Here is a 72,089-nt window from a genome sequence, read left to right as displayed (position 1 = left end):
AATGGTATAGGATCTTGTACCTCGGATTATTGAATGTAGAAGAGAACATCCAGTCAAAAAAATGATAGTCGGTTGGATTAGGAAGATAGTTGGTAGGTTTAGGAAGAAGAGTGAGTATAGGATTTTGACCAAAAGTTCTGTTGCAATAGGGTTTCGGTTACGGAGTGAATGTAAATGTCAGCAAATGTGAAGAGTCAGTCACAATGATGAACTGGGGAAAATATGTAGGAAAGCAGATATCAATATAGATATTAGGAAATCAAGCAAAGTGTAAAGTGAGTGATAGGATTAGACATTTTCAACAGGGGGGAGGTTGAATATATAATCTTAGGAAGAAACAAATATGTAGTCACCGATAGGAATGAAATTTCAAACCATTAGGCTACATGGAAATGGATGTTTTTAGAAATCCATGCTCACCTTCAATTTAGGCTTTGGTACAATCCTAAGTGTGATCTTTAATTTAGTGTCAAGAGTATTACTGTGATGAAATGAATATGTAGATCAGGTGACATGTCTATTTCTTCCACCATTTCTGTGAGCAATATTTTGAAGACCTATAAATCAGTATTGGGGATACAAATAGGTGTACCCTGTGTGTATGAATATAGAGATGATGCATGAATAGACCATACTGTGAATAAATAATATAACTGGTTCCAACTTTAATGGATTGAAATGATATCTTAAAATATACATGAAATCTTATATTGATATACATATATTCATTCCAATCAGTTATACATCTCTTAGTAATACTCTTTAATATCCATTAAATAGTATCAGTATATATGCCAATCTAAATTCATCATGGAATATATATATCATCCAGAGGCCCAAAAATATTCATTTTACTGAACATGGTTTTATGTATAATTTTGGTCAACTAGGAAGCTCACCCATAGGTTGAATTTTCAATTTCATTAGCATTTAGGGGACGTGACCTTTTCTCACAATTTGTATCTGCTTAACTCAGTGACTTCACAAGAATACCTGTGATACCTGTTTGGATTCTATATAAGCATATAAAAATGTGTTGAATAGGTTACAGAGAAAGGGAGACAGGAATTTACATATTTGTTAACTTTAAAAACTCATGGTGAAGTACTACAATGTAAAGTTGACTAGATTTATAACACATAGCCTTGATAAAGCAAAAGGCATGTCCAAGTATAAACCATGCCTCCTATGAACTGCATGTACTTCTTTTCTGTTAGGTTTATTTTTCTCCAACATGTTAGGATTAGTAGTCAGAATCTAGTAGGGTATGGGTTAGTGTCAGGGACTCAGTATTTCGAATGGAAAATAGGAAAAGGAATCCAATCTGTATGCAAAAATGTGCTACACAAAAACCTTCCAACTCTCTTCCAGAACACTGACTTGACATTAACATTGCCCCAAGTAAGACACAATTACAGGAGAAGAGGAAGAAAATCTGTAAATACATATCTGGAATGGAAAATGCTTAGGAGTTCACAACCTAGGAGGTGGTAGAGGAGATTCCAAAAGTGAGGGACAGGGTAAACTCTCCACAAACATGAACATCTGCTGGCCAAATGACTTCTTGAGAAACTGCCTCTGAGGCTGAGCACATGAAATATATGTTGTTGTCAGAAGCTTTAGTTACCTTTGTACTGAGACCATCAAAGCTGGGTCTGCATCTATGTGCCATGCAGCACATGGTATCTTATTTTCCAATGAATATGAGGCAGCAGTGCTGAATCCTCTCTTTTTAGGTAAACAGTGGCCACTGGGGGCTTAGTGTCTCCCTTTGTAGACTGTGAAGCCATTTGGACATCCTCCACTTTTCATGGTGCTTCTAAAACTGGACTGGAGTTTGGTATTTGTTTCATGAAATACAAGGAGTTCAACTGGGACACAGTGCTAGAGGGAGTTCTGTCACGTGTGGTGGGTCAGGGTCTGCTGGAGAATATACCGTCCGGGCTGCTATTCATACATCTTCCCCCTTGACTGTAGCAATCTGATTCTGAAAATTGTACTGAAACCTCTCCACGTAACAAGATGCCTTTACATATAAGGGTCTGCAGGCTGCACCATTTCAGTCAAAATTCATTTGGAAGCCAATGGCAGATCTACATGTCCCCACCACAGATGTTTTATCACACCAATGCACTACACTTCTCCACTTCTGAGCAGCTTCAACTTACAGCCATCTCTGTTCTACACCAATTTCATTAAATTTAGTCAATTCAAGGCACTGTCTGGTATAGTCATGATCAGCAACAGGACATCCAAGGGTCCTCCAGTGCTTCCTGGTAATGGGAATTTCAAAAATTTCATGGTATTTATCTAGCCATATTTCAGGGTTCAAGTAGGAGGCACTGTGGGTTTCAATTCTTTTGGGAACCATTAAATGGTGAGGAATATCCATTCAATGAAAGCTCTGGAGAAATCTCGCAGGCAAGACTTCCCAAAGAGTCCCCCAAAGGTCACATGAAGCCAGGCCCATTGAGGTCTACCATGTGAGGTTCATGTGTGTTTTGACTCTCAACTATGACTGCAAAATCTTTAAGAATAAAATCATGTGATATCCTGGCTGAGATTCCCAGTGCTGTGTGGAAAGCCACCCTGAACCTAGATCTCAGTGTCCAAGGGTGACACTCATTAGTCGTCTCCTAAAATCCCAACCTAATTTATGGCAATACTTCTCTGAGATCAGTTCCAGAACTCAGTCTCTAAGTGGGATCATACCAGAGTTCAAGCTGAGGGGGACTCAGTCATCTTTTCCAACCACCACAAAAATGACCAAAATTAAAAAATAAAAAAACAAAAACACTTCCACATGGCCCTAATCTTCTTCCATACAAACACTCATTATAACCTCTGGCTGGAAGTTTCCATGAGGGCTGCAGCCCAAGACAGTATCCAAAATAAGCTCCCATGCCCCTTATTTGCCTAAAGTCAGGGTGGCTTGGACACCCTCCTGAGAACCAAGAGAAATCAAATAGGCCTGCTGTTAATACTGCTCCACTTCTCAAATTTGAGGCCTACTGACTCTGGGGTATAGATTCTTTATGTGAATTCGAGTCATGAGAAAATCCAAGCACCTATGGGCTAGACTCTGCAGGGCTTTGAAGAACTCATTTGACCCAAAGAATCCCTATTCTCACTTCACGGAGGTCAGGAAACTTACAGTGGAAGGTGAGAGACTTCATCCGCAATGACTGCTCTTTTGGCCATTTTTGTTTTGGATGTACACATGGGATCTTTATTTAGTTTCATCAGGTGCTGAGAATCTAAGCCTCAGCCTCACACAGGGCCAGAAGGCTGATTCAGATACATCCCTTTACAAAGCAATTAACCAAAAAGCCACAGGTGATGTCCCTTTATTTCCATTTGGAAACTCTTTTCTTCTGGCTTCACAAAGGGGTGGCCTGAGGCAAAGACCTTTCTATATTCAGGGTAAGAGAACAAGAGGTAAGAAAAAGGCCCAAAGTAGGATTTCTCCACTGAGACTTTACTGGTCATACTGAAATCTGAGTTTTCTGAGATGCTCGGTATTCCCTTCAGCTATCCATTACATGACCATGTCAAAGAGTTGGAGGTGGTACATATCTTGGACACAAAACCATGAGCCTATTCTAGAGAGTGTCCAGATTTCAGGAAGAATACAGAAACTTAGGAAGATAGTAGGTGTTGCCCATTGATAAAGCAATCCTCAGTCCATTCATAAATTGCGCAGGAAGAATCCTGGAACCTTTCCAATAGACAGGACACATCCCTTGATGCATTATGTTTTCTAATGTCTACATCCACAGACACAGTGAGATACATAGACATAGAAAAACATGCCATGTGCAAACCACTCACTAGAAACAGTCCAATCCAAACCAAACAAACCAACTTTCCTACATATTCTCAGAACATGAGACAAAACCATAAATTCAAACACACACCTACAAAGGCACCCGCTTCCCCCAAGTAGGTGTGTGACTATCTGGAGTGCCCTTTGACTGGTGGGCCATACTATGTCCTGAGGAGAGGCCTGTGATATCTCAGATCTGGTCTCCTTGGCCAAATCTGTGAAGTTGTCTGGAGCCAGTGATGAGCCAATACCTTCTTTCTCAGGAAGGGACCCTGTTCAGAAATTTCCTGGCATTTGTCCATCCTCTCATCAGTAGGTATCAAGAAAGACTGACACTATCCTTGTTAAATCCAAACAAGTAAGCCCAATGGGACTAGGACTGGTACTGTCTCTGGGTGCCTGGCTACCTGGATCCCAAGTTAAAAGATTTCCATCACCAAGGAAGTGATGTGAGGTCACTGCCTTCAAGGAACTGAATGAGGTCACTGCCTTGGCAACCACTTTTTCCTAACAATTGTTTCCAAGTGTCCCATGAGATAGAGGCTGCCCCATCTTCCTGTGACACATTCACAAGTTAGAATGGTATATAAACCATAGGCTCCAGGGAACAGCTAACAACACAGGCCTGGTTTGGACCATCTTCCCTGCATTGAAAATAGAGAGGCTGATTTAGACACATCCCTTCATCCTGACCGAGGTTTTTTGCCATGGAAGATGACTTTTGCTCTCTCAGCTCCTACATAGCTGCCTACATCTTCTCCAGAAAAAAATTTTGCATCTAGCTTTGAGGTTCTCAGCAGGTTTAGGATCCCCTACATTTCTGTATTGTAAGATCAACTCTGTACCTGATTTTTTGTAAAGTTATTTGAGGAAACAGTGTATGGTTAGGTTTAATATCATGTTTGATTTGGGTTAGAAGTAATTGTGCTGGATGAATACTGGTATTAAGAACCTGTGATATTTATAAGAATATATAGGTGAAATGTAAGCATGAAAACAGAAATCTAGGTAAGATTTGAAGCACGGAAGGGCATTGGGTCCCTGATTGGGATACATAGGTTTGAGTTACTTTCTCCACAGCTGTATCATATAAAACAATATACAATGGCATAGGATCTTGTACCTCGGATTGGATTATTAAATGTAGAAGAGAACATCCAGTCAAAAAGGGATAGTTGGTAGGATTAGGAAGATAGTCGATAGGTTTAGAAAGAAGAGTGGTTATAGGATTTGGACCAAAGGTTTATTTGCAATAGGGTTTTAGTTAGACAGTGAATGTAAATATCAGAACATGTGAAGAGTCAGTCACATTAATGAACTGGGGAAAATATGTAGGAAAGCAGATATCAATATAGACATTAGGAAATCAGGAGAAGTATAAAGTGAGTGATAGGATTAGACATTTGCAACATGGGAAGGTTGAATACATAATCTTAGGAAGAAACAAATATGTAGTCACCGATAGGAATGAAATTTCAAACCATTAGGCTACATGGACATGGATGTTTTAGTAATCCATGCTCACCTTCAATTTAGGCTTTGGTACAATCCTAAGTGTGATCTTTAATTTAGTGTCAAGAGTATTACTGTGATGAAATGAATATGTAGATCAGGTGACATGTCTATTTCTTCCACCATTTCTTTGAGCAATATTTTGAAGACCTATAAATCAGTATTGGGGATACAAATAGGTGTACCATGTGTGTACGAATATAGAGATGATGCATGAATAGACCATACTGTGAATAAATAATATAACTGGTTCCAACTTTAATGGATTGAAATGATATCTTAAAATATACATGAAATCTCATATTGATACCAGTTATACATCTCTTAGTAATATTAGGGTTACTGTTCATCATGAAGATGTGTAAGATTTGCTTCAAAAATGATTATGGACATCAAAAATAATGTATTTGGAAAGTAATATCATGAAAAGGCCAGTCAAGAAATATGAAGAAATACATGTGTTCTGATGCAAGAAGTAATTGAAAGTGAATCAAATGTCTATAATTTTGTGAACTTGTGGAAGAAAGCATATATTTCATGATGTACATAAACTGAATAAAATGTAATGTACCAATGTTGAATAAAAAATAATGTCACAATACACATCATGTCCCATAGGAATCTACTTGTGTTGATGTTAAACTGGGGTCAATTACTGTAGAAATATTAGGATTTGTATGCACCATTCACTGAAGTTAGTATTCACTAGTAGGAAACATATATGTATTTCAGGAAAATGAATATTTCTGAGAATAATCTTGTGAAAAGTTGATAATATTTCCACATGCATTAACATGAATTAATTTAAGGAGTGTATAATAAGACACATATACTTCATATTTTGAAAAATCTCGAATATATATATATATATATATATTACATATATATATATATATATATATATATATATATATATATACATATACATTTAAAAGTAGCAATATACGTAACTAACAAAATTCATCATGGAATATATATCATTCCTAGATCCAAAAATATTCATTTTTCTTAACATGGTTTTATGTATAATGTTCTTCAACTAGGAAGTTCACCAATAGGTTGAATTTTTACTTCGATAAGCATTTAGGGGAGGTGATCTCACAATTTGTATCTGCCAAAGTCAGTGATCTCACAAGAATGTATGTGGGATACTAGGTAGGATTCTATATATGCATATAAAATACATGTTTTGAATAGGCTACAGAAAAAGGGAGACAGGAATTTACATATTTGTTAACTTTCAAAACTCATGCACAATTATTACAATGAAAAGTTGACTAGATTTATAACACATAACCTTGATAAAGCAAAATGCAAGTCCAAGTATACACCAGGCCTCCTATGAACTGCCTGTACTTTTTTTCTGTTAGGTTTATTTTTCTCCATCATGTTAGGATTAGTATTCAGAGTCTAGTACGGTATGGGTTGGTGTCAGGGATTAAGTATTTAAAATGCAAAAGAGGAAAATGAACCCAATGTGTATGCAAAAATGTGCTACACAAAAATCTTCCAACTATTATCCAGAACACTTCCTTGACCTTAACATCACCCCGAGTAAGACAAAGTTATAGGAAAAGAGGAAGAAACTCTGTGAAGATATATCTGGAATGGAAAATGCTCTGTAGTTCACAACTTTGGAGGTGGTAGAGGAGATTTTAAAAGTAAGGGAAAGGGTAAACACTCCACAAACATGCAGCTCTAGAGGCTTAATGACTTCTTGAAAAACTGCCTCTGAGGTTGGACACTTGAAATATATGTTGTTGTCAGGAGCTTTAGCTTCCTTTGTAGTGAGACCCTCAAAGCTGGGTCTGCATCTATGTGACCTGGAGTACATGGTTTCTTATTTTCCAATTAACATGAAGCTGCAGTGCTGAATCCTCTCTTTGTAGTTATACTGTGGCCACTGGGGCTTAGTGTCTCCCTGTGTGGACTGTGAAGCCATTTGGTCACCTTCCATTTTTCATGGTGTTTCGTCAGGTTTACTGTGAATTTGGTATTTATTTCACAAAATACAAGGAGTACAAAAGAAACACAGGCCTTCAGGAAGTTCTCTCACGTGTGCTTGGTCAGAGTCTACAAAAGAATACACCAACCGGGCTGCTTTTCCATACAGCTTTCCCCCTTGACCGTAGCAACCTGATTCTGAACATTGACCTGAAACCTTTCCACATAACAAGATGTTGTTACATATAAAAGTCTGCTGGCTGCACCATGTCAGTCACAAGTCATTTGGAAGTCAATGGCAGATCCTCATGGCCCCACTGCAGATGTTTTATCACACACCTCCACTCCACTGCTCCAGGCCCACTTCTTAGCAGGCTCCAACTTACTGGAAACTCTGTTCTACACCGTTTTGATGAAATCCAGTCAATCAAGGCACTGTCTGATACATTCATGATAAGCAACAGGACATCCAAAGGTTCTCCAGTGCCACCTGCTCATGGGAATATCAAAATTTCATGGTATTTATCTAGCCATATTTCAAGGATGAAGGAGGAGGCACTGTGGGTTTCAATTCATACAGGAACCATTAAATGGTGAGGAATCTTCTTTCAATGGAGAACTCTTGCAGGCAAGTCTTCCCAAACAGTGGCCAAAAGGTCATATGAAGCAAGTCCCATTGAGGTCTACAATATGAGGTACATGTGTGTTTTGACTCTCAACTATGCCTGCCAAGTCTTAAGAGTAAAATTATGTGATATCCTGTTTGAGATTCCCAGTACTGTGTGGAAAGCCACACTGGGCCTATATCTCAGTTTCCAAGGGCGACTCATGCATGGCCTCCTAAAACTCCAACACAATCATGGCAATACCTCTCTGAGGTAAGTTACAGAACTCAGTCTCTAAGGGGGATCACACCGGAGTTCAAGATGTGGTTGACCCAGTCAAGTCTTCCAACCGCCACACAAAAGACAACAATTAAAACCAAACATTCCCACATGGCCTTCATCTTCTTCCATATACACATTCATCATAACCTCTGGCTAGAATTTTCCATGAGGGGTGTAGCCCAAGACAGTGTCCAAAATATGCTCTCCTGCCCTTCATTTGCCTAAAGTCAGGATGGTTTGCACAACCTTCCTGAGAACCAGCAGAGATCAAATAGGCCTTCCCTTAATACTGCTCTGCTACTCAAATTTGAGGCCTACTTACTGTCGGGTTTGATTCTTTATGTGAATTACAGTCATGAGAAAACCCAAAAAGCTATGGGCTAGCCTCTGCAGGGCTTTGAAGAACTCATTTGACCCAAAGGATCCCTATTTTCACTTCACAGAGGTCAGGAACCTTACAGAGAAAGGCGAGAGACTTCATCCACAATGACTACTCTTTTGGCCATTTTTGTTTTGAATGCACACATGGGATCTTTATTTAGTTTCATCAGGTGCTGAGAATCTAAGCCACAGCCTCACACAGGGCCAAGAGGCTCATTCAGACACATCCCTTTACAAAGCAGTTAACCAAAGAGCCACAGGTGATGCCCCTTCATTTCCATTTGGAAACTGTTTTCTTTAGGCTTCACAAAGGGGTGGCCTGAGGCAAAGACCTTCCTGACATTCAGGGCAACAGAAAAATAGGTAAGAAAATGTCCCTAAGCAAAGTTTCTCCGAGACTTTCCTGATCACACTGATATCTGAGTTTTCTGAGATACTCGGTATTCCCTTCAGCTATCCAGTACATGGCCATGTCACAGAGCTTGGAGGTGGTACACATCTTGGACACAAAACCATGAGCCTGTTCTGAACAGTGTCCAGAATTCAGGAAGAATACAGGAACTTAGGAAGATAGTAGGTGTTGCCCATCGCCCATCGATAAGGCAAGCTGCAGTTCATTCATAAATTGGCAGGATGAATGCTGGGATGCTTTCCACTAGACAGGACATATCCATTCATGCATTCTGTTTGCTAATGTCTACAACCAGAGACACAGTGGAATACATAGACATAGAAACACTCACCTTGTGCAAACGAATCACTAGAAACATTCCACTCAAACAGAACCAAACACCTTTCCTATATATTCTCAGAATATGAGACAGAACCACAAATTCACACATACACCAACAAAGGCACCTCCTTACCCCAAGTACGTATTTGACTATCCGGAATGTCCTCTGACTGGTGGGCCATACTATATTCCCAAGCAGTGGCCTGTCCTGTCTCAGATCTGGCCTCTTTGGCCAAATCTGTGAAGTTGTCAGGAGCGGGCCATGAGCCAATACCTTCTTTCTCAGGAAAGCTCCCTCTTCAGAATTTTCCTGTCAATTGGCCATCCTCACATCAGTAGGTACAAAGAAAGACTGACTCTGTCCTTGGTAAATCCAAACAAGTGAGCCCAATGGGACTGGGACTGGGACTGGCTCTGGGTACTTCACTACCCAAATCCCAAGTTCAGAGAGTTCCATCACCAAGGAAGTGAGGTGAAGTCACTTCCTTCAAGGAACTGAATGAGGTCACTGCCTTGGCAACCACGTTGTCCTAACAGTTGCCTCCAAGGGTCCCATGAGATGGAGGCTACCCCATCTTCCTGTGACACTTCCACAAGTTAGAATGGTATATAAATCATAGGCACCTGGGAACAGCTATCCACACAGGACTGGTTTGGTTCATCTTCCCTGCATTGAGAAGAGAGAGGCTGATTCAGACACATCCCTTCCTCCTGACCGGGTTGTTTGCTTTGGAAGATGACTTTTGCTTTCTTAGGTCCTACATAGCTGCCTACATCTTCTCCAGAAATTATTTCTGCATCTACCTTTGTGGTTCTCAGCAGGTGTAGGATCCCCTACTTTCATGTAGTGTAAGATCAACTCTTTATCTTGTCTTTTGTAAAGTTATATTGAGAAAACAGTGTATGGTTATGGTTAATAACATGTTCAATTTGGGTTAGGAATCATTCTGCTAGATGAATCCTGGTATTGAGAACCTGTGATATTTATAAGAATATATGGGTGAAATATAAGTATGAAAACAGAAATCTAGGTAAGATTTGAAGCACAGATGAGCATTGGGCACTTGATTGGGATTCATAGGTTTGAATTACTTTCTGCACAGATGTATCATATAAATCAATATACAATGGCATAGAATCTTGTACCTGGGATTATTGAATGTAGAAGAGAACATCCAGTCAAATAGAGATAGTAGGTAGGATTAGGAAGACAGTTGGATTCCAGAGAGAGTAACTAAAGTGATTTCTACAGACCAAAAAGAAGATGATTTGGCTCAAATCCATAACAGCTGATATCCAGAACTCCAGCTCCCTACAATAATATAATTCTAGATACTTAAACATTGTTAAAGTTTTCATGAAATGGTCAACAGATGTGATTAATCGTGTGCTTCAAATAACAAAATATCCCCTATTAAAATGGAATAATTTGCCTAAGTTCAGAAATTTACAAGGATTTTTGCAAAATGTGAATAAAAAAGGAATTAACAGATAGGAAAGAGAAATTAGAAGGCTCTAAGTATGGATCTAATAGAAGGAAAATGTGTTTCTAGATAAGAGTCTATATGATTAAGTAAATAAGAGGGTTTAAGCAAGTGATAAAGAAGGTCTGTGTACATTGATTATATATGTAAGTTTTTTGAGCAAGTAATCTTGAAGGAATTAAGCATTATACAACTATGGTTAAACAACAACTGTTATTTTGCAATATTGTAATATGTTATTTCTTTAAGAGCTAAACTTGATTAATATAAAACATCAATGTAATTGTGGTACTATTACTCTTCTTTGTGTATTAAATGTGTTCATATTTTCCAGGTATATAAGTCTTTAAGATAAAAGCTTTAAAAAAGTTATATCAAGCTGGTGTTCTCCAAAAGGTTATATGGTAATATTAGACTTATAAAAATAACATTGGAGATTTATTTATATCATTTAATGTTCTAGAACTGGACCTGTTATCAATAAGATTAATATGAAGTTCTATACACTGGGTACAATTTAAATGTAATATCATATTGTATTAGTTAGTATTCATGTGACATCAAGCAACAATATATGTAAGCTTTATAAAATGATATTTAAAAACAAAGATCAGTTAAATAATAGAACACTTTACCTAAGATTTATAAATCTTAACCTTACCTGAGATAAGGCTCTGCCTCCCATTGTCAGAATGACTCCAAAGTAGGCCAGACTTCTGCTAATGCCCAGTACTCTTAATTTAAGGTGAAACTGATTTTTCTGGATGTTTATAAACCTAAAGTTAAATTAAAATGGCCAAGAAAACTAATATTTTGCTCTTACGCTCTGAGTCAGTCAGAAATCCAGGGAACAGGGAACTTCTCTAAAGAGCTTTGCAGCTCTGGGCCACATAACCTCCTGATCAGGGAGATTAATGAGACCACTGGAGAATAAAAAGCCAATCCGTGCATTTGCTGTGAATAGGAGGGTCATTGGAGACAGGAGACATACCTGATGCTTCCAAGGGAAGCCACATGGACCCATCCTAGCGCAAGTGGCACTAGCAGAACTAAGAAGCTGCTCTCAAGTTCCCCCAGGAGCAACCCCTATGGGAACTTGGCTGACTCTTAACAATAGATAGAAACAAAGTCAATTTTGACCAGCTTGATCTTAAACACCTACCAAAAAAGTTAAGCCAAAAAGTCATTCCTAGGAGTAATAAAAGACAAGGACAGCTAAAAAAGAGGAGACAGCAACTGGGCCAACAGGCTCAATCGGGAATGTTCAGTCAAGTATGGCCTTAGCTCCTCACCTTTGCTGGATTCCTATTAGCCCTCTTTATGTTTCTCCTAATAGGACCATGTATGTTAAATTGCCTACAGAAGTTCCTACAAGATCAGATACACAAATTCACCAACCAGTTGGTCAATCAACCACTTCTTTAAGACTACCAGCCCTGATGCCCAAGACAGAGACCTACGACTCATGACCAACTCCTCTGGCTCCAGAGACTCTGCCCATCTAAAATCCTCTCTAACCCCCTTTTTCTCCAGTTTTCACAACCCCTCTTTCACTTCATAGGAATGAGAACTACTCTCCAACAGGTCCACTCTGCTTATTCTGTCTGCTCTACAGTTTTCCCACAAGGAAATATCAAACCTAAACTCCCCACACCTCAGATGAGGAGCCACTACCAGGCAAAGACTGGTTAGATCAACTTCACTCATGTGCCTAGGCACAAAATCTTCGCTACCTACTTTCTTTGGTTGATACTTTTCCACATTGGATAGAAGCCTCCCCTACATCCAGGGAGATTGCTAACATTGTCACCTCCATCCTCATCCAGCAGATCATTCCCAGGTTTGAACTTCCCACCTCCATCCAGTCAATCAACAGTCCAGCCTTCACTCCTCAGGTTGTTCAACTAGTCTCCAAAGGCCTCAACATCACTTGGAGGCTCCACATCCCCCACCAACCCCCAACACTTGGGTAAGGTTGAGAGGCCTAATGGCATTCTCAAGGATTATCTCACTAAACATGCTATTGAACTCAGGCTTTTCTGGCCCAATCTCCTGCCATTGGCCCTCACCTGAATTCAGGTAGCCCCAAGAGCTCCCTCAGACCTTAGCCCCTTTGAGCTACTCTATGGGCACCCTTTCTTAATCAACCAAAGCTTTCTAATCACTCCTCCTCCCCTTGTGTCCTACCTGCCTAATCTCACACTTCTATGCAAACTCCTAAGGGAACATGCAGACCAGTGCCTTCCTGTTCCATTCATTGCCTCAATCCCAGCACAACCACCAACTGAATTGGACCCTCTTCAACTGGGTGACTCAATCTTACTTCAGGAACTGCATTCTCAATCGTTGAAGCCTCAATGGACAGGTTCTCTTGGTTTAGAAAAATTTGAATTCAGGAGAAAAAATATATGGTAATATAAGTCTCACAATTTATTGGTTTATAAGTTCCACTCATAGTTAAAGCATATTTAGTCATATTCTAGCATATTTAGTTAATAGAATACATGTGAAATCTAAAATAAGAAAATAAGCTATTTGTGGTATTAAGGCAGTATCAAACCTATGGGCTGAGCTATATCCCCAGCTCTTCTTATTTTTTATTTTTAGGCAGGGTCACTCTAATTGCTGAGATTGGCCTCAAACGTAGGATCCTTCTAAGTCATTGGATTACAGGCATGTGCTACCATGCCTAGTAGAAATAAACTGTCTTTAAATGACTGATATGGGGAAAAAGCATTGATTTTGGAACAGGATCTGATTTTGAGTATCAACTAGCTGATAATTCTGGGCAACTCACACAAACTTTAAAATTTCTCATTTCTTCATATTTAAAAGAGGGGATATCTTATATATCTAATTCCTAGAAATATGATGTCTAAAACCATTTAAATAATTTGTTGTTATTCTTTTTGAAATAGGAAATTCAAGTAACATTTTAAAGACTAAACTATATCATTACCCTTGCAGTATTGATATTTTTTTTAAAAAAATTATTATTAGCAAAGGTTGTTGTGTGTAAAGGACAGGAAAAGCTCTGTAAACTCAACAAGCCATAATAAATGTTTACCTGTCTGAGATTTTATTAGCAGGACTGTAGCAGCCAGTTGCAGAGGAGAAGGGAGAAGAGAGAGAGAGAGAGAGAGAGAGAGAGAGAGAGAGAGAGAGAGGGGAGAGAGGGGGAGAGAGAGGAGAGGGAGAAGAGAGAGGGGGAAGAGAGAGGGGAGGAGAGAGAGAGAGGGAGGGGGAGAGAGAGGAGAGAAAGAGTATGAGTAAGAGAGAGAGGGGGGAGGGGAGAGAAGAGAGAGAGAGAGTGAGAGTAGGAAAGAGAGAGTAAGAGAGGGGAACACAAACAGGGTATTGATATTTATGGGCTTAACACAGGATGAGGAGGAGCAAGGTGAGTGGGCTGTTACTTCTTCATTGGCTGAGAGTTTGCGCCACTTCAGGGATTGGAGGTGCACCATTCAAAGTTTGCGCCATTCACAGGATTGGATGTGAGGGTTCATGCCTTTCAGTGTGTCCTGGACCTGAGCTCCCAGAAGAGAAGCACTTCAGGCGCCATCTTCGCAAACATTGTGTATATAATTTCTCTTACTATCTGGACTTACATATACATATACATTTACATATATACATACATTTACATGTACACTGAAATATATTTGGGAAGCCATTGAATGTAATGGGTAGAAGCTCTGAAGTAAGACAGACCTCAATAATAACTCACTTCTGCTTACTCCTCAGTGGTGGTAATTAGGGCTAGTTGTTTGAATTTGGAAATTGTGTCCTCATTTCTAGTTATTATGAGAAGTAAATGACATAATGTATTATAAAGGACTTGGTAAAATGCTTGGCTCATGGAAACTTTTGATAAATGTTAACAATTATTATTATCATCATTTATTTGTTTTAAAAAGTTGATTTAAAAGTTCAGAAAACTTCGAATTCATATTTATCATAAAAATGCTATAGTGGAGAACAGTTTATTATTCTTCCCCTTGTGATTTTAGTTCTTGATAGCATTTATCCAAGTTTTAAATCCAAGATTTATCCAACATAAATCTTGTCTTCTGTCACATAAACAGTTTCTGCTTGTGTAATTTCTTCTGATTGTTCTTCTTTAAGTTTCATCCCACATCTTAGTAAAATATATGGTATAAGCCAAACGGTGACCACATTTGGTGGGAATTAACTCCTTGTTAACTAGTAAGAGTAAGCAGAAAGGAAAGCCATTTTAGGTTGAGCATAAAACATTAGTGGCATAATAGAAAAAAAGGAGCAATTTGATTTTCTAGCATTTTCCTTTAAATATTGTAGCATTTAGTCAGTGGGCTACAATATAGTATAAAACAACTGCATAGTTTAGGCACACAAGTAGCCGCTTTATTATTTACTAAGGAAAAAATCAACATTCCTAGAGATTTGAACACTGGTGTGTGTGTGTGTGTGTGTGTGTGTGTGTGTGTGTGTGAGAGAGAGAGAGAGAGAGAGAGAGAGAGAGAAACAGAGACAGAGATACTCTGTGGTCAGTAATTAAAAAATATATTATAATCTTTAGGCATTTGTAGATGTGTTTGTTTATTCTTTAAATGGGGTAATATGTTTCTCTGTTAACTTTTTTGAAGGAGGTTTTCTGAGAATTGAACCCAGAGTAGTCAAGCCCTGAGCCACAATTCTAGCCCTTTTTATTTTTTATTTTGAGACAGGGTCTCACTAAGTTGCTTAGGGTCTAAGTTGCTGAGGCTGGCTTTGAACTTGCTATCCTCTTGCTTCATCCTCTTGAGCTGCTGGGATTAAAGTCTTTTTTATTTGAGATAGGGTTTTGCTAAGTTGCTGAGGTTGGCCTTGAACTTGTGATCCTCTTGCTTCATCCTCCTGAATCCATGGAATTATAAGCATGTACCACCACACCGAGCTGTTGTTTAACTTTCTTTTTTTAAATATGTTTAGTTGTAGATGAACACAATCCCTCTATTTATTTATTTACTTATTTTAATGTGGTACTGAGGTTCAAACATAGTGCCTCACACTTATTAGGCAAACACTCTACCACTGAGCCACAACCCAGCCCCTGTTGGTTACCTTTTTAAGGGACATGATCCATTAATTACAGAAGGAAGATATTGAAGTAACTTTATATTGAAACATAGAAAACTAATTGTTCAACTGAAAGCTCCTGATTTATTAATGTAACAAATATGCAAATAGCCTTTTATATACAGACATCCCTTCTAGATGTTGAGTATACTATGGTAAGCAGACAGATTCTGGCCTCTTGGAATTTGATCTAGAAGGTGATTATTGATATTGATTCATTTGACAATTTTTATTGAGTGCCCACTGAGTGTCACTGTTTCAAGGCACTGGGCTTATAGCAGTGCATAAAACAAAGAAAAAAAATCCTTGTCCTCATAGAGCACACATTATTCAATGGGGATATATAATAAAAGATAAAGACATAAAATAAATAGCATGTTCTTACTCTTTTTTTTCTTGCATTTTCTTATTCTCAGTGATAAGTGGTAAGGGGAAAAATGAAGCAGAAAATGGCATATAAAATGTAGGAAGAAATTTGAAATTTTAACTAGGTTAGCAGGAAAAGCCTCACTGAATGGTTGTTTTGTTTCTTTCCCTTTTTTTGTTTTTGTTTGCTTGTTTTTTGTTTTAGTAAAGACCTGAGGGCAGTGGAAGGGCTGTATGCAAAAACAAGTCTGCTTAGAGGCTTGAGGAATAGCACAATTATCTTAAGTGAAAAGATTACAATGAAAGGAAAATAAAATCTAGTGAAAGCACAACTATGTATTCTTAGTTCCTGTGGAATCAGGAACTAAGTTCCCTGATAAATTGTCATTTAAGTTGAAACACAAAGAACCAGATATAGGGAGTTGGGGAGGTTGGAATATCCAAATATGAAAATGTCTACTAATTCATAGAGAGTTTCTTTTGGTTGGTTCCATTTTTTTTTTTTTTTGGTACTAGGCATTGAACCCCGGGTGCTGAGCTACATTCTCAGTCCTTTTATTTATTTATTTTGAGACAGAGTCTTGCTAAGTTGTTGAGGGTCTCAATATCTGAGACTGGCCTGGCCTTGTGCTTGCCATCCTCCTACCTCAGTCTCCCAAGTCACTGAGATTATAAACATGCAACAGCATGCATAGCAAACAGTTAAATAATTTATGAATTAAACACTTATTGTTCTTAATGCTTTATTGCAATGTTTTCCCTAAGCTTGTTAAAATGGAGCTCAAGTAATAAGAGTTCTAATGCATTCTGCTGTTATATATAAATTTAAAATAAATAAATAAATAACGTTTTAAAAAATATAAAAATGGTATTTTACTTTCATATGGCATGTGCTTTTGGGGAAATCTTAGGTTTTTTTCTTAAGAGAGAGGGGAGTAAATGCATTTAAAATGTTGAAATGAACAGGAACATCTTGAGAGAATGTTTTAGTTTGAGCTTATATATCTGCTTATCAGTTCTATTTTAAGTAAAAGATGTTTTTTCTTTGTCATAGAGTTTTGAATGGTGGTACTTCCATAAGCATGGCACATCTTTTATTGAATAAGTATCTATAAATCAACAGAAAGCAGCATTTCAGAGTCAGTTCCTTCTTCAAGCAACAGCCAAAGTGAAACAAGAAGACAGAAATTATCGGGTAACTACTTTTTAAATATGTTTTCACAGCTGAATAGTTAAGACTGAGTTTGGCTTTGGGAGATAGAAAAACAACCATGTGCTGAGAATGTTTGTATGACTCTGGTAAATTCATATGTTTAAACCTAATCATCAATGTAATAATGTTAGGAGATTGGACCTTTGAGAGTTTATCACATCATAATACCATTCTTGAGGGTGGGATACTCAAGAATGGTATTATGAAGGAGACTGTAGAGAGCCATTTGCCCTTACGGCCTTGTGAGGACAAAGCATAACCAGAAGGTGAATCCTCACCAGATGCTACTAAGTTTGTCAGCACCTAGATCATGATCCCAACCTCCAAAAATGTGAGACATGAATTTCTGTTGTTTATAAGCTATATAGTTTATGGTATTTTGTTACAGCCAACCAAATAGACTAAAATAAAAAGAACTTTATCTTTCATGTAAATAAAGGTGATCCATGGCTAGTGGGGAGAGCAGTGATCATCAAAAATCAGATCCCTTCAACTTTGTTAGTCTGCCATCTTCAGTTTTTTACTTTGTGGTCCAATGTACTTTCTCTGGCTTTAGTCATCATATCCATGAATCATTCAGCAGAAAGGAGAAAAGGGCAGGAGATGAACACTATTTCTCCCATCCATGTCATGGCAGGCAAGGATACTTCCCAGAAGCATTATATATTATTTCCACTTACTTTCTATGCATCAGACCTTTGTTAAATGGCCACTACTAGTCATAAGGGAGACTAGAAATTATAATCTTTTTCTTGGTGTGTATATACACAGCAAATAATCAGGGTATATTATCATTTACCAAATAAGAAATCTAGGAATTTACCATCTCTCCCAAGAGAGTAAGGTGGGAAAAATACTTTTTCTCTTCAGTTTTCTTACAGAGGCATCAAAGTTTAGTTCCTCATGTTTGAATAGTTCATTGTCATACTTGAATTGCAGATAGTTCCTCTCTATGTGTCCAGTAATGAAAATCAAGTATTATTAATGATATGTAATTAGGAAAATAAAGTTTTCAAAGCTAAATAAAAATGATATTTTTGGATTATTCTCATTTGGTATAGGTAATAATGATAAATTTAAGAATTAAATTAATTCTCTAAAATTCCTATAATGTCTCATTTGTTCAATAAACCCAGTCACTAGTTATGTCAGTTTAGTTGAAAATACCGAGTAGAGATCCTGCCACTTTTTAAGATTTGGTCAGGTGAAGACCAAGATGAGTAGAAGTGGGGTTGGTAGCCATTTGAGAGTTCAGGAAGGAATAATGATGATTTTCTTAACTGTCTCTTTTCTCTCCTTTTATAAAATAATCCTAAGAACAGTATAGATTAAAATGAATATGAGATCTGTCCCAAAAAAGCTCAAAGTTTAGTATATAAATAATTATAACAATAATACACAATTTGATTTTATTCTTTATTGTAAGACTGACCAAATCATTCAAAATAATAATGAAGATAACCTTAAAAACATTCCAAGTTGGTAGGAGATATAGACTTACAAATAAGTTGACAGCAAAAGATTATGATTAGCTGCTTTTATCAGGTATGTATATAATACTGCAGTGACAGAAAAAAAGGAGTAGTCAGTTAGTGTTCAGTTAGTTTTAGGGCCACAAAGTGTTTTACAGAGAACAGGCTTGAATTGGACCTCCAAAAATGAGTCAAAGACTCTCAGGGTAATTTCATTTCATTCTATACTATTATTATTTTCCATAAACATATATACTGGGAGAAGCAATTTTAAATGTCTACTCACAAGTTTTAAGTTCCAGAGCCACATTTCTGACTCTTGCTAGACATCTCCACTTTTGATGATCCTAAGCACCAGGAACTTACTCTGTTCAAAATGAAACTAATTACCTTCTTGTAGTACTTTTCCTTTCATTATCTCACAATCTATTAATGATATCTAACTTCTATACTAGAAATCTTTATTTGTTTATATCTCTTTTATTTCCCTTTTATTCTCCAAACAATTGACCCTCAAATTATATTGATTTACCCTCAAAAATTATCTTTGTTCCATCCTAACTTCTTTGATTTCAACATTTGCTATACCGTATTCAGGCCTTTGATATCTCTTTCTGAGGCTATTGCTACAGTGTCCTAAATGATCTTTCTTCCTCTAATACTTCTAGTACATTCTCTCCCTTTACTGTAATAAAAAATGGTTCTCAAACTTATTGGACTTAGGAATTTTAACACAAATTACTGAACATCTTAAGTAGCTTGTACTTTTTTATTGTATTCATCATTTTTGTCAGACTAGAAATTAAGCATAAATTTCAAAAATTATTAATTTTAAAAAGTGACAATAAAGCCATTACATATTTCTATAGACTGCATTGTGTTCCCAAAATTCATATTTTGAAACTCCAACTTCCAATGTAATAGTATTTGGAGATAGGAATTTTAGGAAGTAATTAAGATTAAATAAGGTCATAAGGGTGGGTTCTTAATCTGATAAGATTGTCAGCCTTACAAATAGGATGGTGTCCACCACACAAGAGCAGAGCAAGAATGCTACTGTATGCAAGCTAGGAAGAGAATCATCACCAGAATCCAACCATACTAGCACCTTGGTCTTGGACTTCCATCTCCAGATTATGAGAAAATCAATTTCTGTTGTTTAAGCTACCTAGTATATGATATTTTGTTATGGCATCCTGAATTGAATTGATATTTTGATACTAAGAAGTATGGTACCACTGTAACAAATTCCTCAATATGTATAAGTGACTTTGGAACTGGGTAATGGGCAGAGGCTAGAAGGGTTTTTAGGTGAAAGTAAAGAAAAATGGACATTCAAGGCAATTCTGGTGATATCTAAGAAGAAATTAAGGAACATGTTATTGGAAACCAGAAGAAAAGTGATTGTTGTTATAGAGTAGAAAAGAATTTGACTGAACTGTGTTTAGCATTTTATGAAAGGTAAAATTTGACACTGTGAAATTGGATATTTAGCTGAGAATATTTCTAAACAAGGTATTGATGGAGTAGCTCATTTCCTCCTGATTTATAGTGAAATGTAAAAGAGGAGAGATGAATTCAAGAAGGAATTCCTAAGCAAAAACTGAAGCAGAACCAGAATTTGAAGATTTGGAAAATTCTCAGCCTATCTGTGTTGTCAAAAATGAGAAAACTTATTCTGAAAAGAACTCCAAAGACGTGACTGAACAGCCTTTTGAGATAATATGTCCAACTCATGGACTTGACTTGATCAACTACCAGCAGAATTCAGGAATAGAAGAGGATTTATTCCACAAAGGCATTGCAAGTTTGTACTAATGGAGCCAAAACAAAACCAAATGAAGGACGATGTTAGACTGCTTGGATTCTGCAGGACTGTACCATAAAACTACATAGTTGCAAGATACTGCCTTCAAAAAAGATCAACCCCTCAAGGGGGTTTATTTTCATATGTTTCTGCACTGTCTGTTGTGATGTTTTAATTAAAGCATATGAGGAAAATCTAGGCTTGCACAGGTATGGAGTTGGAAAGGGGGAGAGTATTTTAATATATGTTTCAGAAAATTGTGGATATTCTTTTTTTGGGTACTACATTAAAACTCGCTGAAGGGTGCTTTCTGAAATTGTAGTTTAATATGGAATTTGAACATTGTATTCTCTGTTAAAATCTGTTCATTTTGAATGGATCTTTTTCCCATAGTAAAATATTACATGTGTTATTTGGAAAATCCTTGTTCTCTGTGTTATGCTTATTTTAAATGTTAAAACATTTTATTGCATAACATAAGAAAAATCACATTTGTTAATATCACTACTAAATCTTACCAAAAAGTTTTTAGTATCATGAAATTACCAAACTCACATTTGGAGATATAGATTTTTAAGCTTTTAACATTACTTGAAAAATTTTATCTTTTGCAGCCAATACTGTTAGTTTCCTTCTTTGAGGTTGACATCCTCATTTTTTCACTTTTAAGAAAATGTCTTTTAGGTACCAATTTGCATAATCACCAATTTGTCTTCTTGTGGATTTTTCAAGTAAAAGTATTATATGACAAAAGTGATCAGTTCAACTTACAAAATAATTGATTTTATTGGAGCTAACAGTCATAGCTGATATAATGTTTAAAAAGTTGCCTTGGGTCCCCAGCACTGAAAAGAGAAGGTTGGGGAGGGGAAGGAAGGAAATAAATTTGCCAGTGGTGGTGCTTCTCAGTGTTAAGAGTACTTGCATAGCAGGCATGAGGCCCTGGGTTCATATCAATGTGGAGGTCACCCTGCCTGGCAGGGAAAAGCACCATTTGATTTCTGCTTCCCAAGGTCATTTTGGCCAGGATATAGAGGTATGGGTAGCAAGGAAAGGAGATCAGTTAGAAGAAAATTATAATGGTTCTGGGGAGGGATAATAAGTCTATGATGAAGTCAGTGACATCAGCAATGAAGAAGTCTTCAACAGCAGAAAATAAAATGGGCAGGAATTTCTGGCTACCCAAAGGAGAAAAATTATATTTTATAGTATCACACAGGCCTAAATTTGAGCACTAGTCATGTCACTTACTAAGCTTGGACACATGGTCCTTTGGTGGTCTCTCATCTATAGAATGGAGAAAATAATATAAGAGATGGTCCTGCTAGGCTACGTAATGCTCCATCATAATGTTTCAATGACTGTGAGCTCCTTGGAGGCAGGCACTGGGTCTGACTATTCCTTGTATTGCCAGCACCCAGCACTGAGCCTGGAGCACATATGTGCTCAACTCTGTTCCTTTGAATGAACACTAGATGGTGAAGGTTGAGGAAGGGGAAGAATCGAGGATGAGCTCAGGCTCTGCCTTTGGCTGACTGATTTACTATTCACCAAAACCACAAGTATGGAAGGAAGGGGGTACATTTGAGGGGGCAAGATCTGCAGCTTTGTTTTAAACAGAGATAAATAACAGCAATCACTGGGTGAGAGAGTTCAGGGAATTGCTGTAGGAGTGAGTGGGTGATTGTGGGTGATTAAGGAAGTGAGGTAAACTTTGACGTGTTGAAAAAGTTGTCCACACAAATATTAAACAGACTTTTTTTTTTTTACCACTGAGTTACATCCCCAACCCTGTTTAATTTTTATTTTGAGAATGGATCACAGTTGTTTAGGGTATTGCTAACTGGTTGAGGCTGGCCTCAAACTTGTGATCTTCTTGGGTCAGTCTTCCTGTCCCTGGGATTAGAGGTGGGCATCACTGTGCCTGGCTAGAAGCTGAACTTTTTAAAATCAGACATTCCTGTGTCACCTGGACCTGTGACTTTCTTTCTAATAGCCTCTTTGACTTGCTGCCTCCAATTCAGCCTCTATACTGCTGCCCAATAGATCCTGAAAAACAGAAATCAAATCATGCCAGATTCATGTGGATTCTACAAGGCACTGAAGAGCAAGAAAAATACAACACTTTTTTGTATAAAAATGGCAGTGTGTGTTGTGGATTGAATTGTGTCCCTCAAAAAAGATACGTTCATGTCCTTATTTGGAGATAGAGTTTTTGTAGATATAATAAAGTTAAGATGAGGTCATGCTGGACTAGAATGGGCCTTGAATCTAATGATTTATAATTCCTTATAAGAAGAGGAAAATTTAGACACAGAAACTATGTCAAAGGCCATGGAATGATGGAGGCAGAGATTGGGATAATTGAGTTACAAACCAAAATGGTTTCCAGCAGCCACCAGAAACTAGGAAAAGGCAAGCAACGATTCTTCCTGGAGCCTTCATAGAGAATGTGGTGTGTCAACACCTACCAATTCTGGACTTCAAGCCTCCAGAACAGTGAAAGAATAAATTTCTGTTTTTTCAAGCCAATTTGTTTGTGGTACTTCATTACCACTACCCTAGGAATATAATAGACAGGGAAATAGGAATACATACATAGGATTGCTTATATTCTAAATACTAACAACAGAAGGAACAATTGTATAATGGGTGATCTTGGTTAGTCTTGCTGGAATGACTAGCGGGGGGTTACTCAGCTCTGTTCCACATCAATCTATTGAAGATTAGGTTTTCTCAGGTATAAGTGAATACATAGAAGTGGCCAAGGAACTTGGATGTCTGGACTTGGAGCAGGCACATTATCAACTTTGTTTCATTATATTAACCAAAGCTCTGCACAAGCCCAGCCCAGACTCAAGAGGTGGTAAAACAAAATGAACTTTTTAAGTGAGAGACTGAAAAAGACATATGGAAAAGAATATAGTTGTAGAAAAGAGTGAAGAATTAAAGCCACTAATGCAGTCTCCCACACTAATGTGTGTATCTATGTATACATGTGTAGGTGTGCACATATACAAACACATACACACGTGTGTACACACATGTATATGTAATAGAATAAAGCACACAAGTCATTATATTCATGTTTCTAAGATCTAAAATTTTCAGGATAAGAGACAAGACATGGGAATCAAACAAGATACAAATATTAAAACCAAAGGAGTAAAACTTATTTTTTTCCTTTTTGGTATTCCTGGGGAAAAAACCCAGGAGCTCACTTGTGCCAGGCAAGTACTTTATCACTGAGCTACACCCCAATTCCAAAGTACAAATTCTGTCCTATTTATTTGGAGTTGGAAGTAACAGTATGAACTCAGAATCTATATTTTTCTTTCTAAGAAATATGTATTCCTCATCTCTGATTACTAAAAGATCCAGAAGTGGTGACGAGTTGGTAGCAACAAAAACTGCTACTGTTAACGTTGTATTTTCAAACACCCAGGGCTGTTCCTAGAAATGGTTTATTCCAGGTGGAACTGGAAATGTTTAAGAAAATCTGGGTCTTCTTGTCCTGTCCAAAATCAAGCTCTTGAAGCCTTTGAGGAAATGTCAAAAGGACACAGCAAGCTGGGCATGGTGGTGTATGCTTCCAATCTCAGAGGCTCAGGAGGCTGAGACAGGAGGATCCTGAGTTCAAAGCCAGCCTCAGCAACTGGGCAAGACCCTAAGGAACTCAGGAAGGCCCTGTCTCTAAATAAAATATTTAAAAGGGCTAGGGATGTGGCTAAGTGGTTAAGTGCCCCTCGTACCAAAAAACAAAAAATGACATAGCAGTCAACTTGGTGGGGCTCCGTCAAGCCAAAGCTGGGAAATAGGAGCATCAAAAACAATGACAGCAATGAAGTAAAATGTCAAAAATATAAACTCTAAGAGAATTTATGAAAAGCTATACTTTGTCACTTTTGGAGGTTACTAGGATACCAACTCACTTTTGAATAAAAATAAAAGTCAAAGAAGTATCTATCTTGTTGTTCCCAATGATATTCCTTTTCCTTCCTTCCTGACTTACCCCAAGTACAGGTAAGTGGGCTTCACATTGAGGAAATGGCTCTTTGGCAGCATGATGCTAACCTTTGACCTGTAGAAATGAATGCACAGAGGAATGGAGACACATCAGCAGTGTGTACTAATTAAACCAGCACTCCAGGTCTAATGGCTGGTTTAAAATACCATGAGAATACAATTAGGCAAATTCATAATGTGAGAAATAATATAGGATAAAAGAATAAGTCTCTTCTACAAGTTAGTTGCTTTAGGGAATAACTGGAGGAGGGAAGTATTATAGATTAATAAAGACTTAAGAGATGCAGGTGGACCAAGGGCAATGTGTGAACTTTGCATATCCATTTAAATATAAGAACTGTATTTTTATAAACCAGGAAAAAAAAAAAACCAAACTGAACATGGACCGAATATTAGGCAATATGAAGAAATTGTTTATGTAGTTGGCTGTGATTGTGATATTGAAGCAATACTATTTTTAAAAAATTCTTGTTTATCAGAGAATTTACAAAATAGATGAAAAGTATGGCAGTAACAGTTGTTAAATTGAGGTGATGTGTGTGGGGATTCATTATGCTATTTATTCTGTTTAAATCCTTATAAAAGTGAAGAACAAAAAAGGAGAGAATGAGAAGAGGTGAAGGAGGGGGAGGGGAAGGGGAGGAGGGGGAGGGGAAGGGGAGGAGGGGGAGGGGAGGAGGAGGAGGGGGAGGGAATGAGGAGGAAGGGAAGGGAGAGGAGAGGAGGAAGGAGAGAGGAGGGTACACATCAGACAACCTGGGTTTGAATACTGACTATCACTTTCTAAACAAGATGAGCAAGTTACTTAAACTCTGTGTGCCTCAGTTTCTTTAATCTGCAAATTAGGCTAATAATGGTGGCTAATTCATGGTTGTGATAGTGAGTTAATATCAGTAAAGTGTCAGAACAGTGCTCCGTAAATATTAGAGCTTCTTATTCCAAGCATGAATTCCAATTTGTAACAGCAGGCGGGGGTGGGGGGGGGTGGGGGGGTGGGGGGGTGGGGGGTGGGGAGGGGGATATCCAGGGACTGCTGCCCTCTGGTCCCTTCGCAGGTGGCAGTGGGGGAGGTGATTATGCAAAAACCTTGTATCTACATTTGGTGGGAAGTAGAGAGATGCTGGGGGAAGGAAGTACCAAGGGAAGGAGAGTATTAATGGACAGCTAGTTGGACTGGAGAGGAGGTGCAGCTTTCTGGGATTTTGCTTCAGGGCCAGAAAGAGGTGACATTTAACTGCCAACAGTGGTGAGGCCACAGGAGGCAAAGTGGGAGGGGGCTGAAGGAAAGCCCAAAGGTTTAGGGAGTGCTGAGAGACCTGGGGCTGTGAGTGCTGCTGCTCGGTTTGCTCACCCAGCCAAGCGGCCCCAGGCTCTGGAAGAGGAATCATCAGGGGCAGCGCGTACCCATTAATTACTACCCACAAATAATTCCCTGGCAATGGCTGGACGTCATAAATGTGCGTGGGAGTGGCTGGTCACTCATCTAATGGTTCTCACCCTGGAAGATAAGTAGTGTGCAAATTTCAAAGAGCTCATGGGACCGAAGTTATATCTTCCTACCTCAATGAAAACCTCTGAAACCAAAGGAAGCATTAATGCCCCACCCTGGAAAAGAGGTTTCTCCTTATAGTTTCTCTCCAGCAGCCTCAGGACACTTAGCCAAAGCGAGGATGAGCAGTGTTTGCCGAATTGCTTGAGAGTAGTCCGGGTTCCTCTCCCTCCCAGTCAGCAACTGGCAGGGTGAAAATGCCTCTGAGTTCACCCCTGCAGAGTTCTGGAAGGAATATTGGGTTTGCTAGGTTCAGGAGAAAACCTATTAACACATCCTAAATAGTCTTGATGGGCCTGGGGAGAATTCTCAGGGTCCAGAAGCTATTCTTCCTCTGCTGATTTTGCATCTTTCCACCCTCCACTCAAAGAGACCATTTTGCCAATGGCAGATTTGAGAGCTCTTTGGGTGAGGACCAGCTATAATTATTCCTAAGAGCTTGGAAATGAGAAGAGCCAGAGCAGCTTGGTGCAATGGAAAGATGTTGGGATTTGCAGTTGGAAGAACTGGTTTACAACTCCAGAATTGCCACCTGCTTGTTTGTTTTATCTTGGACCAATCAGTTAACCTGCCTGGTCCGTATTTGTAAAGTGAGAGTAATAATCATATCTTGACTACCCAGGGGTTTTGTGAGATCATGTGACATAAGGGGAGAACAGAACAACTTTTTTCAAAATCCAATTTTATGTAGAACTTCAATATCTAAAACAGATTAAAATGATGCTTATATGGATAAATACATTTTATAAGTTAAAATTTATAATATTAACATCTTAATAACTATAATAATCAGGAGGTTGCTTTCATAAATACAAAGTTTGAAATTGAGATGCTGATTGATAGTTGCAACCCCATGTATCCTGTTTATTAATTTCATTTTGGTTACCCAGAACAAAAATTCTGATTCCACAAATAAATAGTTGTAAATCATAGCCATATTATAAACCTTGTAATTAGAGGATCCTTTTTAATTATCTATCTTAATTTCAGAAGTTTTATATAATAGTGGAGATTTTCCTGTAAAACAAAATCAATAACAATATTCAACAACAGCTGACATTCTTTATTTTGATACAAAATAAATCTTTTTCCACTCACATTAAGTTAACCATCTAGAAGACAATAATAGCCCAATGCCTCATTTGTTAACTTATTATACACTGGCAATTATGTCATGAAAAAAAATGGGCTTCAAATAGATATGCTTCAAGCCTCCCAGGGTCAGGGTGAAAATTTATAAACACCCCATGTACAGCACATAATGCTAAACAGCCAAGAATTGCTAACTACCTTTGAATGTAATCTGCCCTAGAATACAAATCCTTCCAAACATGCTCATAGATTCTGGGAGTTGGAGAGGGGAAAAGTGTAAGGAAGAATTTAAGTAGCAGGTACTCAATCACTATACTGTGGATGTTGAATGTCCCCCAAAGGTCTATATTTAGAAGCTTGGAGGGCTGGAAATATAGCTCAGTTGGCAGAGTGCTTGCCTCCGATGCACAAGGCCCTGGACTCAATCCCCAGCACCACACACACAAAAAGAGTTTGGTCCCCAGGTTAGTGCTGTTCAGGGATAGGGCCTATGGAAAGTCCTTAGGCCATTGAGGTTGTGCCTTTGAAAGGGACTGTGGGACCTCACATGTCCCTTCTCTCTCTCTCAGCTCCTATCAGACATGTGATCCTTTTACTCCAGCATTCATTCACCACCATTGCCATTCTTGCCATGAGATGGATGAAGTCCAAGAGCACCCCTGATCAAGACTCTGCTAGGCTCTTTGGACCTTGAATCTCCCAAACTGTGGGCAAAATAAATCTTTTCTCTTTATAAAAATAATTGCCTTAGGCATTTCTCTTGGTAACACAAAGCTGACAGATACAATAGTCCATAGTAGCCACTATTAGTTCACTTTCAAAAACAGAGTAACTGCTCAATGGATCCACAGAGGTGTGAGAAATCATAAATGCTTGTTTTAAGCCACTGAGTTTGGGAGTGATTTGTTGTGCAGTAAGTGTGATATAAAATGTAATTTCCATTATCTTTCATCTTTGCCTCCCTTGCCTCCCTTTTCCTTTTATGCTTAAAGTATCACATTTTCCTCCATCATTTTCAGTCCATGTGACTCGGTTTCAGAGGTGGGTGTGAATCAGACCTGGTCAATCTATGGGAGACATCATTGGTAGGCAAGCAACTCCCCTTCCCAACTCTTTCTCCTTAATACACTTAAAGTGGCTTCATGATCCACTGTTGGCCAGTAGGTTATAAACAGAAGTCTGTCAAGTATCTCTGGAAAGTACCAAAGAAAAAGAAAATTTATGGCAGTGCTTCCTCTTTCTTCTTACTACACTTGAACATGACAGTGATTTTTGGAGATGCTTCAACAGTTATTAAGTATGAGGCAAAAATCAAAAGCATTTTCAACATGTTGATTTGTTCCCAAGCCATTAAATCAGCAGCAGCAGCTGTCTACCTACAGCCTTTCTATTACATAAGTAAAACAAATCTCTATTTTAAAAATACCTTTTATCTTTGTGTTGGTGATCAAGTTGTATTTCAACTGAAAACATTCCTAACAGTATCTATCTTTAACAATTATTAAAAGTATAAAGAAGAAAATAGAAATCACTACAGATTACACATGATTTTTATATACTTCTTTGTAACTTTCAGTATTTTAAAAATTCCTTTCAGTAAGCATGCTTTACCTGGAAACCAGGGGGAAATGAATATTGAAAATTGAATAGTAACAAACTAAACTTTCAAAACCCAAAAGATAGAAGTTGCTGTAGTTTGAGTTAAATGTCCTCCAGAAACCCACGTATTACTGTTAAAGGACTGGTGGTCAGCAAGATAATATGGGAAGCAGTGGAGCCTTTAGGAGGTGGGGACTGAGGGGAGGTTTTTAGGTCACTGGGAAAATGCCCTCAAAAGAGATAGTGGGAACCTGGCCCCTTCCTCTTTCTTTCTTTCTCTTTTTCTTCCCATCCATAAGGTGTATAGGTTTGTTCTGCCATGCACTTCTACCGTGATGTACTTCCTCACCACAGCCACAAAACAATAGAGAGCCACTATAGAATGAAACCTTCAAAATAAACATTCTTTCTATATAACTTAATTATCTCAGGTATTTTACTACAGTAATAGAAAGATGACTAACATAGAAGCAGACTAATTCACCGTTAGGAGCCAGACTCAGGCATGACTTCCAAGCATGACTTCCAGGCATGATTTTTGTTGTTGGATTGAACCCAGGGGGCACTTAACCACTGAGCAACATTCCCAGCTCATTTTATTTATTTATTTTTAGTTTGAGTCAGGTTCTCCCTAAGTTGCTTAGGGCCTTGATAATTTGCTGTGGCTGGCTTTGAACCTGTGATGCTCCTGCCTCAGCCTCCTAAGTTCCTGTGATTACAGGAGTGCCCCCCCCATGCCCGACCAGGCATGACATTTTTTAAAAAATTGTCAATGGGCCTTTATTTTATTTATTTACATGTGGTGCTGAGAATTGAACCAAGTGCCTCGCACATGCTAGGCAAGTGCTCTATTACTGAACCATGACCCCAGCCATTACCTGTGTGTGTGTGTGTGTGTGTGTGTGTGTGTGTGTGTGTGTGTTGCTGGGGATTGAGCCCAGGACCTTGTGAACTTGAGGCAAGCACTCTAACAACTGAGCTATCTCCCCAGCCCCCGGACATAACTTTTTGGTGTTCAATTTTCTTGTCTCATGCCCCTGGTTTTAATCCCTGGTTTAAAAAAATACTTATCTCTAAAGTGGAGGTCCTATTACCTAATTCTCTACTTACTATTGACAGTGTTAGAATTAAATAAGCCTAGTATTTGCGAATGTTCCTGGTGCTATTTTTTTCTTCCTAATAAAGTAGGACTTCAGATAGAAGTGGCTGTGGTTAGTTAATAGATATAGGTAAGAAAGGTTAGGGGTGAGGACTGCAGGGCCCCCCATTTGCAGTGCCTAGTCCTTCCCATTTTGTGGGGCCTCTGTCCTCTCTGTGCAAGGACAGTGCAGCCCAGGCCACTCCCTGTGCCTCTTTGTACAAGGATATCCCCAGCTGGGCTCTGCCTCTCTTCCTACTTACTCCTCTCTGGGCCCAGATCCTTCTGTAACTGTTCACCACTAGTCTTCCTCACCTTCATGAAGCATGTGGATCCTTGAGGTTATTTTACAGAATTTGGGGAGTAACTCCCTTTCCCCGTTGCCTCAGCAGCATTTTTCTGGCCTTCTACAGCTCTGGGTCTGTGTTTTATTCTCTCCTCCCTCCTCTCTAGAAACTAATTAGCACTCACAGACAGACATGGTCTTCAGGGTCAAGTTCACCGTGTTAAAAATGTGAATGGTAAGTGAGGTTCCTAATCTGAAGTTTCTACTTTGAAGTCTTTTAACAGGTCACCAGGGATTGATAGAGGCATAACAATGGGAGCCCAAGAACTATTTTTGCTGTTAGGGGTGGGTACTGCTACCAGACAACCCCTGAGGAACCCCCTCTGATAGATCTTCCCATACTTATCTGGAGACCTCTACAATAAGACTAAACATTTTAAGCTGTTTGGTTTTTGTTTTTTGAGACCCTTGTCACTAACTGATCTTGAATGCCTGGGCTCAAGTCATCCTCCTGCCTTGGCCTCTTGAATAGTTGGGCCAGAGAACACACCACCACATGCTTGAAATGCAGACTTTTTAACTCACAGAGAAAACACAGCCCCACGGACCTCCATCTGCACACAGCCGCTTGCCACACACGCATCCTCCCAAGTCAGACCTTCCTTCCCTCACACATGTACATGAGAAATCTCCTACTCATAGATAGGCCTCTGTTCAGTCCACGAAACAGAAAAGCATGACAATAGTTATTTAATGTGTGCCTATTACCTGTGAAGAGACAACGCAGGGGGAAAGTATGACTCTGGGCAATATGAATTGTAGGGTAGGCTGTTAGGATCCTCTCTGACCCTTAGTCTCTTTATCACTGCTCTCTTCTCTCTTCACATTGCTTCCTCTGCCTGGGGAGAAGCTCTATCAATGTGAGACAACTGCCCTTTCACCCTCTAGCCTCCACCCCTGCACCACTTTGACTTCTCAGGGAGAGGAGGTGAGCTGAGATCTGAAGTATCAGGCAGAGACAAGCTATTACTCAGACAAAGACTTGGTAGGAGCCCAGCCCAGAAGGCCCTGGAAACTGGGGTACAGAGAAAGAGTCACTTGCTGAATGGATATCCTGGGTGCCTTGATCTTTGGAGACATAAAGTCCTAGTCTGGTTTTTACAAGGCTCAAGTTTGCAGCTATCCCTAAGATCCGGCCAGCTAAGTGCTGAGAACCAGGGTATGGGTCCAGATGCTTAATAGATATGTATTATCAGAAGAATGGAATAATATCAAAGAAAATTGTGTGCTGACACTCACTCTGGATCACTAGTTTTGCCAGTCTTTTCCATCTCTTCTCCTGGGTCAGGACTCTCTCTTCTCCTCCATTTCCACTGGCCTGTCAACTAAGATGCAGGTGTCATTTTTAATGTACCCAAGAACAAAGCACTTCCCCTACCCTCTACCCATCCTCCCTTCCATTTGTTCTAGAGGGTAAGGGAGACTAAGTATATGGAATTGCTTTGACAATGGCCAAATATTTTGCAAATGTTGAACACATACCTAGACTTGTATAAAGCCTTTTCTATGAGGAGTTTCAGGAAATCAATGAGCTCTCTTTGCCTTCCCTGCCAGAGGTAGATTGGAGACCTCCCATGAGAAGGCCTACCTCACCTGGGCCTCTGATCTGCCCAGTACCTACTCCAGGCTCTCTAATGTCAACCATTCAAAATAAGGTACTCCCCAGTCTCCTGGCCTGGATAAGCACATCACTGCAAACCCAGGTTTTATTGCAACACAGAAAACTTCTGCTTCCTTTGTGAAGGATTAACTGCTATGACAATTGACTTAATGCTAAAAAAAACCTAGAAAAAAAAACTAAATATATAAAATAACTATTTTAAGACCCTGGGTAACAGTGCAGGTCAACTGCAAAAAGAGTTTGTATCTTTTGATGTTTGACTGCTAACAACCTTTAAACCCCATTCATTCTCTCTCCCTTTTTGATCCATCTAAGCAAACCCAAAAGGACACATGCTTCCTTCCTTGGGACCAGCAGGGGCAGTTCAAAACATGGCTCAGTCTGGGGACGTAGCTCAATGGAAAAGTGCTTTCTTAGTATGTGGGAGGCCCTGGGTTTGATCTCCACTGGAAAAACCAAACATGGTTTATGTGAAGGAATCTTTACCCTGGTTCCAACCACATTAAATATCAAGGTCATTCACTCCTCCTCTTGCTCAAGTTATCCCAAGAGCTTTAGCATTAGCCTGCTGTGCTCATCCTCAGAAAGTCTTATTGTGTGAGCAATAAATGTTTTCATACCCTCTAGGTCCATGTGTGGCGTCATTCACTTTAACATCCAAATCCACCGGGGATGGGGACTGAATCTGCACCAGTGGGGTAACCACAGAGCAATAGATAGCCCAGAAAGAAAAGAAACAAATGGAGTAAGACCTGTGATTGCATCCACTGACTTCCTGGACAGTGTTTCAGGGTACAGTGGAGAAGAAACCGAAAGAAAGCTCAGCAATCTCACAAAATTGAGGTCTCCGAGATCAGTAGGACCACCCCTTCCTAGGAGCTAGAGAACCAACAATATGTAAAGATGACACCAGGCTGTGTGTCATTCAACTTCTTTCCAGACAGCCATGCACAGGCCTAATTTTAAAAGTATGGCTAAATAAGTCCTGGAATAAAGGCTTCTCAAGGACCCCAATAAAATACTCTTCTAAGGATGAAACTAACCGACAAGTAACTTAACTATCTACCAGTAACAAACCAACAGTTTTTAAAGGAGTACAACAAAATGAAGCAAGCCAGCAAAGTCCAAAACAAGGCAGAAACTTCACTATGACAGCAACCAATCAAGATTGGTTGATTGGTTGATTTTGCCCAAAGATGAAAATCAAATCGGTCTATAAAAATAGATCCCTATAAATTGGCATGATGGTGCACGCTTGTCATCCCAGTTACTCCAGGGCCCAAAGCAGGAGAATCACAAGTTTGAGGCCCACCTTGACACTTCAACAAACCCCTACCTCTAAATATAAAGGAATGGGGATGTAACAATGATGCAGTGCCCTTCGGTTTAATCTCCAAAACTGCAGGAAAAATATAGACCCTCAAATGACAAAATTAATGTATACAGCAGTCACAAATATTATAGTAGCTAGCATAAATATGTTTCCTTTGCTTAATTAGGTCAAGAAGAACATAAAGATGAGAGGAAAAAAAGTATAAAAAATTCAAATGGAACTTTTAGAAATGAAAACTATAATAGCTGAGTTGACAAGGACATTGGATAGGAAGAGCAACAGGCTAGATACTACAGAAAAAAATCAGAAGCAAAGAGACAAAAAAGACTGAAAAAAATAATAGTAATGCACCTCATTGACCTGAGGAACAATAACAAGTGGTCTAGTTTTATGTATGACTGGACATGTGTAATATGTGCAAGGTGTACCAATAAAGTCTCAGAAATATAGGAAGGAAGAGGGAGAAAATAGCTGATAATTTTCCGAATTTGACAAAAACTATAACCCTAATGATCCAAGAAGCTCAAAAATATCCTAAGCAAATCTTAAAAATCCTATACCTCCAGACATGGTGGTGCATGCTTGAAATCCCAGTGGCTCAGGAAGCTGAGGCAAGAGGATAACAAGTTCAAAGACAGCCTCAGCAATTTAGTGAGGCCCTAAGCCACTCAGCAAGACCTTTTTTCAAAATAAAAAGATAAAAAGGGCTGGAGATGTAGCTCCATGGTTAAGCGACTCCTGGGTTCAATCCCTGGTGAAAAAAAAAAATCCATACTAAGACAAATAATAACCAAACACTGAAAATTAGTAACAAAGAAAAAATCTAAAAAGCAACCAGAGATAAAAATATACTACAGAGGGATTAAAATAACAAAGATAAGTATGATAGCAATACATCATAAAAACTATGTAAGTCAGAACACAATATTACAACACCTTTAAAGTACAGAAAGAAATTAGACAAAGAAAACCTGTCAAGAATTTTTCACCTACATTTTCAATTCTGAATATATGTTTCAGAAATGCAGGCAAAATAAAAGGCTTTTTCAGACAAATGAAAGCTAAGAGAACTCATTTTGAGCAGAATTACAAAAAACATTTTTTAAAAAAACTTGTTAAACAGAAAAGAAATCATGTTAATGGAAATCTGCACGTATACCAAGGAATAAAGAGCTCCAGAAACAACAGATACAGAGGGGAACACAAATACCTAGAGGAGAGAAACCCAACTGAACTCTTGTAAGGATCTCACAGATACTTAAAGGGGTATGTGATTATGAAAAAGTAAACTACAATAAGTTAAAGAAATATATGTTAGGTCTGGGAGGATACACAGGGGTAGAGTGCTTTGTCTAGCATGCATGAGGCCCTGCATTCAACCTCTGCACTGCAAGAAAAAACAAACACACAAAAAAATATATGGAGGGGCTGAGGATGTGGCTCAAGTGGTAGCACGCTCGCCTGGCATGCGTGCGGCCTGGTTCGATCCTCAGCACCACATACAAACAAAGATGTAGTGTCTGCTGAAAACTAAAAAATAAATATTAAAAATTTCTCTCTCTCTCTCTCTCTCTCTCAAAAAATTATAAAATATATATGGAAAACCTGGGTTCGATCCTCAGCACCATATAAAAACTAAAATACAGGTATTTTGTCCATCTACAACTAAAACATAAATGTTTTAGGGAGCTGGGAATGTGGCTCAAGTGGTAGCATGCTCACCTGGCATGCATGCAGCCCGGGTTCGATCCTCAGCACCACATACAAACAAAGATGTCGTGTCTGCTGAAAAATAAGAAGTGTGTATAAATATTAAAATTTTCTCTCTCTCTCTCTCTCTCTCTCTCTCTCTCTCTCTCTCTCTCTCTTAAAAAAGTAAAAAAAAATATTTTCATAAAAGAATAATATGTTAGACTTAAATTTAACCATATCAATAATTACCTTAAATGAAAATGCTGTAAATATTCTAATTAAAAGGAAGAAACTGTCAGATCAAATTGAGGGGGGTGGGGGAGGCAAGATCCAGCTATATGTTCTTTACAAGAAATATGCTTCAAATCTGAAGACTCAATTACAAAGAAACTGAAATAGCTATATTATTATCACACAAAGTAGACTAAAACAGAAAATATAACCTCATAGGATAAAAAGGGAAAAATAGGCAAACCTACAAATATAATTGGAGATATCAACAATTCTTTCTCAGTAATTGTTGAAATGGACCCCCCCGCTTACATACAAAAGCAGTTAAGACATAAAAGACTTGAGCAATCCTACAAACCAACTTATTTAATTGAATTTTTACACAATAGAAATTTTTTCATATTTTTCAAGTGAATACTAAACATTTACCAAACAGACCATATTGGAAACATTTACCACAGACTTATTGGAAAATAAGTCCCTACATATATGAAGTAATTAAAACCATGTAGAGTATTCTTTGTCTACAATGTAATTACTCTCAATAACAGAAATCTAAGTGGAAAATCCCCAAGTATTTGGAAATGAAGCAACATGCTTCTTGATGACATATGAGCCAAGGAATCCATTAAGAGAGAAATTAGAAAATATTTTAATTGGATAATAATAAATTATAACATATCAAAATCTATAGGAAGCAGCTAAGCTATAAAGGAAAGTAAGAGCATTATATATATTTACAGTAAAAATAGAATAAAAATCTCAAATTGGTATTCTAAAACTTTACCTTAAGAAACTAGAAAACAAAAGACAAAATACATCCAATATAAGGTAAAAAAAAGCAAAAATAAAGGTGAACAAAATAAACTAGTTAGAAAAGACAAAAATTAGGGGAATCAATTACTGAAAAACTAATTCTCTGAGAAGACAATATTAGAAAAACTTGTAGCTAGAATGAATGTGAAAAAAAGATTCATTTATGAACATCAAGAATGGAAGAGGGAGCATCACTACAGTTTGTACAGATATTCAATAAATAATAAGGGCATATTCTAAATAAGTTGATGCCAACAAATTCAATGCCTCAATGAAATGGAAAAATAATAATTTTGAAAGACTGATGACTAATCAAGAAATAGCTTGAATATTCATTATAATTATTGAAGAATTTTAATTTGTGGTTAGTAATCAAACCACAAAGAAAACTCTAAGCCAGATGTCTTCATTAGTGAGTAATAACCATTACAATTGGAGCAACAAAATAATATAAACTCTACCTAAAAAGTAGAAGAGTGAATACTTTTCAGTTCATTCTATGAGGCCAGCATTACCCTGTTTTCAAAATAAAGACAAAGATATTATAAGTAAACTTCAGAACAATATCATTCATGAACACAGATTTTTAGAAATCCTTAACCAAATATTAGCAAATTTTAGCAAATCAAATTCAACAATATATTAAGGAACTACATTATGCTCAAATGGGATCTATTCTAGGAATGCTTCACGATTAGTTTAACATTCAAGAATAAACATTATTAATTTACCATATTACTTATCAGAAAAAAAGAAAATCATATGATCATCTCAAGAGATGTAGAAAATCCCATGATAAAAATCAACACCTATTCATGATAAAATTTCTCAGCAAACTCAGAATAGAAAGGAACTTCTTCAATCTGATAAAGAATACTTAAGAAAACCTACAATTAATGTCATATTGAACAGTAAAGGCTGAATGTTTCCTCCAATATCAGGAATAAGAGCAATATGTCTGTAGTTACAACTTCTAGTAATTATTGTATCAGAGGGTCCAATCCATGAAGTGAGGCAGGACAAATAAATAAAAATCTTCCATAATAGAAAGTAAAAAGTAAAATTATCTTTATTCACAAACAACATGCTCATTTATGTGGAAAATCCAAATGAATCTTTTTTAAAGCTACTAGAAGTAAAAAGGGTGTTTAAAAAGGTCACAGGATAAAAAGTCAGTATAGAAATATCAATTGTTTATCATTACTACTGCCACAAATCAACTAAAAGCAGAAATTTAAAACACTGTATCAGCCATTTTATTATTAAAAAACATAAAATATGTAGAGATAAATTTGCCAAAATATATTTGAAAGACCTAAACCTGAATATTCAAAATTACAAAATATTGCTTAAATTTTTTTAAGAAAACCTAAGTAAATGCAGAGACATTCCATGTTCATAGACCAGAAGTTTCAATATTTTCCCTACATTAAAATTTAATTTAATGCAAGCCACGTTAAGATCTCAAGTTTTTTTTTTTAGGAAATTAATGAGCTAATTCTAAAAATGGTATAAAAGACAAAAAGCCTAGCATAGTCAAAACAATGTTAAAAGAAAACAAGATTAGAGGGTGTGAGTACTCACCATAAAGTCACCAAAATAAATACAGTGTGATATTGATGTAATGATAGACATAAATCCAAGGACCAGAAAATTATAAGATTCCGGAAGTATTGTTTGTGTATGTTAAGAATTCAGAGGCAGTTTAGATGTGTGGTTCTGGTTCAGGCTCACCTGAGGTTGCAGTCAAGATGTTGGTTGAGACTAAGCATTTGAATTCTTAAGTGCAGTTCGAGGAGCTACTCCCAAAATGGCTCACCTACCTGTCTGGTAGGTAGATGTGGGCTACAGGAGGCTTCTTTTCCCTGCTAAAAAAAAAAAAAACCTCTCCATAGAGTAGTTTGAGTATCCAACTGATTTCCCCCAGAGAAAGTGATCCAAGAGGGCAAGGTAGAAGCTAATGTTTTTATGATTTAGCATTGTAATTCTTACTCCTCCGTTTCTGCAAAATTATACCCTATTGATTGCAATACAACCAAGGCTGTGGGAGATTACACAGGGGCCTGAATATAGGTGTTCATTAGATGCCATCTTAAGATCTAGCTGCCAAGGTGCTAAGGTTATTCAAAAAATGAAATGATGCTGTAGCAATGGGGCATCCACGTAGAAAAAAAATGGTCCTCAACCTGTACCTCACATCATATATTAAATTTACCTAGAAATAAATCATAGACTTAAAGATATGAGCTAAACTATAAAAATTATAAGAAAAAGAAGAAAAATCTGCACAACTTCATTTAAGGCAAAAGATTTCTTAGCTAAGGGCTGTGGCTCTAGCTCATTGGTAGAGCACTTACCTAGCACGTGTGAGGCACTGGGTTCAATTCCCAGCACCAAATAAAAATAAATAAATAAATAGATAAATAAACAAATAAATAAAGTCATTAAAAAAAAGATTTCTCTGCTAAAATCCAAACATCACAAACCATAAGGGTAAATTATCATCAATGGGCTTCACCAGAATTAAAACTTTACTCTTTGGAATGCAGAGTTGAGCTACTGAGGCTGCAGCATGAGACTTGCAAATCTGAGGCTAAACTTGGCAAGTTAGTGAGACCTACTCTCAGACTAAAAAATAGTGGTGATGAACCCCAATTCTAGCGACTGGGGAGACTAAGGCAGAAGGATAGAGATTGCAAAGGCAGCCTCAGCAACTTAGTGAGGCCCTAAGCAACTCAGTGAGACCCTGTCTCTAAATAAAATATAAACAGAGCTGGGGATGTGGCTCAGGAGTTAAGCCCCTCTAGGTTCATTCCCTGGTACCAAAAAAATAAAAACAAATAAAAAGAAGCTAGAAATGTGGTTCCATGGTAGAGAGCCCCCTGTATCCAGTACCAAGAAAAAAGAAAGAAAAAAAGACAAGTCACAAACTTAAGAAAATACATAAAAATCATAGACTTACTTATATCCTAAAGATACAAAGAACTTTTCCATTCAATAATATAAAGCAAATGACCTTACAAAAGCAAATGAATATATATACGAATTGTTAAAATAAGCAGATAAAAAGAAACCCCACATAGAGACTTGAAATTAAAAAAAAAAAATAGTAAGATACCACAAGACACCTATTAGAATAACTAAAATACAAATGTTGGTGAATGTGTGAAAATGATCAAAACTTCATATACTACAAGTGGGAGGGTAAAATTCTCCAACCACTTCAGAAAAATAGTTGTACAGTTTCTTATAAAATTGAATGCATTTTCTGATATGACCTAGCAATCTCATCCCTAGGTAACCATTCAAAAAAATGAAATTTTATTCCCCACAGACTCACTTGAATATTCATAACATCTTAATTTAAATAGCCAAAACTGTGGGGAAAGCCCAAATATCTATAGACAAGGAAAAGTATAAACTTGCTATACAACCAGACAATGCAATATTAGCAATAAAAAGGAATAAATTAATGACTTACAACAAAAGGGATGATTCTCAACAACATTATGCTAAGTGAACGAAATTAGGCACAGTTAAATATAAATATGTATCTATAGTGTTCAGAAAGCAGTCCATTGATTGCCTGGAATCCAGATGCGTGGATGGGTTGGAGTGGGGGCTGAGAGTAGTTTGGGATACCACACAGATAACTTTATGTGTGTGTGTGTGTGTGTGTGTGTGTGTGTGTTACTGAGGATACATGACAACTTTTAAGGAGATGTACGTGGTATATAAATAATCATGTCAGTGGTATGTAAATGTGTCAAAACTCATCTAAATATTCACTTAAAATGGGTGCATTTTATTGCATGCAATCTGTACTTCGATGAAGTTCAGTTTATAAAAAGAAAAGAAAAGAAAAGAAAAAGGAGGCAGCTTTCCACTGAGCTTCAACCTGGACAGGCAATATTCTGGCACCTTTGTATCTTCATTTTCACCTACAGAGCCCCAGGTTTTCTGCTCGGAGACTGTCGGGGTGCCACAGAGCCCAACATCAAGACAAACTCTAGTTAATACCTTCAGCCCGGTTGGACTCCGGACAGTGGAGCAGGCGAAGGTGGCGCCGGCTGAGTCCAGCGAACAGGCCGGGAAGGGCTGGAGGTAGGATGCGGAGCTCCCTCGTCGCCCCCGCGGGGTTGGGCGCCGGGAGCACCACCCGATCCCACCGCTAGGGGCCGCTGATTGTTCGGAGGCTGGAGGTCCAGAACACCCAACCAATATGCGCGGAGGCCGGATGGCCCTGGAGGTCGTGGATCCGCCCTTGGGTCCCCAATGCCTCAGCCTCGCACCCGCTCCTGCACCGAGCGCCACCGCGTGCCACTTCTGGAGGACTGGGGCGATGGACCACCCAGCAATGGGAGCGGGCAGGACCTGTCCGGCCAGAGCAGCTTACTGGGCGGGAAAGGAGAAGCCTCGGCCTCCTCTCAGGAGGCGGTCACCCGCCCAGATGCGCCCGGATCTGCCCTCCTGAAAAGCCAGCTCGCTCAGGACGTGCCGGGGGGCTCTGGCTCGTCCACTAGCCACCTGTGCCCCATTGTAGCCCAGAGGTGCATCAGTGGACATCCTCTGGGAGACGCCGCCGATCCCAGATCTGCGGGCTCCGCAGCTCCCCGAGGGGCACTGACAGAGCCTAGCCCTATGCGGTCCCGTCCCAACGGTCCTCGGTTTGTGCTGCTTCATTGATCTGAGGCATCTGCCCACCTCTAAGTAAAATAGAATTCCTGGGAGTCACTGTCCAACCAGAAGGGGATGGGGGCGACAGGGAAGCAAAATCTGTCTTGGAAGAGCTGTCGCCCTGCTTAACCCAGAGACATCCCTCCCCCCCATCTTGTACATATCCTTCACCCACTCCCCACCTCCACCTTTCCAGCCTCCCACCTTCCCCTCGGACGTCTAATTGACTAATGTCTATGATTGCAACCAATTGTTTCTATGTAAACTTAATTAAAAGATTTTTTTTTCTGGAAGATTATTGTATAGCAATCAGCTTACCAGCAGCTTAATCTTTAATAATCAGCAACTAAAAGCAAACCATGTTTGCATGTCCCCTGGCTTGTGTTGGACAACACAGAAAAAGGGCACGAGCTGGTGGAGAAAAGCAAGGAAAAACCCGCTCAGGTGGGAAAAAGGGAACTATCCTTGACCTTTCAGCTTTGAAGACATTCCCAGATATCACTCTTGAGGAGAAAACAACAAACAAAAACACTTTCTAGTCCTCTCAGCTGAATGCCTTGGAATCAGTCCTACACAAGAGCTTAGGGACTGTGCAGGGTGGGACTTGGATACTGAGCTGCTCACACTGCTCCTGTTTTTGACTGGCCATTGATAGGTCTTGCAAGTCTGAATGGGCCAAGTTTTCCACATCTGTCACTCCTTTCTTGTGGAAAAATGCATCAGAGGAAATGTTCTATCATGTGCCTCTCCAGCTCTATCCAGGCTCTGGATGGCATGTAGCAATCTTGTTCTGGGAATCCTTGTGCCTTAAGAGAAGTTAAAGAGAAACTTCATGCTGTGTCAGAATGAGAGGGAAAAGACAAAGCTCAAAATTCCTAGAAGCCAAAGGGCAAAAATTATTTGTGTTCAAGGAATCCCCTTCCCGCCCCAGCAGTCCATCCTTCCCGGGTAGAGTGGCCTCTTTTCTTTCTTGGGAATTCCTGGACATCTAGTCCTCCAGAATGGCCATACCATCAAATCTTTTGCATTTCAGTCTTTCCTCACAGTTGGTTCAGATTCAAATGGTAGCCCTTAAAGATGTCATTAAACAGAGTACCACTATGTTTGCTTGTTATGAATACAGCTGTAAAAATAAATAACTAAATAAAAATAACTCAAATGAAGGGATTATAGGCTCTGCAGAAGGCAGTATATTGGAATACTGAGCCTTCAGTATGTAAGCAGTCAGTCATCTGCCTAGTAGATGGAATTAAGGCTGCCACTCATCAATTGGGAAGAGAAAACACACACACACACACAAAAAAAAAAAAAAAAAACAAGCATTGACTAGAGAATAGAAAGAGCCTGGAGATGGAAAACATCTTCATCTTCCTCTCCCCTATATCTGCACCCCAGGCCAACTCTTGTTTTAAGAACTTATCATTTCTTACCTAGATTATTGTCAAAACTTCTGATCTTTCCTGTGCAGTTTCACCCCTCATCTGGACTTAGCAGCTCTGTCTTCAATGTGCTAATGTACTTTGGCTTTTGTTCCTGAGTTCTTGTGTGGCTCTCCATTGTCTTTAGTGTAGAATTCAAACTACACAGTATCCAGCTTCTTCCAAGCTCACTCTGGCCAACTGTCAGATTCTGCAGTGGCATTTATTACTCAGCCTATCCCTAGGCCTTCTCATCTTCCCTAAGCACTTCTTGTGGAGTGTTTGGACTGTGGGGAATTGGGTCCCCAAGGATATGACCAGGACACAGCCCACATGTAAAATGCTACAAAATCTAGAGTTGGGCAATCCTGGGTAAATCCTAGTTCTTCTGCTTGTGTGCTCTATGATCTTGGGCAAATTAGTTAGACTCTGGGTCTTAGATTCTTTGTCTATAAAATGAAAATATTAATAGCTACCTTATGGAATTGTTCTGAGGATTAATGAGACAACTCACATTGCCTGATCCTCCCCACCAATTCTCACTTTCCATATGCATTTTCCTGATCTCTCTCCCAGTTAGTATGAAAGCTATAAAAGGCCCAAAGGCTTTTTTTCTCTCTCTGCATCTGTAAACTGGTGTTAATAGCACTTACCTCATAGGTCTTGAGCAGATTAAATGTTTTAAGGTACATGTAATCAGTTCACTGAAAATTTTTTCCAGTTCGCTGAAGTATAATGACTTGGGTGGGGAGGCTCAAGCAGGAAATAGTTTCATTATTTACCACACCTTTGTCTTTAATCCCAACATTTTTGTGGTTCTGGATGAATCTCAGGCAGCTTCTGTATATATTTCTGGTTGCTTTCAGATAATAAATTGCCCTGATCAATTTCATGAGTTTCAGGGAAGGAAATAAATTTTAGTATTTATGTTAACATATTATGTTAATATAATCAATTATGTTATAATTGTATGATTATGGTCATAATAATATTCATATTAATGTAAGGAAAACATTTTTAACTATTGCAGTTATCTTTTTTATGGTTAGTTATGTGGTCATAGTTGGTGTTTTTAACTTCATTCTCTATTATTCAATCTATATCCCCTTTGCTTCCGGCACACTAAATGTCATCACTGAAAAATATCTGTATTATTGGGCTGGGATTGTGGCTCAGCCATAGAGCGCTCGCTTAGCATGGGCGGGACCCCGGTTCAATTCTCAGCACCACATAAAAATAAAGGCATTGTGTTGGGTCCATCTACAAAAAAGATATTCTCTCTCTCTCTCTCTCTCTCTCTCTCTCTCTCTCTCTATTAAAAAAAGAAAGATATATGTATTACATGTTTTGCTTACATGCCATTAACCTAGGCAGTTATATTTTTTTTCTAAACCTGAAAAGAACAAAGTTGTGGGGCCAGAATACAAAAATTTCCCTGATGGATCACTAAGAATGACAATGAGAGGAATCATTCTCATTTCAACCTCTTGATTTTCAGACCATGAATCCTGACTATGGGAGAAAAAAGCACTACATATTGATCATTGCTTCAAGACATACACAGCTTCCTGAAGTACATTTCTTCAGCTCTGTCCAATGTGAGTATTCAACTGGCATTGAAACTGTGTCACCAAGTGACCATTCCACCATTCTATTAGGCCATTTACTTCAGAGTGACCAGGTACATTATAAGACCTCTGAATTCTATGATCATGAGTACTTTGCCATATTTTATTTGCTGTTAAAGGATCTTTTATCAGAAGCCATGTTTAGTGAAATATTAATAAGATATTCTGTAAGTTGATGATCTAGTTTGCAGTATGTAGACAAGGAAGGAAAAATCCATATTCAGATTAAGTGTCCCCTAGTGAAGGGAAGCTTGCCCCTTCATGATAGAAGTGTTCCAATGTAATCAGCCTGCTACCATATGACTGCCTATTCACCTTGGAGAATGGCACCACATTGAAAGTTCAGTGTTGGTCTAAGCTGTTGGCAAGTTGGCCTCTTAGCAGTGATTGTAGACAGAATGAATAGAAGCCCATAATACTAAGCCATGCACAATTTCTGTCCCTGAACTTACATAATGGATCTATGAGACACTGGACAAAGATAGAGATGGCTGATAAAGACAGCTGGGGAAAGAAATTTGCTGTCTTAGTGGGTTGATTATGAAGATCATCCTCCACTAAGATTTCACTTCAGTGGACATTCATGAAGACACAAATATTTTCACTTTGTCTCAGCTCATCATGGTTCATTCACATACCTCTTCCCCAGATTTCCTTATTACTGATTTTCCAAATGTGTATTTCCCTCTAATACTATGAGTATCAAGTCAAACTTTCAGCCACAGCACACATACCCACTCAAAACCTTTTTTTAAGTATATATTTGTATCACTGGCTATCTGGCCTTCCGGGAAAAATGAGTAACTATGTGTATTACTCAAAACTTCTGAACAAAGGGAGGATTTTCCAGCTATCTTTCTGGGTCTCCTCTGACTGGGACAGTAGTACTGCAAATATTTTCCTTTAGGTCAACTGGGTCAGAGAGAATTTCTCATAGGGTCACATGACAGGGAAGCAGCAGTTTAGCAGGGTTAGGAGCCAAGGGAATCTGGGGCACTTGTTCATGCGATTTTTTTTCACCTTTAAGGCCTGCTAAAGTTCTAACACATATGCATACCACTTCCACTTTATAGTAGAATATTGCTGTAAATAATATCCAGCTCACGATAGGCAGCTCAGGTCACATGGTAACTTGGTAATCCAGAGTCAAACACTGAGTTTCTAGTAGCCCCTCCCCAATGAAGCCAAAAAGAGAAATTATTATCTGAAGAGAATGGCATAGTTTGATCCAAAATCCTAAAGGTTTGTTCTGTGATTCATCTTTAGCATCTCCTGAAGTTTCCATAAACTTATTCATAGTCCTATACAGTACCAGACACTTGAAGTGCCATTGAACCTGACAGCTTGGTTCAAGGAGCAGATAAGTTTGCACATTCTGGGTCCTACTCAAAACTGCCAGACATTTGAGTTATTTGATATATTAAAGCTGCATGACCAAAGGAATTGAATGTTACTTTCCAAATCTAAGGAGGCTCACCAAACACTGCACTCCTTTCTTAGTGTAGAGAAGCAAGCGAGAGGTAGCAATTTGTCTTTCACCTTAGATGTGATATTTTAATGTACCTCAAATCTCTGGGCCTCAATAAATTTTACCCAAATTTCTGTGGTACTTATTTCCAACTATCTGGATGCATGTGTCTTACAAAAACCTCTGAAGTACTTGCTACTTGCTACCTACCTGGTCCATTCAGCATCATCTCATTCCTGTAGTAGATAAAGCCCTAAGGAAGGAAGATGAGGGCATATTGCAGGCTTTACCAGTTGGCAGTATACTGAGTCTGGTGATCTTTCCTAACAGGCATAAATAATAAGCATTTTGCCAGGTCAACACCTGTAAACCAGATGCCATTAGAGGTCTTAGATCCACAGGCTGGAAATCCAAGAGCACAGCCAGCAGTTGCTCAGTTTCTGTGAGGGCCTCAGTGTGGCAGGGCATATGGGTGTGTGCAGAAGAGGAAAAACCCACTCCTATGAGAAAGGCATTAACAACCAAATCTCCTTTTAGAGGTCCCACCTCCCTTTACTTCAAATTACAATATGAGCTTTGAAGGGAATAAACCATAATCAAGCAATAGCACTGATTTTTGGAGACACTGGGGGAATAAGGTTTGAATAGAGAAATTGGAGGATCAGAGAAAGCCTTTCAAACTTTTTGAGCTCAGTCAGGCCAGCTACTAGAGCAGGATCCTAGAGAAGTTCAATGGAAGTCCGTTTTCTCTGCCTCTGAAATATGGACTGGGATTTCTGTGGGTCAAAAGGGCTGGAAGTTGCTACTACTTCTGGTAGTGGCATGGGGCAGAATAAGTACAACCTGGAACATGCTGGAAGTAATTGCTGCTTCTGCTGAATTTCTCTGCCTTCCACATAATTTAAAAATATATCTTTTTAGCCAGCCTTAACCATGACAAGAAGATGATTCTGAAAAATATAGTTCTAGCTTACCCAAATTGACCCTATATAAAACCACCATACACCATTTATTAGCTGCTTGATATTGAGCAAATTATTTAATATCTATGAATCTTTCTCTTTCTATCACAGTTTGGCATTGTCTCGAGGGTCATTGTCCTGGGTTTCTGGATGATGTCCTATTGCAGAGGATCTCTTACTTATAGGTACAAGTAAGAGATTCTCTGCAACTGATGTGGGCAATACTCCTCCCACTGGCCACTTAAGACCATTTGGCCATGTAGCTTCTGTAAGCCTTTCCTTAGTTAGGGTCACCTCTCTTTTCCAGGCCCTCCGGGGCAGTCTACATCTGGCCCATGGAAAATGCAAACATCTGCTCTACTAAGCTCTCAGGGGTGCGCTCACCCTAAAGGTAGTGATCTGGACTCACTATCAGAGCAGAAATCCTGCCACAGCCACTTGCCTTTAGATTATCTTTAGGCCTGAGTCCCTTTACCCCCAAACATATATCAATGATTCCAGTCGAAACTCTTTTCCCTCTGGAATACCCACCTTAAGTGTTATAGTAAGAAAGAATCAACACCCTTGGTTGGAGGGGGGAAGAAAGTGACATCTCTCTGCAGACAGCTCTTCAAGTGCACCTTTTAGCCTCAACCGTTAGCCTTCTGTCATTCCATGAGGAGGCAGGTAATGAGCTGTTGACCACCCACTTTACAAGTCTGAACAAATAGTCTTGCATCTTGATTTAGAATGTAGGGTTGCTCGAGAATAATTCATACCCCATTTTCTTTTTCCAATCTTTAATCCCTCTCTCAAAATTTTAGCATGGGAGGAGTTCCATTTGTCAACAAAAATAACAACTCTGCTCTAAGGAATAAGAAAATGATTTATTCAGAGCCAAACATGAGAAATCATGGGCTAGGAACAGATTCAAGTTCTCTGGAATGACATGGTTCTCCTGTGGAAGAAGTTGAATGGGCTTTTACAGTCACAGAAGAAAGTAGAAGGGGACTACAAACAGATGGATAAATCTCTTCTAGAAGATTCAGGTGTTGTCTTTCATAAACTGAGGAAATCTTTTACAAGGTTCAGATGTTATAACATTTTTATCAATCTTAGTATTCATTCCAAGAGTTTTATTTCATAGTCACAAGAATGCTAGGTCAGATACACAGGTCAATAATAAAAATCTATTAAAGAGATTAAAGATAGCCCAAGATAACTTGGCTCTTTATCTGCAACATTCTCTCCACTCAAGATATGTTAGATGTCCAAGATCAAACAGTCTTCAGGCTCTTTGGAGATCTTTAGTTCACATGTTTAATATATGGTTACCTCGCATGGTACTTGAGACATGGTAGACATTCATTAATAGCAGTGATCATGGTACATTGCCAATCACCAGCATGTAGGTCAATCCAACTTTTGAAAATGCATAATCATTTTCAAAAGTTGAACTCCCCTTCCAGAGTTAGTACCCTCATTAATGGTTTAAAAAGCAGTCGACTGGGCTTTCTTTTACCTATTCTACAAGGCTATTCCAAATACATGAATAGCCATCTGGGTCCAATAGCTGCTGTGCCCATGTCCACTGCAGAACCACACTTAGTGACAAACCACAAGCTTAAGGATATCGGGATCCAGTTTAGCTACTTGCCCTGGGGAAAGAGAGAAATGAGTCCTCTCTATCCTGTAATGGAGTCCCATCTTAGCCCCAGCAGGTGGAGCAGGAATGTACAGTTATGTGCTGGACTGTGTGCAGCCAGTGTGCCCTGGTCTAGCCATCTGTCTTGATTAATCATCTCTGTGCTGAAATAGTTTGATGATACAAGTATCATCCTTGATTGTAGATATGGAAATACGAAAATCCACAGATACCCCAAACACCAGCAGCATACAGGCATGTACAATTATATCATTACCCCAAGGTACATATGCAGTTTATTCCTTTTTTAAAGTATTTTTCTAGTTGTAGATGGACACAATATCTTTATTTATTTATTTTTATGTGGTGCTGAGGATCAAACCCAGTGCCTCACACTTAAGAGGCAGGCTCTCTACCACTGAGCTACAGTCCCAGCCCCTGCAGTTATATTATTTAAGTTTAAAAGTAGAAACAACATGAACTTGGAACGCATAAACTGAACTGATATATGGAGAGACAAAACCTTAGGGAAGGCTCTATCTGCTCCAAGTATTCTCTATGGCATCTCTCTTAGTATTTCTTTCTTTCTTTTTTAAAATTCATTGATTTGTATGTTGTGCTGAGAATCAACCCAGTGCCTCACACATGCTAGGAAAGCGCTCTACCACTGAGCCACAGCCTCAGCCCCTCTCTCTTAGTCTTGATGTCTTCAATTCTTTTCAGGTATCACAAGTGACAATGGAAGGGAATAAAGGGGACACAGGTACACTCAGTGTCAAACAAACAGGTCCCCCAAAGCAGGAATACAATGCAGTCTCATTTTCCAAATTGTGAAATGTGCATATTGAGAAAGCTTAAAAAAAAAAAAAAAAACACTTTAGTAGGGATTGGCAAAATTGTTCTATAAAGGCTCAGATAATTATTTAGGTTTTTGGGGGAGGGGGGACATATGGTCTCTCTTAAAAAATTCAACTCTGGGTCTAGGGATGTGGCTCAAGCCATAGTGTGCTCCCCTGGCATGCGTACAGCCCAGGTTCGATCCTCAGCACCACGTACAAACAAAGATGTTGTGTCCGTCGAAAAACTAAAAAAAAATAAATATTAAAAATCTCTCTCTCTCTCTCTCTCTCTCTCTGTCTGTCTGTCTCTCTCTCTCTCTCTCTCTCTCTCTCTCTCTGTCTGTCTCTCCCTCCCTCCCTCCCTCCCTCTCTTTAAAAAAAAATCAACTCTGCTGTTATAGCACAAAAGTAGCCGATAATAAGTAGGTAATAATAAGCAAATAAACATGGTTCTGTTGCAATAAAACTTTATTATCAAGGAAAGGTGACCAAGGAGTTTCATTTACAGAATCCTGTAGCAGACTATAAGAACCTAAAAGCCATCAAGGCTGGCTTCACAGCTTTCAGGGGTTGACAGGGGCTCCATTCCGTTTCCTCCAGAAAAGGCAAAAATCAATTCTCTTTGTAATGGCATTAGTTTTGTTTTATTGTGTCCTGTGCTCTGGTGTTTTGAAGTTGTGGTAAAGTGATACAGTACTGGGATTGAACCCAGGGGCACTTGACCACTGTTATATCCACACCCCTTTTAACTTTTTATTTTGAGACAGAGTATTGCTAAGTTGCCTGGGCTGACCTCAAATTTGTGATCCTCCGGATTCATCTTCCCCAGTCACTGGGATTACATGTGTGCCCACTGCACCTGGCTGCTTCTTCCCTCTTTCTGTGTGTATATCTCTAAATGTTTCCATTTTACTTCTGTCCTCTTGCACTCAAGCCATAAAAGTGTCCAGACTCTTTCACGTTAATAATTCTCCTCCTCCTTCTTTCTCTTCTTCTTCACCCCTACCTCCTCCTCCTCTTTTTCTTCCTTTGTTCTGGAGATTGAACCCAGGGGTGCTTAACCACTGAGAGACATCCCCAGCCTATTTTATATTTTATTCAAAGACAGGGTCTCAGGAAGTTGCTTAGGGTCTTGCTAAATGTTGAGGCTGGCTTTGAACTTAGATCTTCGTGTCTCAGCCTCCTGAGCTGCTGGGATTACAGGTGTGCACCACAGCACCTAGCTTCACATTCATTCTTGCTAACTACTTTCCAGGTCCCTCAGCAGTTCTGGGGTAAAAAGTGATGAGCAGTAATGAAAAGATAACTTGTCTGGGTGGGTCACTGGGCAGAACAAGCCAGCAATCTGCTGCGTATCTTTGGGGAAATTATCTAAGCTCTCCAAGCCACCCTTTCCTTAACTAATAAATGAGCGAGTTAACTAACTGGCCCCTGAAATTCCTTCTAGCTGTGAGCTTGCGATTTTAGGAAGCTACAGCATAAACTCTGTGCAACTGTCTGGGGCCATTAATTAAGGTGTCGCTCACAGACCTTAAGGAAACTGCCAGGAGACAACAGAAATCCACTACATGATCTGTAACTAGAATCCTTCCTAAGGCCTTCACAGCTGAGGGGCAGAGGGTGTCTGTGAACTCATAGGATGTGAGACTCAGCACACTAAGGGGAGATGAGGAAGACAATCCATGGAAACCAATTTACATTCTAGGTTCTCATTATACAGCTACAAAATGCACACAAATATTGACTTAGTTGGAAACAAGATTCCAGGGAGCTTCTATTGGAAAGTGGGACAACTTCTCCATCAAATCCTCTCATGTGGGGCTTTTCTGGCCATGCAAAGGATACCCTTCAAAGCCCTTCAGATAAATATATGAATATGTTTGGAGGAAATGTGGCTTTGAGAAGCTAATAAAATAAACTACCAGATCGCAGCATGTGTCAAAGGAAAGCAGTCTCCTCTGAGCAGGGATGAGGGAGACCAGGGAAGGTAGGAGAATGTGGTTGGCTGGTGAAGAGGCTGGCACTGGTTGGCTTATGATGAGCAAGGGCCTGGAGCTCTGTCCCTACCTCCTAGACACAGTCTTGAGGGTGAGGAGGGAATGGAGGAGCCCACATCCTAGCCTCCAGAAGAGAAGGCTTTTATTGCCTGACTCTGCTAAAGTTATCTCACTTGTAGTCTAAATAATTAACTTACCCATCCCTAAAGGAGCATTCAGAGAAAAACAAAACCCACCCCTGCCCTCAAGTTCAAGTTTTCACAGCACCCAGGGCAGGCCAGGAGGCTGGGAAACCATCCCAAGCTGCAAACGCGGCCTGACTTTAGAGGTTCACTGGGGTTAGTGACCTTCTGAAAAAGGCCAAGAGTTGCTTTTTGTATTTGAGCTAAATTTTTTTGCAGTTTTGAAGCTTTTTTTTAAACCAAATGACACAAACAACAAAAACATAGAATGTGCAACAGGCTGTCCTCAATCTGATGGAGAAGGTATCCCACTTTTGTGGTCTACAAAGCCTAAAATATTTACTCTCCAACTCTTTCCAGGAATAGTATGTCAACCTTTACTCCCTCCTCCAGGTCCTTTCCCAGCCTTGAAGGAGGCAAGAATGGCTCTGATCAGCTCACTGACAACCCCACCTGAGAGCCCACTCTATGCAGAGATTATAGTTGTCAGAGCACTGATATTTACAGTCCAGCAAGAATCTGACACCATTGTTCACCCCATTAACAAAAAAGAAAGAAAAAAGAAAAAATACACTAGGGTGGGGTGAGGGAGACATCAGTCTTGATTCTACTGTATAAAGAGGTAGGCAGAGAGGGAGGAACTGAAACTAGTCCCAAATCATCTTATTTGCCTTCTTGAGGATCAGAAAGTGGCATCATCCCAGTTGGTTTCTGATGACACCCTACTCCTAAAGCCCTGGTGATCCCCACCATCACAGAGGCTGCATCCAAGCTATCATATGGTGCCAGCTGATCCTCAGTCCAAGACAAAGGCTTCAGCCTACCATCTCAGCAGGTGAATTTGAAGTGACAGGACTTTGGCCAGCCCTACACTCCTCCCAGACTTTCTCCTAGAACCAGAACCTCTGAGAGCGTCACAGGCTAAAGACCACAAAAGAGACAGGTCAGAGCAGGCAATGGGGATGCCAACCGAGCACACCTACTGCAAGTGGGCTGAGTGACCTCTGTGTTATCATGGAGCTTATTTGGAGTTTGGGGGGCTTAGGGCAGAGTGGAGACAAAGTGACTCTACATCCTGGTGTGTGAAGATTCTGGGTTATTGCAGATAGGAGAACAGTAAACTTGGTCAAAGTGTCTAGCATGTTCTAAGAAATATGTTGCTACTGTCCAGCCAATGCTTTACAGGGTCAGGTGTAATAAGGAAGGTCCAGGTTGGAATCTCAATGTCCATACTAGTGAAATGCTGCAGTCTTAGAGATTTGAGAGACCAGGCTGTGAGCTCATAGGATAATCATATCAACCTCTGCACTCTGGGGCTCAGTTTTCTCTCTCTCTCTCTCTCTCTCTCTCTCTCTCTCTCTCTCTCTCTCTCTCTCTCTCTCTCTCTCTCTCCCTCAGTAATGCTGGGGATCAAACCTAGACCTCTCACATATGCTAGACAAATACTCTACTATTGAGTTACACCCACAGCTCTTTTTATTTTGAGGCAAGGACTTGCTAAATTTTCCAGGCTGTCCTCAAACTTGTGATCCTCCTGCCTCAGTCCCAGAGTTGCTGGGATTAGGTGTGCGCCACCACATCCAGCTTTCTTATCTGTTACAATAAACAAATGAACAGAAACCTGAGGTGCTTGGATGAGGCTGATTCTAAGGACCTGTGCATTTCATACCCAACAACACAGCTCAAACATGCTGTGACTCCACAGATGCTTCATTGCTTTCCTTCCCCAAGTCAATCCAATCCCATCCAAATGAGAGATTACTGGCCTGGCATAAGGAAAAAAGCTTTCCTTCAACTTGTTAGCAGTTTACCATGAAATCAGGGTGGATGGAAAGGTGCTGATTGTGAATTCTCATCTTTGTGCCTTGTGACCAGGGAGTAGCCAAAGAACTTCGAAAATTTCTTCCCCAAACTCCTATCATGCCCTCAGCAGGTGGTTCAGAAGTCATGGTTCCATAGACTCTCAATGACCTAAATTATCTGTCTTCAATTCCCCAGCCCAACTGAATATTCCTTAAGGGCAGGAATTGTGTCTTGAACTTCTTTGTCTCTAGCAGAGCACAGTCTTCAAGATATGTGGTTGGAGATCCATCCATATCTGCTTAGAGACTTGATTAAAATCAAGAGAGTTAATGCTGAATTTGACATGAAGCATGAGTCCAGGTAAGTAAATCTCTAAATTTTCTGGGTGATGACTGAATGCCATTCTTCAGTCCAAGGCTCAATCACACTTCTCCTGTCCAGGCTGTGATCCCTAAGAGCTATCGTGTTACCTAAACAGCAAACAATAGAAGACAAGGTGGATCCATTCCACTGTGCCAGAGACTCTCCAGGATATGCAGGTCACATTGCTGCTGGTCCCTTGCTCCTGAAACAGTCCAGGCTGCAAAAGTGGCCCAGCTAGACCATGCAAACATAAATCAGGCATGCTTTACCCACTATTTTCTTCCAGGTCACTGTACAAATTGCAAGCACAATGTAGGCTTTATGGGCTACAAACCTAAACATATAATGTGGTGACAAATGTCACAAGCTCTGTGGTGGGTCTCACTCTCATCTAGGCTTAGGTATATTCAGAATGGCTGTCTCCTTTCTCTGCCTACAGATAAGATGCTCTATATCTAGTCAAATTCCCTGCTCCATTTGTTCTGTGCTCTGGAAAAATTGTTGCTTTCTTCAAAACTGTTGAGGCTGTCTTTCTTTCTCTTCTTGTTTGTTTACCTGTTTGATGTGTGTGGTGATGGGCACGCAATGTAGAAGGCAGTGCCTTGGCTTGCCCCACATTGTCACTCATCTGTACAAATGGTGATGACGAAGAGATGCAACTAATTAACCATGACACACATGGAATTGCTAGCAACTTTAATAAAATTTTAATTTCCCTTTGTTTCATGGGATAGGCAACAAACCATGAAAATAATAATCCTCTTGGGGGCTGTCACAGCAGACAGAACAATTTGACTAGAGGAAGGGAGGTATGAACTGTTTGGAGTTTAGAATTGTGGGAATGTGGGGACAGTCTATGGAGAAGTGTTGGACAGAGTGACTACTATACCTGGAATCCAGGTAGGAGGAGAGACTCCTCCCTGAATTATCTAGATAGCTTCCCCAATTCCCCACTTTGTTTGTATAGACTTGATGTTTTCCAGAAGCAAACTCACTATAGGCAAAGAAGAGAAAACAAGGCATATGGACCATCAAAAAATCTGCCAGAAAGACACTCCTGGATTTCTGATCCAGAGCCCTAACACCAGTCCTCAGAGTCTGACTGTACATGGAAGGACCACCTGGGGATGCAGTGAGTATCTCACTGCTCAAAGATACCAACTTGGGTCATGCCATCCTGGGTCCCCAGGGCTCCTGTGCCCCCTTGGATGCCCCAGGTAAAAGAGGAAGAAGAGGAGTAGAATGAGGTGTCCACCTGGATACCTTAGTGGGTTTTGACTTTGTGTCCACTGCTGCAGCTCCATCCCAACAGGTCTGGGAGCACCTTACACTCCTCCCCTGGCAGGCAGGGCTCCATCTGACACCACCACCTCTGCAGGATGATGGAGGCTATTGGGGCAGGAGGCAGGAGTGCATCTCTAAGCTCTCTGCAAGCACAGCCAGCAGTCAAGGGGGGGGGTGGGTCTGTGAATGAGGTACACATTTCCACACAACCCTGGCATGGAGTCCCATGTTTCCTTTGTCTTCTGCCTACTCTGGGATGCCCAGAGAGGAAGAAATGTTGAGGCCTGGGGACATAGCCCTACCAACTTTAATCCTACAGGTCCCAGCTTCTCACCATAAACATTGAGGGGGAAAGGAGGCAGGTGAAGTTGTCTCTGAGGCAATCATGTCATTGGCACAGAGGTACCAATCTTCAGCTTGGTGTGTGTGAGCTACTATGCACCATGTGCAGAGGTCCACAGACCAGGAGGGCACAAGCTGGCATGCATGTGATCACACTGGGCATGGTTATTCAGATGCCACTTAAGCGTGAGAACAGAAGCCAGAGTGGGTAGGTGGGAAAGGGTGATGTGAAGGAACACAAGTGTTCATGTAAAGGCAGGGTTTAGAGTAGAGCATGTGGAAGAGGCTGGGGAGAGAGCAGTAGGTGAAGAGCCCAAGTCTGTCTGAAAGGCTGTGTGTGGCAGAAAGCCTAAAGTATGAGGGAACTTGTCTGTCGGTGTGGGCTGGGCAGTGAGGGACAGCACACAACAAGAGCTTTCCTTGTCTATAACACAGAGATAGTCATATCTGCCCTCCTGTCCCCCAGAGGGTGCCCCATCATTTGAGACTCTGATAATGAAAGCCCTGAGATGGGTATGAAATTGGATCCCCAGAAGATGAAAAGGCCCAACCAGACCTCCTTATTTCTCTGCTCAGAGTCTCACTGACCAGGGCCTAGTTTCTCACTCACCATCCTCACAGGAGGGCTTTGCCCGCATAATGCCAACCACCTGGCTGGAAAAGCAGGAGCATTTTACGGTCTGGGAGTGCTCCTCGATGTGGTTCCTGTGGCAGCAGCAATGAGAAGCGATCACCTCACAGGTGTCCTGCTTTACAAAGACTGATGGGGCCAGCCACATCACATCAGGTCCCCAGCCCAGGCCTCCAGACCTGCTCCCCTCCCACCCACCTGCTGGTCCTTGAGCCGCTTCTACCTGCTAGGGAGAAGGCCTTTCCTTCATTCCTTTCTTGTTTGTGTGTGTTGGGCGGGAACTACTAGGGATTGAACCCAGAAGACCTCTACCACTGAGCCGCACCCCCAGCCCTTTATATTTTTTGGGAGACGAGGTTTCGCTCAGTTGTTGAGGCTGGCTTCAACCTGCCTCAGCCTCGGAAGTCACTGGGATTACAGGTGTGCACCACTACACCTGGCTGGGGGAAGGTTATTTAAGAGATTTCCAGGGCATTGGTTTTAGCTCACTGATGGACCACATGCCCAGCAGCATCAAGTCCTGGGTTTGATCCCCAGCATCACACACAGAAAAAATCTAATGGCAGGGGAGAAAGAAGCAGATGAAATCTTCCTGTTCCTCCCCAGTGAAGCCGCACTCATCACCCTTTGGCGGACCCTGGGTCTGAGCAGAAGAAAGCTGAAGTCTGGCACCAGGTCCCGCCCCTACCTCCCTGCTTTCTCAGGGTGAGGGCAAGGACCCCAGGGCTTACAGTGCGTGAGGAGGATCATCCAGTTATATAGGCTTCAGCCATCCCAGAAGGAAAACCCCAGAATTAGGCCAGGAGGCTAGACTTAAGCCCCCACCGGAGGGCCTCTCTCCCTGAAGAACACCTTCTGGCCTGGAAGGGACAGAGAACAGTGGGTCTGCCCAAGCATCCTCCTGGTGGGGATAGCAGAAGGGAGCAGTTGCCTGGGTGATGAACAAAGGAGGAGTCAGAACCCTGAAATCTATGAATTTTACTTTGTCTCCGAGATCTGCTCGCTGTGTGGAACAGGGTGGGGTGTAATCCAGTTTTCCAGGTGTGCTGTAAAACCTCCTTCCCAGTCCCTGCTGCCTCTCCCTAACCTGTGGCAGTTGGAGGCTGCAAGGAAGCAAAGGCCAGGAGGGTCCACAGCTACATGAAGCACAGTGCCAGCAGCCAGTGGCCTGAGTTCCAGTTCTGCATGGCCCTTTCATTCATCCTGTGGAGAGAAGGGCACACCTTGCATAGCTCCAGACAGGAGGGGCTCTCCTAGTGCCCAGCCCTAGTTGCTTCTCTGTGCTATGCCCTCTGGGAGGCAAGGGTGAGTAAGATGCCCACCTTGTCCCCAAGCAGCTCAATGCCTGGCACAAAGTCACTGTAGGAAGCGATGGATGCCACAGAGAACAGGGGAGCAGGAAGGGAAGACCTGAGGAGGAAGTGACATTTAAAAGGGGTCTTAGAGCTGGGCACAGTGGCACACTTGTAATTCCAGCTGTTTGCGAGTCTGAGGCAAGAGCATCCAGAGTTCAGAGCCAGCCTCAGCAAAAAGCGAGGTGCTAAGCAACTCAGTGAGACCCTGTCTCTAAATAAAGTACTAAATAGCGCTGGGGATGTGGCTCAGTGGTTGAGTGCCCCTGAGTTCAATCCCTGGTATCCCCCAAAAATTTTAAAAATGGGCTGTGGTGTGGGAGGAACAATCATGCTAACTCCCATTTTTTTTTCAGTTCTTAACCCAGGCATGCTCTTGAATCCTTCATGACTATTCCAAAAAGTAGGATAGTTATTACCTATTTTATAGACGAGCAAATGGAAACTCAAAAAGTCTGGACACAACCCAAACAGCCACCAGTGAAGGACTGGCTAAATGCTTTGAAGAGAATCTGGGCAGTCTCTTCCAAACAGCTGTGGAAACACAATGGAAAATGCTTTATTTAATGATGCATGCAGTGATCTCCAATGATAATCCACTGTTAAGCGGGAGCAGCAACATGTGGGACGATGTGTATAAAATGTGTAAAAGAGAGGGATTATTTATGATGCTTGAATAGGCATAAACTAGCTCTGGAGCCACATGTGGTAATCTGTTCCTGTAAATCTCAGCAACTCTGGAGGCTGAGGCAGGATTGCAAGTTGGAGGTCAGCCAGGGCAACTTAGTGAGAGATTATCTCAAAATACAATCAAAGGGCATGCACTTCGGAGGCCAGATAAGTCTGGCTGAAGATTCCTTAAATGGTGTGTCCTGCAGTGTCCTGTTAGTAGGTTCTATACCAGGCTCCGATGTCATTGGTGTAGGATCCATATTTTAATACTGTTCCTAAAATTTCATTTAATACCAAGATGTCTTTGACTTGATTTTATTCTTTGTAATTCTAGAAACGAGATTGTAGTTTAGCCATTACTGATATTTTTTTAAAAAGGGATATGATTTCTTGCACAGCGCTTCAAAAGAGAAACAAGCTTCGGTTCTCAATGCTGACCTTTCTTTTTCAGGTACAAGTTTTCTAGCTCAGACAACTGAGAAAAACTATAGACCATTCTTGAAGCATTGGTTACACGTTGATTTTCTATATTGCAGGCAGATTGGGCTGTGATGGGTGTTGTGCAGGCAGTTACAGGATCTGACAACCTGGGAGGTTCTGTACTAAAATGTTACTTTGTATCAGTTTTAGTACAACAAAATAAAGGACAATTTCAGAAAAAAAATAATTAAAAACAAAAAGGGCCAAGGAAGTAGCTGGCAATAGAGAAGCCCTGAGTTCAATCACTAATACTGCGAGCACACACGCGCGCACACACACACACACACACACACACACACACGCAGCACCAAACCAAACCAAAGGATTGTGACAAGTATTTAAAAGGTTGAGTTATGTAGTTCCTAGAATATACAAGTCAATAAAATGTTGATAGGTTTCCTCCTTCTTTGTCCACCTCCTCAGTGATTTTTGCAAGAAAGATCTACATGTAGGTAAATACGGTATGTAACACATCAGACGGGGGCTAAGCGTCACTAACGGCACAATAATACAATAGGAGTGGGAACTGTATTCCTGGTTGGGGATCCAGAAGCACTTCCAAGAGTAGTACCCTTGGAGAAGTAGATAGGAATTGGACTCAGGTAAATTCCAGGCAGTGGAAGGAAGGGAATATGAGGCAGAAAGGTGGTCTGGGTCTGCAGGTCCCAGAAGGTCCGCAAGGATTCTAGTGGCAGAGAGTGGTCTTCTGCACACATCATGTCCCACTCCATCGCCTGCGCTGGCACCCGGGTTTCCCAGTCCTGCCTCCCAAGAGCGCCCAGGTGGGGCAGGAGCGGGTGCTGTTTGGCCGCGGGAGGGCAGCAGCGGCCCTTCCTGATGCCACCCAGAGCACCTCTCAACTTTCTCAACTTTCTCTACGCCCATCTGTCCCTAGGGGCTGGAAGGCTGGGCAGAGGCCAAGTCCTCCGGGTCCCACCCGCTCCGGTCACCGCCCATTCCTCTGCAGTCCTGGCAGCTCACAGCGACTCTCCTTCCAGCCTCCAACCCAGCCTGGGGCAGGCGCCCCAAATCCTCGCGCTGCAGCGGAGGCGACCCTTGGCCTCCTGGGGCTGGGCCAGAGGCCAGCCGAGCCAAGGGCTGAAGGAGGGCGGGGGCGGGGCTCGACCCCTAGGGTCATTCTCAGCCTCCTGCACCGGCCACGCAACTGGAGGCAATGGAGCGGAAGGTACAGGAGTCTGGGCAGCGGGAGAAGGGAGTACCATTTCCTGGAGGAACACCTTCCTCCTCTCCACTCTCTGGGAGCTTGGGCGGGTCCAGCGAGGGGTTTTGGCCCGTTCCCTCCCCTTGGACGTGGCATCCAGGCTGCGCTGGGGTCCAGCCTGCTTGGCTCCTCCCGGACTGCAGTGAGGGGCCCCAGGAGCGGCCTGGCAGGGGCTCTCTCCTGCTGAGGCCCTGATGGGAGCCCTTTCCCTTCCCTCCCGGTTTCCCCTAGCCTCCCCCGCGAAACAAGGGAGCAGCCTTGATCTCCCTAGGCGAGGGAACCCAGCCCAGACGCCCTGGCTAGCCCCAAGCTAGACGGCCCAGCGCGGACCTGGCCTGGGGTGCTAGGGATGGGCTGGGAGTTCTCCCAGGCCCAGACAGTGGAATGGAGGGAATAAGGGCTCAGTATGACCCTTGGGGCATGCCATTGTTCTGCGGAGGTTGGACACTGCCCTCGAAAGTCCTTGGAAACTGCCTGGGGCATGGGGTAGGGGAGACCTGGAAGGATCCAGCCCGTGTGTGTTCGTTCATATGAGTGTGTGAAGGAATCTACCCTCCACACTCCCCAGCTAGGCTAAAGATTTATTTTAGGGGTGTCGGCTGGGGAGCCCGGGGCACAGAGTTCTCTCAGTTCTGGCTTTAAACTTGAGGAAGAGGTGTCAACTGAAGAGTGAGTCTTTCCCAAACTTCAAGGGATGTGAGCCAGGTAGGAGGCCCACTGGATCTTCGGGAAAATCAAGAGAATGAGCTAGGTATCCCACATATCTTGTCTCAGGGGAGGCGCCAGAAGTTCCAGGCTCCGTTCCAGCTCCACTTCAGTCTCTGCGTGGGGTTTGGTTGCCCCTTTTAGGGTCAGTGGGGCAGTTCCTCTGGGGTTTCCTCTCACAGGGAACTATTGTTCATGCTATCTTGGCCTTGGGCCTTGTGTCCTGGCTTGGCCTGGGCTGCTTGCTCTTCTGGCCCAACCAGAGCCTGGAGGGAAAGTCTTCTGAGCTGGAGGTTCCAGGTCACTTAATTCATGTCCTTGTCCTGAAGTTCTGGCCTCTGCCTCCCACCATCTGGTGCCAGTTGCCTTGCTGGGGGATTGCAGTGGCACACTCTTGCCTAAGTGACTGGTAGATCAGTAGTGATTGTTCTCTATCAGCACTGCCTGGGTTGGAGTTACCCCAGCCCTGTTTACACAGCTGCATAAGTTGAACTAATGGGAGTAGGTGGGGGAGTTGGAAGAAATCCTAGTGTCAGTCACCTGGGTAGACTTCAATGAACCCCTGTTTGGAAAGGGATGTGCTGGCAGGGCACATCTTCCCTGTCATTTGGGGTATCAGCAAGAGCCCCTCTGTGATCCTGAGAGTGGTTCCGATAAATTCTCAGTGACTCATGTCCTCTTCCCCCACATCCCAGTTTTCTGAAGGTGTAAGTGGAGGAGAGGGAGTGGCCATCTAGCATCTCACTGTTGAAGAGAAACAGCCTGGGGCTGGAGTATTCTGCTTCCTAAAAAGCAGACCCAGGCTATATAATGTGAGGTGGTGGAATGCAGGGACTAGAAGAGCTCAGCCCAGCATGACAGGATGTGGGACTGAGGAAAAACTAGGTTTGAGGCAGAGATCAGGTTACCTACCATGCCCTGTGCTCCCTGCCTAGTTGGTGGAGGGACTGGTCCTCATTTGTCATTTCTTTTGGGGCTCCTCTCAGCCCAGGCTCTAGCTCCCTCCTTCTTCCCAACAGCCTAGATTTCATTTCAGCTCTAGAGCCCACCCTCTCTTTCTCCCTGACTGCAGGGCTGGGAATCTAGCTGGGTGGAGTTTGGCTCCCCTCCCTGGGGAAGGAGGAAGTGAGGGGAGCTGTGAAGGTGTGATGAACTGCAGGTGTGATGAACTGCTCCTTCATGTGTGTTGGTGATGAGGGACACATGCTAACCCTGAGAAGCTGACTCCTTGCCCTGAGTCACAGGGAGGGGTGGGCAGGGCATAAAAGTGAGCTGGACAGAGGGAGGAAGGGGCTGTTCCAGAGTGGGTGGAGGTGATTCCCTAGTGGATTATTCTGTCTCTCTGCTGTGGTGGATGCATGACTCCCTACAGTGTAGTCATTGTCCCCTACTAGGGGCTGAGTAACCTAGTGTTGCCACCAGGCCCAGGAGGAAGAGGGGAGAAAGGCAGGCTGTCCGAATGTGCGCTGTGGGCACTGCCTGGACTGAGCCTCCTTTGTGTGACCCGGGGTTTGGGGACAGGGTGGGGTGGGTCAGAGAAGCTGCTGGCTGCTGCCTCTGTCCTCTGTCTGGGTTTTCCTCCTCCTGCTGTCCTTTCCACCTCTGAGGTGCCATGTAGAAAGGCAGAGACTCTGGAGGCATATAGCCCTTCTTTGAGTGCTGTCCTTGACACTCTGATTATCTAACCCTCAGAGAGTTTCCTTGTTGGTCAAAATGGGAAGTGCACCATTCACCTAACAAGCCACTGGAAACTGAGGTAAATAATTTTTGTCAAAATACCCAACAAAGAGTGGGTGTCACGACCCCGTTGCCCGCAAGGAAGACGCGACTCAGGAATCTTTTTTCAGCAGTTTATTCAGGCCCTTGATATTTTTTTCTAATAATTGGGCACCTTGGGGCTTTGTAAATATTCCTTCTCTTACGTATCAGCCACCCAGTAAGTGGTTATGCTAGTATCTGGTTTTGTAGAGGGACTCCTTGTTTTTGACTAGGCAGGCGTGACTCAAGCTGAGGGACAATCTTTTCTAGATTACACCTTAGCAATTATTAAACCTTAAATGTATCAAATCTTGTTACAAATGAAATCTATCTCATGACTCCAATATGCAAAGCAGATAATAGCTGGCTTTTCTGGAGGCATCCCTGAACACCTTGCTGAATGTTTCCCCTCAATTGAGTGGATAATGTTGAAAGTCATGTTTTCTGGTTCTCAAGTGGGTTCTTCCACCTCGCACTGCTATATTTTAACCCATTGGAGAAGACCTGTCCCTGCCCCAGAAATTAGGAATCTTAAACTCTGTTTCCTACAGGATTGGTGCTTGGCAAGAATGTGCCAATGCAAGCCCCCTTTTCTGTTTTCTCTTCCAGGTTTGTGGAGAGGTTTTGGAGGCCACAGAGCAGTTTTTGGACTACCAGTTTTTTTCCCTAAATCACTACTGCCTCTTGTTTGCCAGCCCCAGCCAAGGCTGCACTCAGAAAGAAGCTAGTGATTGTGAGGGATGGTGCCTGTGGAAAGACCTGCATCCTCATTGTCTTCAGCAAGGATCAGTTTCCAGAGGCTACTTCCCTACTGTCTTTGAGAACTATATTACAGACATTGAGGTGGACAGCAAGCAGGTAAGGCCAAGAGCCCTTTCCTATCCTGCCTTGGAACTCTGTTCTTGGTCACGTAGTATGTCCTTCCTTACCACTCACTCACATTTTTGTTTTATTTTCCTGTGGGAACAAGTAAAATTTGAGAAATGAAACTGTACTTTTAGAAAACCTGGATATAGTCACATATGGAGGTACATGCCTATCATGCCAGCTACTCAGGAGGCTGAAGCATGAAGATTGATCACAGGTTTGAGGTCAGTGTGGGCAACTTATCCAGACCCTATCTAAAATAAAAAGGGCTGGAGTGTGGCTAATTGGTAGAGTACATGCCCAGCATGCATGAGGCTCTGAGTTAATCCCCAGTACCCCAAAGAAAACCTGGATATATCCTCTGGTTCTACCACATACTCGCTGTGTAATCAGGGCCAAGTCCCTTTGCTTCTGGGTTTAAACTCCCCACCACCACAAAATGGTGATGATAGCATGACTTACCCCAAAGGAGTGTGAGAATTAAAGTGGTATTCACGATAGCAATTCATTTGAGATCACAAAAATCAAACACATTTTAGTGACTTTTGTGGGAGAGGGGTTACTAGGGGTTGAACCCAGCAGCACTTTGCCACTAAACTACATCCCCAGCACTTTTTACTTTTTTAAACATATTGAGACAGTGTCTTGTTAAGTTCCCTAGGATGGCCTTGAACTTGGTAATTCTTCTGCCTCAGCCTCCCACATTGCTGGTTTATAGGTATGCAGCAGTACACCCAGTTTATATCTTAGAACTTTAAAGAAAGACTCAATTGAGTTTGTTATCACTGTGATTAATATGGTGCCTTGCACACAGCAGGACTAGTGGTTTGAGAGGATCTCTGGGTATAGGTTGGGGCCCTTGGGGTCAGCTATGTATTGCCCATTTGTCAGGTGGAGCTGGCTTTGTGGGACACAGCAGGGCAAGAAGACTATGAATGTCTTCGGCCTCTCTCCTATCTGGACACAGATGTCATCCTCATGTGCTTCTCCATTGACAGCCCCAACAGCCTGGGTGAGGACTTTGGAGAGAGGTGGTGGAGATGCTTTGGAGTCAGCCATCTTCAGAGGCTGTTAGGATGGAGTCACAAGGGCCACACAGGCTCTGCTGGCTCCTTTGTTGTGGCATCTCCAGTGTTTGGAAGGGCTTGGGGGAGGATATGCTACAAGGGACGGGGTTTTGAGGTATGAAGGAGACCATAAGCCTCAGACTGCTATGGGAAGGAAGACCAGTGCTCACATGCTTAAACTGAGCTCCATCCTTAGGACTCCATGCTGAAGGCTCCTTTTTCCAGTTCCCTCATGCCCAGGATTGCATTGTTTCCCTAGCCCCCAGAGTGGTGGCAGGCCTGCCCTCCCTCCCTGTCCTCTGGGAGCTGGGCCTGTGGCCTGCCCTTCTTGAGCAGTGCCTTTCCCTGCTGCCTTGGTCCAGGGGTAGGGCTCTTGCTCCCTTTGGCCCTCCCCAGAGGATGGTCACACACCAGCACTTTATATACTTCTGGCTCAGAGGAGCATTTCTAGGGTAGGTAGATTGGGGTTTCTCCTTTGGGCAGGGGCCTTGTCTCTCACTGCACTTGGTGGGGGGCATGAATAAAGGCCACAGGTTCCAACACGTGTGTGGCAGTTTCCTGTTTCCTTTGTCTGGTTCCTATCTTGGCTACAAGCCAGAGTCCCATCTCTCTCTTCATTTCCAAGTTGCTTGCCAGACTGGCCCCCTGTTGGCAAAGGCAGGACTAGGGTAGAAGGGTGGAGTCTTAGAGCAGAGATGAGGTCATGCCTGGCTTAGCCTGGGAGGTGGGTGAGGGGCATGGTCTCTAGCCTGGACTAAACTTAGAAACTGGTGGGTGGCTTCCCACTGAGTTTCCTCCCCTGGACATGGAGGCTGTGAGGAGATGTGGCCCTGGACAGGGTGTGACAGTCTCACCCTCTTGCAGGTCAGCTTGGGGACACAGGAAGCTGGGGCCAAGATGAGGAGACACGATCAAGAGGCTTTTGCATAGAACAAGATTTTTTATTTTCAGAGTTTTTCTTCCTTCCCCTTCCCCCATAACAATGCTAACAAGCAGCTTGATGTGTCATTCTCCCCAGCAGTGGAAGGGGTGAAATGGCTTGGTTGTAAACACCCTCCCCCAGCCTTCCTGTCCCTTAGAGGGGCAGCTCAGCTGGGTTCTGGTTCAGGGTTGGGTGCAGCGGGCTAAGGATTGGCTTAGTGTGAGAAGGCAGGCAGCTGTGGCTTCAGAGCTCATTCCTCCACTGGGGCGCCACTTGCAGGGACAGGCCCCCTTTACTCTCCCACTCCTGGGGGAGGTAGTCATGACCATGGGGCCCTAGAAAGAAAGGAGGTATGCTTTGTCTTCTTTATCTTCTCTTCCAACACTGTCCCCTGCCTGGCCCACCCTGGCCCAGCCATACCTAAGGTAGAGGGGCTGAGCTTGCTCAGATCTTGAAGTAAGTTCTGTCCATTCTTTAGGTCCAGTTTGGCAGGAAAGGGACACCCTGTATACCCTCTGTTTTCTGTACAGAACTCCAGGAATCTGTAGGGTACAGAGATGTTGGCACACAGAGCTGTGCAGGCCTGGATGAGGAGTACCAGCGCAGGCTCGAGGCCAGGCCTGGGTCCTGCCACATCTGAGCCTTGGTTGCTCAAGCTCTAAATGTCAGCTCACTTACAAATAAGAAGGAGGTTTTATGAAGATCAACTGATCCTGAGGATTGAGCCATAAGCAGGTACTAATGAAGATAACAGCTGCCTAAGCTGGGACTTGTGGCCACCATGAGGGATTACAGGGCAGGAATGCTCACGCTTTCCAGTCAGGGTCATGGCCCAAGAGAATGGGGTTGCCCACTATGATGAGCAAAGCTTTGGCCCAGGTCACAGCCACGTTGAACCTCTAGAAGGAAGAAGTGGTGGGGTCAAGGGAAGGAAGGGCCAGAGGAAGGAAGAATTTCTGCCACACCCACCAGCCCTCCAACCTTGGGGTTCTTAAGGAAACCCAGGTTAAAGTGCAGATCAAGCTGCATAAAGCTCTGTCTGCTTCGCACAGTAGAGATGAAGACCACGCTGGGTTCTTGGCCTTGGAATTCTTCCACAGAGCCCACCTAGAAGAGATAGAGGCAGGGCGTGAGAATAGTTGGGTTCAAGGGAAACTTAAGGGACGTCTGCCCAATGGCTCTTGAGCTGCAAGGAGGGTACACTGGGCAATTGTCAATCAGTGGGTGAGTGCTGCCACAGGGGACAGGAAGCATGCTCTGGAAGCACAAGCCTCAAGAGTGAAGCTAGCTCTGGAATCGGGCCTGTAAAGCCATCAGAACAAAGCAAACAGTGTTGCAAAGAACACAGTAACTACAAACAGTGTTTCTGAAACTTTCCTGGAGATAATCAGCAAGTACTTGTTAAGACTATGGAACCTGGGGCCCTAACCCAGATCTCCTGATCAGAATTTTCCAAGGCAGATGTCTCCAAATCTCAAAAGAGTAGGTTTCAGGCTTGTAACTGAGGAGCTGTAAAAAATGCTAGTGCCCTGGCTCTGCCCCCAGATATCAGTGTTAATTGGCTGGGAGGGGCCCTGGTAGTATTAAAAGCCCTCCAGGTGATTTTTCTCTGTACTAAGAGCTTCAAATCACCATCTCAGAGCAAGTGTTAAGCTACTGAGGGTGGAGATGAGGTGACAATATCACATGACAGATGGGGGTAGGCTGTGGCATTTGGACTTCATTCTTAGGGCAAAGACCTCAAACCTGCCCAATCACAGTGACCTGGGAGTTTGTTAAACATGCAGGCTTCCTGATCCCATGCCAGAACTATAAGCTGGAGCTTTGAGGAGCAAGAGGATGGGGAAAAACCCAGTTCTGTCCAAGGCAGTGGAGGTGGGACAGGGACATGGGCTAGACTGAAGCAGTGGCACAGGAGCTGAGGTCTCTGATTTGGGAAAAAGAAGGGTACAAAGAAGGTGAGAATGAATGTGAAGTAGTGTGTCACCTTCAAGTCCTTCCAGTCTCCGAAGCTCCCTGTCAAGTTTGGTGATGCAATAACGGATTTTTTCCACCTGGAGTGAAGGGAAAGGCATCTTTCTCTTATGCAGTCACCTCAATTCAAGAGTAACCAGGCAGGAAGGAGGTCAGAGAGCTGGGGAGCAAAGAGGGAGGAGGCAGCTGACCTCTGCACTCTTCTGAGATACAGGGCCAGCAGAGGCCAGGGCTGTTCGAGAGGTATCACCTGGGGGAGGACCCATCCTTGCTGGGAACTGAGGGCCTGACCTGCTTCCCGTATGGCGAGATAACTCCAATGCTTCATGGGCTCATGCGGAATTTCCCCTTGTTAGAGGAAGGGGCCAGGAGCAGCTTCAGGTAGGAGGTCACCTTGGCAGCCTCTTCATGGTTGAAGAAGGTTGGGCTATTGCACTCACGCTCATCTTTGCCCATCACACCATGAAAGATGATGGGAAATCCCTGGTCACAGGGTTAGAAGAAATCCTCAGCTGGACTTCCCTGCTTCCCTTCCTTCCCACTCCAAAACCCTTGCAGGCAATAAGGAAGCTTAGGCCAAGGTGACAACTGGAGGGACCCCTGGTGTTCAGTTGAGCCTTTTCCTACCTTCAGTAAACAATCAAGATATGGGGGTGGGGGCCTGAGTCCTGCTCTTTCCAGCCTCACCTGTTGAGGCAGACCCTGTCAGTGGCAGAAGCACTCGTGATCCACCACATCTGCACAGGCCTGCAGCTCTCCATCGTAGTAGAGTTGGTTGGGAATGTCCAGGATGGTGGGATGGGACCTGAGAGGCAGGAGGGAGGGAGAGTAGACCAAGGCCTGTATTACTTTTGTCCTGCCCTGAGGGGACAGGCTTTAGGCCCACACATGAGCATCTTGCTTCCTGCTTCCTGCATAGCAGGACACATTCACCTGCAAGCTCTCCTGCCAGGCATTGCACACCACATAAAGCAGAACTTGTGGGTCCATAGGGATCCAGTGACCAGTGAAATTATTATTATTTTTTTCAAATTACTTTTAAAAACTAAGATTTGCCAGGCATGGTGGTGCATGCCTGTAATCCCAGTGGCTTTGGAGGCAGAGGCAGGAGGATAACCAGTTCAAAGCCAGCCTCAGCAAAAAGCAAGGCACTTAAGCAACTCAGTAAGACCCTGTCTCTAAAAATACAAAATATGCCTGGAGATGTGGCTCAGTGATCATATGCCCAATTCAATCCCTGGCACACTCCATCCCTCAAAAAAAAAAAAAAAAAAAAAAACTAGGAAATTAGGGACTCAGCTTTCAATTTTGCCAAGGAAGGGCAGTACAAAAACAATGTATCACTTCCCATTTACCTTATTTGAGATAATATGTTAAATCCAAAAATAAAAGTAATAACGACACAATAACATTTCCTTTTTGCAACTGTCCTATATGGTACTCATCCAAGCATTTTTAATGTCTAAACTTATTCAGTAAAAGAAGTATATAAACAGAGTGTGGTTCTGTGTGCTTGTAGGTCTAGCTAGCTATTCAGGAGGCTGAGGCAGGAGGACTGCCTGAGGCCAGCCTGGGGAACAAAGAGACTCCAAAAAACAAAACAAAACAGAGCTGGCTAGGTAACTAAGTGGTAGAATTTTTGCCTAGCATGTGTGAGAGCCTGGGTTCAATCCCCACCACTGCAAAACAAACAACCCTGCCTAGCCCTCTAATTGATAATATGTTTATGAAAAACTATTAATTTTCTCATTTCTCCTTGGATTGCCTGGAAATGTCATCTGAGACAGACATCAGACACATCCTGGTGTCTGACCACCCACATATCTAGATAATCTCACTAGTCCAGAATGAAACCACTAGCTAAAGGAGGCCTCCGACCTTCCAGTCTATAGTCCTTTCTGCATCACAGAGGCGCAGAGCACCAGGAATGCAGACCAGAGCCTCCTGCTGGGGCGCAGTGGGTGCAAAGGCATGGGCTAGCAGTGGTGGGAGATGAGGGTGTGGGCATATCTGTAGTTTCATAGGAGCTTGGTTATGAACTGAGGTGATGAACTTGGTCATAGTCATCAGGGCCCTTCTTGTACAGGGCATTGTAAGTGAGCAGCCGTTCCAGCAGCGAGTACCCCAGCCCATACTTCTGTGTCAGTGAGGACCACAGCACAGGTTCCAGCTGTCAAGGGTCTCCAGCCAGCAGCAGTTGCCCTCCTGGATTGCCTGTTTCCTTAACTTCCATCAGTCCTAGAAGGCAAAGGTGGTATGAGGAGAAAGGTAAGTGATGGGATCTCCCCATGCAGGGTGGCACACCTGCAGCCCACCCTGAGCCGCTCACCTGCTATGGCCACCAGACTCTCAGGTTCCATGCAGTGGCCAGCATCATCGATGACGATGTGTGTGAAGTGATCAATGGGAAACTGGGCCTATACCAACCTGGGAGGTGTCAGGCCAGGCAGGGTCATCCCCAGGTACTCAACTACCAAACCTGAATGCTCACCCAATCTGCTCCCTCACTCACCCACTGAGAACCCTTCCGCATCTTCCCAGCCCACTACCCTTTTATTTATACACACACTCCCCACCTGCTGGCCATGATGAGAGTGGTAATTAAGATGCGGTATTCCTGCAGTTCCTTCTTGGCAGGAAACACATACTCCCCCTTTTTTGCATCCCTGTTACAGTAGGGCTGTGGATTGTGAAGCAACATGAGGCATCAGCTTGGCTCTACCCATGCCCACCCTCACTCTGGCAATGGGCCACTTTATATACAAGGAAACTGAGGCCCAGGGAGGGTTCTCTCCCACCCAAGGGTGAGGATCCAAGTCTCCCTACTTTTCTGGTTTACCCTTAGAGTCTCCCAGACATCTGCCATCCCTTGACCCTCTGCACTTCCCTTACCTTAATGTCCTCAAGTACCATGTGGATGTCCCTTCTGGGGGCCAGGAGGCAGTAGATGGATATGGGCAGATGGACCCAGAGCCGCTGACAGAGAAGGTCAGCACCCGAGTTGGATGGTGCTCAGGCTAGGATGTGAGCTTCAGGCAAGTGCTTCACCACCTGAGATGCGGACAGGTAGAGTGTGGGAAGCAGTTTCCCAAACTCTGGTGACTCACACTGGGGCAGTGCAGCATCTGCCTCCCACAGCCAAGGGAGGCAGTGATATAAAAGACAAGTTCTATCCTGGAGCCCTGCTAGTCCAATTAGCACTTTGACGTGGGACAACAACTGCAATAAAACACACGAGTCTATGAATATCGAAATGCAAAAAGTCACTCCGGTGCCCAACCTACCCAACAGTGCTCAACAGCCACACTGACTCTAGCTCCCCACCTTTTTTTTAATTGTAGTTGTAGATGGACAGAATGCCTTTATTTTATCCGTTTATTTTTATGTGATGCTAAGGATTGAACCCAGTACCTCACCCATGCTAGGCAAGTGCTCTGCCACTGAGCTACAGCCCCAGCCCTCCCCACCTCCTTTTGATGGCTGATGAAAAACAAGAACTTTCAGGGAGATGAAGGAAATCAGAATTTGGGGAAAATAGCTCCATCTGAGGGAGTCAAAGATATAGGTCCCAGGTTTATCCTCAAGCCTCACCTGCTTAATGGTCTCCACTAATGTGACAGTCTTGCCAGTGCCTGGAGGCCCAAAGATGATGTAGGGGGCTGAACATGTGGTGTCCATAACAATGTGCTTTATGGCCTACAGCTCCTCTGGGTTTGACTCCAGACTCTGGTCATACAGCCTGGCAGGGAGGCTGGGAATCTGAACTTCAACTTATCCAGCATCCCAGAGGCCTCTAGGACTCCATCCCCAAGCCCCACACTCCAACCAGCCCTGGAGTCTCCTGCCCTCAGTCTCACTTGAGCTTCACATCTGAGATCAGCAGCGGGACCCCACGGGAAGCCACATGAAAAAGCATGGACCACAGCAACCAGTGCCCTGTCAGTTCCAGGGCCCGATGCTGGACCTGCAAGGGCTGGCGGTTGAAGGTGAAGTTCACCTTGAAGGTCAGCCCATCCACAAATCGGCTCAGGAGGGTTTGGATAGGGAGAAAGGTAGAGGAGCTCCAGTTAGGTGGGCCAGACTGTAAAAAGCCAGGACCTCCTTCCACCTCCCTCTGCTCTACTCCCTGTTTCCAAGAATTCCATAAAAGCTCCCAGGAGAGGCAGCTGCTGAGGTAGCTCAGAGTTCCCTGGAAGAAAAGCCCCTGCCCTGTGCTTGGGATCCACTCAACCTAGGAGAAAGCCTCTTGTCTCCCCTGGCCTGAGGGAGAAGCCTGAAGAAGGGTTCCCCAACACCCACCTCATGGAAAAGCTCAGTTTGACACGGTCCAGTTCCACCTTGTGCATGAAGCCCTTGTAGGTCCTCCTGGTGTGTCTCAGAGGACAGAAGGGAAAACAGGTGGTCCCACCACAGCACTGAGGGGTGGCTCTCGGTCACACCAGGAACCTACAGGGTGTGAACGTAAGCAAGCTTCTGTCCCAAGCATGGTCACTGAAGGACCCAACCCCCAGGCTCTCCAGATCTCTGAGGGACAAAAACTGAGGCTCTGGCCTTCTAACCCAAGACTCAGAGAGTACCATGTGGATGTCCCTGCTGGGGGCCAGGAGGCAGTAGATGGATATGGGCAGATGGACCCAGAGCCGCTGACAGAGAAGGTCAGCACCCGAGTTGGATGGCGCGCAGGCTAGGATGCGTTTTCCCTGTTTCCCTTCCTCTCCAACCAGACAGGAGTTGTGGGGAGAGGAAGAATACAACCTTCCCAAACTGCTCACAGGTTCAGAACTCCAGGGTGCTAGTTTAAGGCCTGGCAGCTGCTTCCCACTCTACTCAGCTGCCCTCTCACCAGCTCAGTTCTACTCTGCCTTTAAAATATTGTTAAAACTCATCTCCTGTAGTCATCTTGCCATGATCATCCTTGTTCTCTCTTCCCACCTGCATTTGTGTGGAGAAATTCATTCTCATGGATAATTCTGGTCTAAGGTACATACATTCAAAATCTGTGTGCTAGAAAGGGGCCTAAGAATTATTCAGTCCAGCTCTATGCTTTTCAGATAAGGAACCTATGGCTCAGAGAAAGCAAGGATCTTGCCCAAGATCACACAGCCAGTAGTAGCAAAGTCTAGATTAAAACCCCAATGTCCTTCTCTGACACCATTTTGGGCAAAGGATGCCCACCCTACCCCTTGCTGACCCCTCTGGGACAGGAACCATTTCATCCTTCTTCTAGGTTTGCCCTGTATTTAGGAATGGCCTATAGAGTTTGGCTGACTTGAGCTTGCCCTCCCTGCACCTGATCTGAGCCCCAACCTCCAGCGTGAGCAGCCTGGGGTTCTGGTCCATGGAGACCCTGGTCATGGGCACCAATTCCAGGTCATAGTGCCGGATGTCGTTTTCCATCTGCAGCTCCTCCAGGTGCAGCAGCAATCGGAGTTTCACCTCATAGTTCCTCCACGTCAAGACTGTCTCCAGCTGGGCCCTGGCAGTGATGGTTGGGGGATGAAGTGGGAAGGGCAGGAAAGGGACAGGTCAAGCACCTCCATGACCAGGAGCATCTACCCTCTCCCATTTGCAACTAGGAACACACCAGGAATCAGAGAAGACCAGAAAGACAGAGAAATGGATTGGGTCAGAGGCCTTGAAGAAGGGAGCCCCAAGTCTTGCTTCCTCCAATGTCCTTGACCCAACCT

The 72,089-nt window shown here is 42.2% G+C and overlaps 1 protein-coding gene and 1 pseudogene across 1 annotated transcript; one reads left to right on the top strand and one right to left on the bottom strand.

Moving 5' to 3' along the window:
- Nucleotides 1-54,390: 54,390 nt before the first annotated feature.
- On the bottom strand, nt 54,391-56,585 carry LOC144375666 (chemokine-like protein TAFA-3; annotated as a pseudogene).
- A 2,019-nt stretch (nt 56,586-58,604) lies between these two features.
- On the top strand, nt 58,605-63,665 carry LOC120884864 (uncharacterized). Its single transcript, XM_078041114.1, has 5 exons — nt 58,605-58,669; nt 58,783-59,073; nt 61,507-61,570; nt 62,182-62,430; nt 63,331-63,665. The coding sequence occupies exons 1-5, from the start codon at nt 58,605-58,607 to the stop codon at nt 63,625-63,627; spliced, it is 966 nt and encodes a 321-aa protein (XP_077897240.1). The 3' UTR covers nt 63,628-63,665.
- The last annotated feature ends 8,424 nt before the right edge of the window (nt 63,666-72,089 follow it).

Source organism: Ictidomys tridecemlineatus, chromosome 3, assembly GCF_052094955.1.
Source record: "Ictidomys tridecemlineatus isolate mIctTri1 chromosome 3, mIctTri1.hap1, whole genome shotgun sequence".
Classification (NCBI taxonomy): domain Eukaryota; kingdom Metazoa; phylum Chordata; class Mammalia; order Rodentia; family Sciuridae; genus Ictidomys; species Ictidomys tridecemlineatus.
This window is presented reverse-complemented; position numbering and strand designations above follow the sequence as displayed.

What these genes read in the sequence shown, in the direction of transcription:
- LOC120884864 (XM_078041114.1), top strand. Translation starts at nt 58,605, where the DNA reads ATGTCCCACTCCATCGCCTGCGCTGGCACCCGGGTTTCCCAGTCCTGC. An exon ending in TGCCTCCCAAGAGCGCCCAG is followed by an intron (nt 58,670 to 58,782) that starts GTGGGGCAGGAG and finishes ATCTGTCCCTAG; the next exon opens with GGGCTGGAAGGCTGGGCAGA. An exon ending in TGGAGGCAATGGAGCGGAAG is followed by an intron (nt 59,074 to 61,506) that starts GTACAGGAGTCT and finishes TCTAACCCTCAG; the next exon opens with AGAGTTTCCTTGTTGGTCAA.